The following is a 72,089-nucleotide window of genomic DNA, read 5'->3' as shown; positions in this document are numbered from 1 at the left end:
AGTGCTTCTTGACGCTTAATTTGGTCTACAAGTTGAGTTTGACCATCTTTACGCCTATATATATCAACAACAATTTGATCCAAAGTAGACTCAAAGTCGACAGCGAAGTCGATGTAATTGTCCTCAATGAGAGAATTGGCAAGTCTAAGAAGAAGATCCTTGACCTTCGAAGTTCAGAAAGCAAATTAGCTTTGGAACTCTCTAGATGCTCACTTACATTACCATCTGAGGATTCTATATTAGTCTTGGAAGGAAAATGTCATATTTCACGAAAAAGTTTAGGGCTCCAATTGGATCTCACTCGCTTAGTGCGAAAAATTCTTCTTTGCTCATCGTTGCACTGATAGATTTTGTTCGTAGGGCAAGAGTGTTAGTTCCAGGGGAATCATGTAGAGACTCATTTTCAGACTCATCAACGATCTACTTGCAAACATTCCCATCAATTTCAGTATGTTCTGAATTATTTTCCCCATCATCTTCTTGAGGATTGACATTATATTTTTGAAGACGAGGGTCGACTGCTATTTGATCCTCATAGATAGTTGTCACTGATGGTTTGAAAGTGGATGAAGGCGTCGGTTGTTTCCCAAAGTTAGCATTACTGTCTTCAGTACCCTGAAAATTAGGACAGAAGATGATAAAAGGACTGGTGAGATGACTCAAGAAAAGGCATAGTCGGACGGGATTTACCTTTGACACATCATCCCCTATATGGGAATGTGCGCTTAAAGACTTGATCTTTCTGCGCTCTCGATGTTTTCTACTACTCTTCACAATTGTTTCTTCATCGATTGCAGTTTTGTTGACACTTGAGTTTCTCTGAGAATGATCACAAGAGTCTTGTTTGCTGGGAACTTTGCGTTTTTCATAACCATGTTTCATCTTCCTTTCGACTCTCATTTTGGATGCTAGATGATAGACTTTTTAGCAAGTGCACTAAAAATGTATCGAAGTAATAAAATAAGTTCGTATCCACGAGGACTGTGTTAATCTCAAGTAAATATTTAGGATGTATAAATTATTTTGTTTAGATTTGATTTCATTGCATAAAATTAAATAACATAAAATAAAGATTGGGTTTGAAAATATAGATTTGGTTAGAAAATATGAAGAGAGATAAGATCAGGTTTTTCGAATCATCTATGTTCCCCTAATTGGTATACTGCACCTATTCTTATGAATGATTTTCTAGTTTCACGATAGTTAACAAAATAGTCATAATCAATCCCTTGACTTAGGACCCTCTTCTCAAACTACAGCCCCTAATTCCTTAGGTGGTCTAATAATCTTTGAAGGTTTAAGAATGTTAACCTAATATCACTAATAAACGATTATCCATTCCTAGACTAACCCTGTTTATTAGAACAATTCAATTCTGTCTAAGTAGAAAGCTATGGTCAGTAGTCATTCATTCTCACTAAATCATGTTTATATTTGATCAGGATATAAAAATCATTAAGAACAATTGAATTGAATAAAAACTAGATTGTCATTCACAATAAATAGAGTTTCACTGCAGCATGGTTCAATTAGGGTTACAAAGAATAATCTCAGACCTAATCTCTAAGGGATTTAGCTACCCATAATTGAGTTTACAAATAGCATAATCAATAGTGGAATCAAAACATACATGAACTGATGGAAGGTTGAAGTAATCTCCCTCCTAGCCATCTTTAGGTCTCAAAATCTCACTTTGCTCTCTCCAATTCTTAACCTTTGTTTTTAGAATAGTCTTCAACTTAAATAGGCAACAACTTCTCCTAAAATCGTAGCACGATTTAAGTAAATCGTGACACGTTTTTGCTTATGTAACAAACCACCTAAATTAGGGTTTCTCTAACCGTGTCACGTTTTTGCCATCGTGACACGTTTTCACCAATGTCGAATGCAAGTTTCTTGAAAGCTCCAAATCGTGACACGTTTTTCAGTAATTGTGACACGTTTTTCAGTTATCATGACATGATTCCCTTTCTTCAATTTTTTGGTTTTTCTTGCTTTTCTTGCTGCTTAATTTAACGCCCTCTTTGAATTATTTGAGTAGTTGATGAAGAATTATTAATATTAAATGATGATGTTTACGTTGTTGATAAGTGGTTATCCATGAGTTGTTAATGAAATGTTTTATGAAGTCAAAATTAATGTGATGAATTGAAGATGTTTATGTTGTTAAATGTAATTGACGAATTATATGCTTAATATTATTTTTTGTGAAATCTCACCCCTTCTGCTTGGAAATGTTGCCCTTCGTATGGGTAACTTGCAGGTAACCAAGATTAGTAGCGGTCGTGAGTGGACTCTCTCACAAGTGTGTCTTTAGGTGCTCTGATACGTAACGAGATGAGAACTTGTTATTGCTTTCTATTCCTTACGTATTGTTTTATGAGATTTTATGACTATGTTGTTGGATTGATTTATGATTACTTATGAGATATTCATGATGAGGCCTTCATGCCAAAGACAGTTTTTAGTAAGTTGAAATAATTCCGCTGCGAAGGTTGAAAAGATTATGTTATTGAATTTTTGAAGAATAAATAGTTATATATTCAGTTTATGATTTTAGGAAAAAGAATGTGACATTCCGTTTATGTGAATACTCTGATTTATTGATGAAATTTTTATGTTGGGAAAACGGGGTGTTACAATTGGTATCAAAGCAGGTCGGTCTGTCCGGCCAAGTAGTTGAGTCGCATATCGTTGTGTTTTTCTAATTAATAGTTATGTTTTATTATGTGATCATGTTTGACTGACTAAGCTTAATGTGATTTTTGTGTATTGTTGAAGTTCTATTTTGTTATACATAGTTTAAGATGTTTGAGCAATGATCGAATTCATTTTTCTTGTGCTTTGAATTTCGAGGACGAAATTCTTTTAATAGGGGTAGAGTTGTAACGCCCTCTTTGAATCATTTGATTTATTTGAGTATTTTATTGAGTTTAGAGTATATTATTATGATTTATGTGATTTAATGATTATGTGGTGTGTTATTGTTTTATTAAGTGGCCTTATTTTATTATTTAATAGAATAAGATTTGAAAATAAAATAAGATTAAGTTGTGGGGGTTGTTTTGAGAATTTAGAGAGTTTAGTGGAATAAGTGGAAATAAGATAAAGAGGGTTGAGGAAATAAATAGGAGAAAATATGTCAGAATAGTTTTTACGTGAAACAAGTTGCTTTGGAGAAAAAGGGAGAAAACCAAGAGAGAAGGAGAACCAAGAAGAGAATAGGCTGCCGATCGATTAACCTAAGGTAAGGGTGGGACTATCATTCAGTACTCTTAAGTCTATGATTTCTGAAATTGGATTTAACATGTTAGGTTTTAGTTTTTCGAGGATTTGAGGATTAGGGTTAAAAGTGATGAATTGAGGATTAGATGATGGAAAACTGTTAGATTGATGTAGAAACTGTGTACAGACCTTAGATAATCCACAAGATGATAATTGAAACCTTAGGTAATCTTAACCAGAGAGCTTGAAGTGAACTTTTGTTGTTCTTGAGAACTTTTATGAAAAATGTGATTTTTGTAAAATAATGTTTTGGGTCATAATTTATATGGTTTTGAGTGCCTTAACATGTATAGGAATGGTAAGACAAGTTTTGGGATCAAATTTGAGCATAGGGAAGTTAAAATTGGGATTTCGGGGTGAAAAATGGAGTTTTCCTGAGAGCTATCTGGCATAACTCGCCATGGCGAGTGGATTTACTCGCCGGGGCGAGTAGATCTCTGAAAGCATGTCCGGTTCCATGTTTTTGCGTCTTTTTCACACGTTTCCGTTTTGAATTCGCCTTTGGTGTAAACATGAAAGTTGTAGATAATTGTGTTAGCTTTCCAGTGGCGTCGGTTTGACTTAAAAATGATTTTTCGTTTTTGAGTTATGATGAAAATACTCCAAGTAGGTCTTAGTGAAATCTTATGAAAATTTAGCATAACCATTTCTAAGTTAATCCAAAACTTATGGGATGATTCCAAACCTCAAGCTAGAAGTACTATGAGTTTAATTAAGGTGTTTAAGAGTATTTAACCTTTGTTATGATGTTGTTCATGATTGTTGTTGTAGTAATGTGATATAGTTGTATATGCATTGTGAATTATGTATGATGTTTAAGTTGTTGTTAATTATCATTTGATATTGTTATATCTTGAGATGTTTATGTGCTGCCTATATTGCTATTGAATATTAATTAAGTTGTATGTGTTCGTTATAAGATGTAAGATGTTGTTTCAAAATATTGGAGTCGTATAAGATGTCGATGGTCTAAGTTGTAAAGTTGTTAGTTGTCGTTCCAAAGTATTGGAGTCTTATAAGTTGTTGATGTTGTCGTGTCGCTGCTGACCAAGTTGTGGAGTAAGTCATAATTAATTATGCACAATTGTCGTTGTCGTTGTTTATAAGAGGTGGTGTACTCTTACGTTGTCGTTGTTTATTAGAGGTGGTGTACTCTTACGTTGTTGTTGTTGTTTATAAGAGGTGGTGTACTCTTACGTTGTCGTTGTTTATAAGAGGTGGTGTACTCTTACATTGTCGTGCTATAAGAGGTGGTGTACTCTTACGTTGTTGTATTACATGAGTTGTTAAGTTGTTGATGAATTGTCATCCACGAGTTGTTGAGTTGTCGATGAATTGTCATACATGAGTTGTTAAAGTTGTTGAGTTGTCTTCTACCCATGTGTTGTAAATGAAGTGCTTATGAAGAGTATACACTGTTTATGATGTTGATTACGATGTTGTTATCACTACTAGAAAAAGTAAAATTAGCGAGGGAAATTAGTGACGGAAAAAATGAAATTCCTCACAAATTTCATGATCGCAAAATTTAGTGACGGAATTAGAGAGGGATTTCACGTTTTCCCTCACAAAATTTGCCTCACTAATTTTTGATTTTTTAGTAGTGTATGTTGTTCATGATGTTGATTATCATGTTGCGATGATGATTATATGATGTTGTTTATGATGTTGCTTATGAGGTTGTTTAAGATGTTGTTTATGATGTTGCCTATGATGATGTTTATGATGATTATCTGACGTTGTTTATGATGTTGTTATGATGATTTCATGCTGTTGTTTATGAGTAGTTGATGAAGAATTATTAATATTAAATGATGATGTTTACGTTGTTGATAAGTGGTTATCCATGAGTTGTTAATGAAATGTTTTATGAAGTCAAAATTAATGTGATGAATTGAAGATGTTTATGTTGTTAAATGTAATTGACGAATTATATGCTTAATATTATTGTTTGTGAAATCTCACCCCTTCTGCTTGGAAATGTTGCCCTTCGTATGGGTAACTTGCAGGTAACCAAGATTAGTCGCGGTCGTGAGTGGACTCTCTCACAAGTGTGTCTTTAGGTGCTCTGATATGTAACGAGATGAGAACTTGTTATTGCTTTCTATTCCTTACGTATTGTTTTATGAGATTTAATGACTATGTTGTTGGATTGAATTATGATTACTTATGAGATATTCATGATGAGGCCTTCATGCCAAAGACTGTTTTTAGTATGTTGAAATAATTCTGCTGCAAAGTTTGAAAAGATTATGTTATTGAATTTTTGAAGAATAAATAGTTATTTATTCAGTTTATGATTTTAGGAAAAAGAATGTCACATTCCGTTTATGTGAATACTCTGATTTATTAATGAAATTTTTATGTTGGGAAAATCGGGTGTTACACTTAAGCTTGCTTGTGAACTCAAAAATATCACAAAAGGACTCTAAAAATAGCGAATATCACTAGAATCAATCTTTTTCTCAGCAACTTTGATAACTCAAAAGAGGGAAAAAGAATAAATCAATTTTGACTTGGAAAGGGATATATCAACACATAGGGATATGTGAATAAAGGACTTACTTCATCTCCACTTTGTCTCATATTCTTTGAAGAGTGTTCTGGAGTATCAGACCCTCTCTTTTTTCGATCCTGTCAAAAATTTCATGGTCAGTGAATGATAATTCAAAAAGAAAAGTGGGGTAAATGACAATTCTCCTTCTTCGTTCTTGAGATTCTCCTTTTTTCGAAGAGGCATTAGTTTTCGACGTGTCTTTTTGCCCAGATACAGTCAGTTTCCCTGACGACAAAGGGGCGGCTAAAATGATCAAGAATAACAAGTAAGCTTTGCAATAAAATACCTTTGTAGATATGCGTACCTTTCTCTGTCTTGGTTGTTTTCTTTTGAATAGATTCAAAAGCCGAAATTAGCTCCAGAAGCAAAGTATCTTGGTCTATTTCTTTTCTTCTGTTATTGAAATACTCTCACCACTAGTTAAAGAATGATCTAGTGCATTTATAAGAGAGGTCAAAATGGAGAGGTTTGAAATTATGTACTATTCTTTCGAACTCATCAAGATAAGTTCGCCATTGCTGCTCATTTTTTGGCCTCCTAAGGTCCTATTTAGTTTTGAAAAATGAACTAGGACGAGTTTGGATCAAATAAAATTGCCTCGCCACTAAATTTGGCAGATAGCCAAATACACCATAAGAATCTAAAGTGGTATTTGTTCTTGACCTACTAGAAATGAGGATGGGAGTTAAATACGCTTTCCAAATGGCATTGATCTCTTCTTGGTGTTCAATATTTTATGTAGGAAAATCCCTAACAAACCATTCTGGGCCACACGTCCTTTTTGAAAAAGGATCTAAAGAAGGTGTGAAAACATCGCAACCTATGAAAACTTTGAAAGCTTCTGAAAAAAGAACTTAGCTTGTTTCATTTTCTTTATATCGGAAGAAGGCAAGAACAACCCCTTCAGTGGGTCTTTTGTTATATGCTTCCTCGAAGTCCTCAGGAAGAGAGGCGTTTAGTTTGGATGGAAAAGTGGCTCGAAGCCATAGTTGGAATAACCAAATTGGGCTTGGGAAAATTAGGCCTTCAACTTGGTCTCTCTTATCTGCCACCCCATCATTAAGGCATTCATACAAACTGCCCAAAATGAGTTTGCTAAGACAGATTGGCCATCCCTCATGTGGTTGATAGGATAAAGTCCTATAATGTTTTTCTACTTGAGTGGATCTCGTACAAAATATGTACATGGATATCCAATGGGTCAAGAAAGCTATGTGTTCATCATCCGAAACTTCTTTGTCGTGAAGTTAGTGTTGCTGTTTAATATAGGTACCATAAGTGGCTCAGGTAAAATCAAAGGTAATGACCGATTTACATTTGCTGGGATCAAATGTTTCACCAATAGGCTTTAAGCCTGTAATGGCTGCAACATCTAACAGTGTAGGCGTAATTGTTATCTTGATTTTGGGGTGTCAAGTCATTAATTAGGCTTGAACCTTTCAATCTTTGATATTCTCTATTTTTTTGGGGAGGGTAAATCGAGAGAAACCCTTTTTAGAAATTCTAAGTTCGGGGGTCGTTTTCATTACGGGAAGGTGTTAAGCACCCGGAACGACTATAGTACTCTATAGGAACCATTTTCCTAGTTCTATGTCTACGCTTTACTTTTATACTTATTTCTTACAAAAGGAGGTTTGTTTAGGTTAAGAATGGGGGAAGAAGATGTGTAAGATTTTTGATTTTTATGGATTTGGAGAAGTTTTGACTTCTTGCCTACATACCCTTTTAAGGGATCAAAATTCCATGTAGTTCATCTTCAAAAAATGTTTTTTTTAGTGTGTTTCAATTGATCTTAACTTTTTGGAAATGGTTTTGAAGCAAGGAAGGAGGCCTTAAAGGCATAAGAGAAAAAAAAAAGGTGAATTGTTGGTTCAATTTGATCTTGGACCTTTTCTGCAAAATGGAAAAATTAAAGGACTAATCTGCAAATAAGAAAAAGGACTAAAAAATGCAAATTTGAAAAGATTGGGACAGAAATGTAATATTTGGAAATGTTTGGACAAAAATGCAATTTAGAAAAAATTCTGGACTGAAATGCAAATTTGGACCTCTTTAAGGACCAAAATGCAAAATAAAAAATAAAATTGAAATAAAATTGGTAACCTGACAAATCATAAAGTGAAACCCAGAATAAAATCAACAAAAGGACTAAAACGAACCAATGTCTGACATGAGGTATTTCAAAATACCTCCCTGCCAAAATTTTAACAGGAAAAGACCAAATGCCCCTAGGGACTAAAATGACCTAAACTGACTCAGATGCAATTTGAAATGATACTTTTAAAAACAGAGATTTTAACAATGATTTTATAAAACAATTTGAAAAGACTCAGAGATAATCACAAGGACCAAAATGGGTTCCACTACAGGAAATGACCAAAATATCCTTTTGTATGATTCTCTCTGAGACAGAGACAGTAAAACGTGCAGATGAAACAGAATGAACGTTCTGAGTAAAACAGCAGTAATTTGACATTTATCCGTAGTAAAAAGTTTGAACGAGTATTTTTAGGTCCAAAATCGGGGTATAACAGCTGCCCCTATTTAAGTTTCTTTGTCCGAGGGGTCAAGAGACGGAGTCTTTGACTTGACGGGATGGAGATACTTAAATATCAGTATTTGCACTGTTTTTTGGACGTAAAAATACACTTGCACAATTTTCAGATATCATGAATGCCATGCAACATTTGGATTATGAATGCAAGACGAACGATAGTTTGGAACTTAACAAAAGATGTTGTATCTGTAACGCCCACTTTCGTTTAATTGTTTATTTAATCGAGTTTAGGCAATTATATTATAATTATATGATATATGCATGATTTTGGTATGTTTTGTATGATTTGGATGATTTGATTGATGACGTGATAAGTGATGAGTTTTGAATGCTTTGATAATGATATGAGGTTTATTTTATTGTTAAATAAAATAAGATTTGAAAATAATATAAAATATTTAGTTAAGGGTTGTTTGAAGATTTTAGAGAGTTTTAGGGGAGAAAGTGAAATAAGATAAGATATTAGGAAGAGATATAAATAGGGGAAGACCTAATTGTTAAAAAATCTATTGTACGTGAAAACTTTTGGAAAAGGGAGAAGAACAAAGAGAGAGCTGCGATTTCTTCATAACCAGGTAAGGGTGAGACTAATGATTCAATAATGTTAATCTATGTAATTCTGATGGTCCAATTAACAAGTTAGGATTGAATTAGAGAAGTTGGAAAACTAGGGTTAATGAGAGAGATTGAGAATTAGTTGACGTAGAATGATTAGATTGATGTAGAAACAGTGTTCAGACCTTAGATTATTCATAGTACAATGATTAGAACCAGTTTTGTGGTTGAATTGATGGAAATTGGGATTTTCGCTTGAAAAGTCAGAGTTTGAACGTTTTTGCAAATAAGGGATTATGTGAGGTTTGGGAAATCGATTTTTGGGGTGGTTGAGACTTGAGATTGCTGTAGATTAAGATAGAGCCAAGTGTCCGGAGCGCGTAGGCAAAAACGGCACCAAAATCCGATTAACGGTTGGAATTTTATGCGCGAAATAGTGAAAATCGCACTTTTTGAGAAGCAGATTTCTAGACCTGATGCTATTAAAACGTGTCACGATTTGGCAGGCGTGGCACGATTTTGTTGGCCGAAAATTCAATGGTTATGGACGCAAAAATGTGGCACGATTTTCTAAAATCGTGACACGATTTCTGCGAATCAGATCCTTCATATTTCACTATTTTTCACCCCTTTCCGCTTTGAACTGGGTCTTGCTGTAAGCATGAAAGTTTTAGACAATTTTGTTAGCTTTCCAATGGCTTTAGTTTCACTTGAAAATGATTTTTGGTTTTTGAGTTATGATGAAAATACTCCAAGGAGGTCTTAGTGAAATATTATGAAAATTCAGCATAACCGTTTCTAAGCAATCCAAAACATAGGGAATAATTCTAAACCTCAAAACTATAAGTACTAGGAGTTCAATTAAGGTGTCTAAGAGTATTTAACCTATGTTATGATGAACCTTGGGGTAGTATTGGGACTTAATGGTGATGCTAATTATAATATGTAAAGCTGTTTAAGATGTGTCAATGTTAATTGAACATGAATTAATATATTATACATTATGAAAGACATGAATGAATGTTTATGATGCTATTGATTTGTAATTGATATAATGATATCATTTTGTATTGTGAATTGACTATGTTGCTGTTGTTATTTAACTGATGCATAATGTCTATATATGATGACGGTTATCTCCAAATTATTGGATGCACGTTGATGTGTTGATTACGGTGTTTTTGTTGTTAAGAGTCCATGCATAGCATCTCATTGAGCTTAGTCCTCACCAAGATTTTTAGGAGCTTTGTCCTCCGCACGAATTATAGGAGCTTTGTCCTCCGCACGTTTTAAAGTATATTAATACTTAATGATGACGATTGGTACCACATGCATATAAGGAGTCTAAGAGCATTGTCACATTGTTATGTCCATGATGCTATGTTGTTGATGACGATTGAATATGTGAATACGTGATACTTGTTTATTGATTATGCAAACTTGTCTATGAAAGAATAAGTGATAATTGTTTATCAAACATGTAAAGTTGATTATGATGTTGATGTTGATTATGATTCAAATTACTTTGGATTAACATTATTTTGTTATGAAATCTCACCCCTTCTGCTTGGAAACTGTTGCCTTCTTATGGTAACTTGCAGGTGATCGTGCTTAGTGTGCAGTTGCCGTCGTGGGTGGCCTTGCCTCACTGTGTCGTCTAAGTCGCTCTGATACGTAACGGGATGGGGTTTTGTTATGCATGCTTCATTCTCTTACGTGACTATCATGTTATTGCTTTATGTTATTGAACTAACTCTTTCGAGATATTTGATGAGGCCTGCGTGCCAAACGTTATGATTATGATATAATTTCTGCTGCAATGTTTAAGATATTTGGTTAAATTATTATTTAACTGTTTGGATTATGTTATATGTGATATCCCGTTGTTTTATGATGCTTACTCTGATAAATGATTTAAGAAATTTTCTTATTGGGGAAAACGGGGTGTTACAGTATCCATTGCGGGACTGGTAGACATTGACAAGATAGCAGATAACAGGGTAGACAAGAGGCTTAGAAACAAATTGACGGGTACAAGCTGTTCTTGGACTTGAACTGGGCACTTGACCGGGGATAAAGGTAAATGGACAGGCACGAGCTATTCTTGGATTTGAACTGGTTACTCGACAAAAAAATACTGGGCAATGAATGAGTACGAGCTGTTCTTGGACTTGAATTGGTAACTCGACAGACAACATTGGGGAAAACAGGTACGAGCTGTTCTAGGATTTGAACTGGTTACTCGACCGAAAACAGAAATAAATTGACAAGCACAAGCTGTTCTTGGATTTGAACTGGCCACTTGACTCAATTAGAGACGTATTGACAGGTACAAGCTGTTCTTGGATTGAACTAGCCACTTGACCAAACAGAAACAAAGTTCATTGGGATTTTAACAAAATACAGATTGAAATTGACTTGACATTGATCTGATTTGGAAGGTAGAAATTTTGACCAATAACATTGGCTCACAAGGCTTTGACAGAGAAATTGTCATAGACATTGAATTGAGATAGATATTGACATTGGGAATGCAAAATGCATGGATGATATAATAGTTTTATTAAATGCATGGGCACATAGTATGCATGATTATGCATGTACGAATGCTTGAAATGCACGATGGTTGGTAATTTGTAAGACAGTTTTTCAGACGAGACATCGGAGTATTGAGCACGTAGTGGCTCGTGCTACGTCACACATTCCTGGGAATCCTCTTTGGAGATATCGACGTATCGGAACCATGGTTGAGGGCAGGTGGTTACACAACTTACCGGGGAACCGAGGTTTGGAGAATGCCTTGATGAAACGTCGTCACTGCTGGACGCCTCAGTGCCAGGTATACATTGGATACTGCATCTGTGGTCAATGCTTTTTGCATGATTTCTTTCAATTTTGTTTTGCATCCCATTTTTGCCTGGATCGCCCGTTGGGGTTTTCGATCCACCGGGGAAATAAATTCTTTTCATTATCCCATTCTTGCCTGGATTCCCCCTTAGGGTTGTCAATCCCGCGGGTCGCTCATTTTTGCCTAAGCCGCCCTTTCGGGTTTTCAACTTAGCGAGCTTATTCATTTTTCATGCATTTTCATTCTGTTTTTTTTCATTCTTGCCATTGACCACATACCGTCTTGGGGAAAAGCTTGCTTGTAACACATATTGAGATATACATTGATGCGCACTCGCTCATGCATGTTTCACTTGAAAGTACCTTGTTGCTAAGGTTTGCTTTTCAAAATAGACAGAAAACTTCTTGATATTTTTTTTTAGAATGTTTGTTTTCAAGCATTGTCATCATCAAAATAGAAAGAAAATGTTTTTGTACATAACTTTGGAAGTAAAGAGAAAAAATAGAGTTTCAAACAAAAGCACAGACTCAAATTGATGTATAAGAGTGGTGGTCAGCCAAAGGCGGGACTCCATGGATTTACAAAGCTTGGAAAATGGTAATTTTATTGGTTGGTGGTACATTGAGCATGGTAAACACTATATTTCCTTTAGCATTTTGAATTCACAAGTGTAGTAGCTTCTGACAAGAACAACTATTGACAGTTACAGATGCCTAAAGGGGATGGTGACTTGCTAGAAATAGTTACTTGCCTTTTGTTTCAATCTCATTTTTTCATGAACCGCCCTTTCGGGTTTTCGGTTCATTGAGACGCTCATTTTTGCCTGAGTTGCGTACAATCTCAGCGAGCTTTTCATATTCATTCTGTTTTAGTCCCTTATTTTTGCCTGGACCGCCCTTTCGGGTTTTCGATCCATCGGGAAGCGCATTTTTGCCTAGGCCGCCCTTTCGGATTTTCGACCTGCCACGCTGTTCTTTTCATATTTTTAGGCAAAGTATTTCTTGAATATATCAGCATTCACATGATTTGGAAGTTCTACACCATCCATGTGTGTAAGAATCAAAGCACCACCGGAGAAGGCCTTCTTGACAACATAAGGACCCTCATAGGTAGGTGTCCACTTGCCCCTTCGGTCGGGTTGCTGGCTTATCCTCCTTTTCAATACAAGTTCACCTTCCTTGAATTCTCGAGGACGGACTTTCTTGTCAAAAGCAGTCTTCATTCTTGCTTGATATGACTGTCCACGAGCCACGGAATCCATGCGTTTTTCCTCAATCAAATTTAACTGATCGCACCGGCTTTGGCACCATTCAGCCTCAGATAACTTTGCTTCCATGATCACACGGAGAGATGGAATCTCCAGTTCCAAAGGAAGAACTACTTCCATACCATATACAAGAGAGAAAGGGGTTGCCCCTGTTGAACTGCGCACTGTGGTGCGATAGCCATGCAAAGCATTGGGCAGCATCTCGTGCCAGTCCTTGTAGGTAACTACCATCTTTTGGACGATCTTCTTGATGTTCTTATTGGCTGCCTCAACTGCACCGTTCATCTGAGGCCTATAAGGAGAAGAGTTATGATGTTCGATCTTGAATTCTTCACAAAGAGCTTGCACTACATTGTTGTTCAAGTTGGTACCATTGTTAGTGATAATCTTGTTGGGAACACCATATCGACAGATGATGTTGTTCTTGATAAACTTGGCTACCACTTGCTTGGTTACATTGGCATAAGATGCAGCTTCAACCCATTTGGTGAAATAGTTAATTGCCACTAAAATGAAACGATGACCATTTGAGGCTTGCGGTTCAATTCTTCCAATCATATCGATGCCCCACATAGAGAACGGCCATGGGGAAGAGATAACATTGAGGGCGTGCGGAGGCACATGAATCTTATCAGCATAGATTTGACATTTATGGCACTTTCTGGGGTGTTGGTAGCAATCATGCTCCATGGTCATCCAATAGTAACCTGCTCGTAACAACTTTCGTGACATAGTGTGCCCCGTAGCGTGGGTCCCGAAGGTACCGTCGTGTACATCATGCATTAACTGCTCTGCTTCGCGTTCATCAACACATCTTAACAATACCATGTCGTAGTTCCTCTTGTATAGAATATCTCCATCTAACAGGAATCTACCGGCTAATCTTCTCAAGGTCTTCTTGTCTCTGTTGGAAGCACCCCGTGGATACTCATGATTCTGCAAGAACTGCTTGATGTCATAATACCATGGCCTACTGTCAACCACGTTTTCATCAGCCCGACTAATCACATCTTCAATAGCAAACACATGAGAAGGTCTTTCAAGACGTTGGACTTGGATTATTGGCACATCATTCCAATGGTTCACTTGAAACATGGAGGATAGAGTAGCGAGAGCATCGGCCATTTGGTTCTCATCCCGAGGGATATGGTGCAACTCGACCTTCGTAAAGTAAGTCAACAATCGTCTTGCATAATCACGGTATGGGATCAACTTGGCATGATGAGTCTCCCATTCACCCTTTATCTGGTTGATGACAAGTGCTGAATCTCCATAGATGTCGAGGTGTTTGATTCTCAAGTTAATTGCTTCCTCAATTCCAAAGATACATGCTTCGTATTCGGCCATATTGTTTGTACATTCGAACATAATCCGAGCGGTAAAAGGCATATGGTGCCCTTGCGAGGATACAATGACTGCCCCAATTCCTTTACCGTAAGCATTAACAGATTCGTCAAAGACTAGTCCCCACTTGCTATTGGGATCCGGACCTTCACCAATCAATGGTTCTTCACAATCTTTTGATTTCAAAAACATGATCTCTTCATCGGGGAAATCGAACTTAATTGGTTGATAATCATCCAGGGGTTGGTAGGCAAGATGATCGGCAAGAATGCTACCTTTGATTGCCTTTTGAACCTTGAACACAATGTCATATTCAGATAAAAGCATCTGCCAACGTGCAATCTTCCCGGTAACAGCAGGTTTCTCGAAGATGTACTTTATCGGATCCATTTTGGATATCAACCAAGTTGTATGATTCACCAAGTAATGACGCAGGCGTTTAGCAACCCAGGCCAGAGCACAACAAGTCTTCTCAAGCATAGTATACCGAGTCTCACAGTCGGTGAACTTCTTGCTCAGATAGTAGATAGCATGTTCTTTCTTTCCAGTTTCATCTTGTTGACCAATTACACATCCTACGAATTCGTCAAACACTGCCAAATACATAATCAAAGGCCTTCCTTCCATGGGTGGGACAAGGATAGGTGGTTCCTGCAGATAACTCTTGATACTATCAAAAGCTTCTTGGCATTCATCGTTCCACACAATGGGTTGATTCTTCCTGAGTAGCTTGAAAATTGGCCCGCAGGTCGCGGTCATATGAGATATGAATCGAGAGATGTAATTCAAACGTCCGAGGAAACCTCTAACTTGTTTCTCAGTCTGCGGAACCGGCATTTCTCGGATGGCGCGGACTTTATCAGGATCGACTTCAATGCCTTTTTGGCTGACAATGAAGCCTAGCAGCTTTCCAGATCTGACACCTGATGAGATAAAACCGCAAGTGCACGGTCTTACCGAAGTAGTAATAAAGAGTATCGTTCCGACAGGGAGTAGTTTAATTTAGTTAACCTTTAGAGATGATTAGAAGAGAGAAGAGGTTGTAAGTTGGGGGTTTTTAAACGGTTAAAAACAATATAATAAAAGAGCCTTGGGATCGTTGGTCTCATCTAAATAACAAGTCCTTCTCAAACCGAAACCATAAGCTTATAATGTTATGTTAGACCTAATTTCTCAAGACAGTTTCTCTTATGTTCCTCTAGCAACCAAGCCTATTTCGCTGACTTGATTACTATTGGATTTTGGTTCCTCTAACAACCAAGCCTATTTCGCTGACTTGATTGTTATTAGTTCCCTTGAAGATCGAAACTATATGTCTCAAAGATTGCAAAGCCTATTTCGCTGACTTTGCAATCCTTGTCTGAATTCACTTGTTCGAATATCAAAGCTCCACTTTCGTTTTATGAATTGATATTTGGAATAATGGACGAACAATTATCAAACCCTCCACTTTCGTTTCCATAGTTTGATAATGGTTAATCCATGTTAAGACGGTGAATTCAGATAAGAAATTAGGGTTACATAAGATTAAGGCTTAGGGCTTGGTTTGATTAGGATTATGTCATTTAGACTTATCCAACAATCCCAAGACAAGAAGAAGTCTACTCACTCATGTTCATCGTAGACATGGGGGAGAAGAGAGAAAGCATGAAAGTAAAAGACAAAGAAATAAAGGAAAAGAACTTTATTTAGAAAAGCAAATGTCACTTATTGTATTCCATTTAAAGATGAATATTAGTGATGGCTAGCTACTCTATTTATAGTACACAATTGACTTAGAATCTAAGCAAGTATATTCCTAGAATATTCCTCGGTAGATTATGCGCCAAAATAGAATAGCTTGGAGTCAAAGAAAAAGCAGCAAAAGACATCTGGAGGGTGGCACGGCCGTGCCAAGGCTAGCACGGGCCGTGCCAAGCTTCTGACTTGTGGGAGATATATTTTGTTTCCCAATCTTCATGTTTTTGTGTCCAATCTGCTCCAAATCCCTTTCTTTTGCTCCAAGACTCTCTCCATCAAATATTCTTTCCTGAAATATAATAAATTGCATTTTAAAGTAAACTATCCTAAAAAGGAAATAATACTAATATAAAATTATATAAAATCTAAACTAAAAAGCATATTAAAATAACATATAAATGACTCATCAAACTCCCCCATACTTGAATCTTTGCTTGTCCTCAAGCAAAAGGCATAAACATAGTAGCATCAATAGTTTAAATCAAATGACAATTAATTAAAGCACATGTCTCCTCAAGGGCTTAAATCCCAAAATGTACACTAATCACAAACTCAAGTATTTCTTGAAATCTTTATTCTACCCAACAATCAAGTTTCAAGTGAGTGTGTGTGTGAAGTCCAACCCTTTTCTTGCTCCTGTATAAGATAGGTATAATGAGGAAACATGGTCTAATCCTAGCACTAAACTAACCAAGAAAAATTCCTTCTACAATTCATGTAAGAGAGATGGGAGTTTTTGAGAATCTTTGTTCTTTTGCCATATGCACATTTTAAGTTCTTTATTTAAGGAACAACATTTTCACGTAGGAGGTCGGAGGGCCTACCCCCTTCCCCAATCTAGATTCAATGATATTCCTTAAGACATTGTCTTCACGTAGGAAGTCGGAGGGCCTACCTCCTTCCCCAATCTAGTTTCAACAATGCTTTTTAAAGTTTTTCTCAAGATAACAATCACCTTCACGTAGGAAGTCGGAGGGCCTACCTCCTTCCCCAATCTAGATTCAGTGATGAGACCTTGGAATTATTTGGCTTTTTGGCTTTTTATGATCTCCCTTATACTCACTTATACTACTGGCGCTTTGAGAATTTTTAAAGGTTAATGCACCACTAAGATTAGAATGTGTTTCCTTAAAATACCTATTCATACATTTACTCAAGGGAAGCAACTTTGTGTTTTTCTCATTGGAGAATTTTATTCACTTTAAAACAAGATGTGGTTATATCAAGAAGACTTAAAACACAAGAGTTTGCTTTCATGTACAAGAATCAATCAAAATAAGAGGAGACAATGAAAATTTTTGTCTTGATTTTTTCAATAAAAATTAGCTACTTAACTATGCCTTTTACAATAAAACAGAACAAAAGAATAAAGTTCAAGGGAGTTTGGAAACACTACGACTAAAGACACTTTATTAGGCTCCCCCCACACTTAGGAGAAGCATTGTCCTCAATGATTCAAGATAAAAGAAAAATAACAGAGAAGTAGAGGTAGAAGAAGAAGAAGTAGAAGAAGAGGGAGAAAGATAAGAAGGGAAGAGTGGAAGAGGAAAGCTCACATTGTTTATCATTGGGGTCCATATGGAGGACCTTGGAGGTGAAAGTGGTGCATCATGTTCCGAAGCATTTGGTTATTTTCTTCGGATATGCGGTTGCCCCTTTGGACGTCATGCCTTATGCTCATGAGTTCAACACCTTGCCTTTGTTGCTTGGTGTTTATTCTTTCAACCTCGGTAGTCATCCATGCCCATCTCGCATCTTCATTTGTTTCATTTTCATTAGGGTCATGGTATTCCTCATCATGGTGCATTTGTGCACCTTCCTCTTCTTGATGCAAGTGTGCATCCTCTGTTTCTTCATTAGGCTGTTCTATGTGCACCTGTGGGTCATCAGCAACGTACAACAAATTTGCTTCCACCTCGGTGTTAGTTCGAGGTGGGTTAGGCAATAAAATCAAGATGGGCACATTTAGTTGGAGTGCATAGACATAGGGGACTCGAGTTTTTATGAAATTCATAGAGATGAGAGTTTCTATGTTTAGTCTATTGTTACCCTCGATTTTGTTTATCCCTAGGTCTTCACTCACACCGAATCGCCCAGCTATGTATGTGATGATACCACCAACTACTATTTCTCCCCTACTATCGGACCTATTTCCTATAAGGGAAAGGTAGTCAAGCAAGTAAAAACAAGTGTTAATGGGTTGGTTGCACAACATAGCCCAAATCATGAAGAGTTCATCATTCCTAGTGTTCCCTAATTCTTTCCGTCCCCTAATGGTACAAGCTATAACCCTCTGAAGGTACCTAAGTACGGGGTTGTGAATGTTGCTAGCTTTGTTGGCACGTGTGTTAAATTGGTCAAGACCGGTGATTTGCTCCCAAAAGGCGGCGGGTTGATAGTTAACCGGTTTTAAATTTTGATCCCAAGAGTCGTGGATGAACCCCGCATTTGCGAAGCCCATCTCATCACAGAAGTGCTGAAGAGACATCTCATAATCAATATTCAAAAGCCGGAAAGAAACTCTATGGTTGGGGTTATCAAAGTTCAACCTATCTTTTGTAAAAACAATAGAGCTTAAAAATTCATAGGTGAAGTTTTCATACCCTCGCATAGGTTTCAACATATCAACCCATCCTAGCCTTTCTAGCAATTTTAACACATTATCTTTAATACCTAGCTTATTCATATCATGGTTATCAGGGTACCTGCAAGGTTGTAGAGGTTTAGAGATTAGAAGTTTGTACCTATCCCTTTGCTTGTTATCCCGGAAGATGATGCCATGATTTTTTGCTTGTGCTTTCTTCTTCGGGGGAGGTCCTCCGGATGAGCTTGCAACTTCCTTTCCACTTCTCTTTGAAGTCATTGCCTGAACCTTGCCTTTGGTGTGGTGGTTGGGTTAAGTGTTGTTTTGGTGGAAAGAGGTTGGATTAGTGTTGTGGTGAAGGTTTAGGTGAGTTTTTGGGGTTGGGTTATTGAGGTTGGTGAAAAATTTATGGTTTTTGGGTTAGGGTATGGAGGGTTACGAATTTGGGTTGATGGTGGTTTTGGTGGATGAAAGTTGTTTTGGAATGGTGGGTTATGATTGGAATGGTGTTAGGGGTTGATTGGGTGGAGAAATTTTGTGAATGGGTGTGATTTGAGGGTAGTTGTGAAGGTTTGTAGATGTATGGTTATGGAGGTTTTGAGAGAGAAGGTGGGAAGTAGAGAGAAGTTTGTGTTGGAGAGTGAGGGAAGAAGAATTTCAAAAGGTAGGGTTATAGTCACCTGGTGTCGGGCACGGCCGTGCCAAGCTTGGCACGGGCCGTGCCAACATTCTGGTTTTGGCCACTTGTTTGGTTGAGGAAGGTCTGGCACGGCCGTGCCAGTGTGAGCACGGGCCGTGCCAAGGTTCTGGATGGCGAGGCTTCAAAATTTTCTATTTTCTTGAATTTTTCTTGGACAATAACCTACAAAATAATTAAAAGAAACAAAAACAAACACAAAAGCAGTTAAATGCGTGGGTTGCCTCCCACGAAGCGCTCGTTTATTGTCATTAGCTTGACGTCAGGAAAGTGTCCTTAGAAAGGATCAAAGAGGTCATATTGTGTAGTTGACGCTAGAAAGCGTTCTTTCACATTATGTACTTCAATCATGTTACAAGAATAAAGAGCGGGACCTTTCATAACATTCTCCAGCTTGAACCCAATCATTGCATCACTTGCTTGAAAAACTATCCTTCCACTCTGAACATCTATTATAGCACCTGCAGTAGCTAAGAAGGGTCGTCCTAAGATTATTGGGACATCAAGGTCCTCTTCTATGTCGACCACTACAAAATCAGTCGGGATATATATCCCTTCTATTTTAACGGGTATGTCCTCTATGTAGCCAGCTAGGGGGATAGTAGAACGGTCTGCTAGTTTTAAGATCATCTCGGTCGGTTTAAGCTCTCCTATTCCCATCCTTTTGAAGAGGGATAAAGGCAACAAACTTACACTAGCTCCTAAGTCACACAAGGCTTTGTCAACGGTTTCTTTTCCTATCACACAAGGGATGGCAAAACTACCTGGATCTCTAAGCTTTTGGGGTTGCTTCTCGATGATTTCACTACTTTCCCTAGTTAAAGCTATTGTCTCCTTGTGATCTATAGCCTTTTTCTTTGAAAAAATTTCTTTTAAAAATTTGGCGTATAGAGGCATACGAGATAGAGCTTCAACAAAGGGGATCTTAATGCAAATCTTTTTAAGTATGTTTAAGAATTTAGCAAACTGGGCCTCCAAGTTGAGCTTAGTGAGCCTTAATGGATTAAGAGTCTTGTTCTTATCAAGAGGTGTTTTTATCGCATCCTTCTCACCTAGAAGCTTAATACTCTCTCCCTTGACACTTTTGGCTTTTGTAATGGTCTCTTCTAACTTATTGCCCCCAAGAGAAATGGCATTGACATGGGCTTTGGGGTTTGTTTCAGTTTGTCCAGGAAAGACTCCTGGTGTTTGAGAAGAGGTGGCCACTTGTTGGGCTACTTGGGAGATTTGTGTTTCAAGCATTTTGGTGTGTGTGGCGATGGAATCAACCTTGGTATTGACCTTGGAGAGAGAGTCGTTCAGAGATCCTGTTTGGTTTTTTAACTCTTGAAGCTGTTTATTTTGATTCATCATGCAATTTTCTAACATGATTTCCAAACTAGATTTCTGAGCTACTCTCTGGTTGTTTGTATAGCCAGGTGGTGCTGTTTGCCCATAGGAACCTTGAGGATTTTTGTAAAAATTTTGATTTGGCCTCATTCCTTGGTTGTATTGAGCGTAATTTAGTTGCTCAATATTGGCAGCACTACCTAACTGACAATCAACACCTGTATGACCAGTTATACCACAGACTTCACAAGTAGGGGATGCAGGAGAAGGTGGGGCAGCATTAACATTAAGTTTTTCAATTTTTTGTGTTAATGCCTCAACCTTAGCAGCAAGGTGGTTATATTCAGAGACTTCGTATATACCTGCCTCTTTCTTAGAGGGAGTAGGAGTTGTGACGGCTCTTTCGTTCGTCCATTGATAGTGATTTTGAGCCATGTCCTCAATCAAAGCGTAAGCCTCCGTGTAGTTTTTGTTCATTAGAGCTCCACCTGCAGCTGCATCAACAGACATTTTAGTGGTATAAGTCAAGCCATTATAAAACGTGTGGACTATAAGCCACTTCTCTAGGCCATGGTGGGGACAAAGTCTAAGCATTTCCTTGAAACGCTCCCACGCCTCATAGAGAGATTCCCCATCTTTTTGATTGAAACGCGTAATTTGGTCTCTAAGCTTAGCTGTTTTGGATGGGGGAAAGAATCGGGCGAGGAATGCTCGCCTCATATCGTCCCATGAAGTAATGGAACCGACTTCTAGGGAATGGAACCAAGCGCTAGCTCTATCCCTTAAGGAAAAGGGAAAGAGATGAAGTCTTACGGCTTCTTGGTTCTCTTTTATGGTGCCACTGAGTCTGAGGAAGGAAGAAATATGGAGATTTGGATCCTCAGTGGGTGATCCAGAAAACTGGTTTTGCTGCACTAAATTGAGTAGTGCAGGCTTGATTTCGAAGTTATTACCCGCAACCGTTGGGTACACGATAATAGCTTGTGGCTCTTCCGTTGAAGGAGTAGCATACTCTTTGAGAGTACGTTCAGCCATAGCGGTATTATTTTGTGCCTTTCTCTTTTTCTTATGCAAAAACCTTTCGATCTCAGGAATAAATTCTCCGAGACTTTTACTTCTTCGCATAAGAAACCGAGAACCCAAGAAGTTAGTGGTAAAAACAAAAAGAAAGAAAAATAGAAGAGAAGAGGAAGAGAAAAGGGAAGAGAGTTCTAATCACTAAGAAAGAGTTAATTAAATTAGTTTACTCCCCGGCAGCGGCGCCAAAAACTTGATGAGATAAAACCGCAAGTGCACGGTCTTACCGAAGTAGTAATAAAGAGTATCGTTCCGACAGGGAGTAGTTTAATTTAGTTAACCTTTAGAGATGATTAGAAGAGAGAAGAGGTTGTAAGTTGGGGGTTTTTAAACGGTTAAAAACAATATAATAAAAGAGTCTTGGGATCGTTGGTCTCATCTAAATAACAAGTCCTTCTCAAACCGAAACCATAAGCTTATAATGTTATGTTAGACCTAATTTCTCAAGACAGTTTCTCTTATGTTCCTCTAGCAACCAAGCCTATTTCGCTGACTTGATTACTATTGGATTTTGGTTCCTCTAACAACCAAGCCTATTTCGCTGACTTGATTGTTATTAGTTCCCTTGAAGATCGAAACTATATGTCTCAAAGATTGCAAAGCCTATTTCGCTGACTTTGCAACCCTTGTCTGAATTCACTTGTTCGAATATCAAAGCTCCACTTTCGTTTTATGAATTGATATTTGGAATAATGGACGAACAATTATCAAACCCTCCACTTTCGTTTCCACAGTTTGATAATGGTTAATCCATGTTAAGACGGTGAATTCAGATAAGAAATTAGGGTTACATAAGATTAAGGCTTAGGGCTTGGTTTGATTAGGATTATGTCATTTAGACTTATCCAACAATCCCAAGACAAGAAGAAGTCTACTCACTCATGTTCATCGTAGACATGGGGGAGAAGAGAGAAAGCATGAAAGTAAAAGACAAAGAAATAAAGGAAAATAACTTTATTTAGAAAAGCAAATGTCACTTATTGTATTCCAAGTAAAGATGAATATTAGTGATGGCTAGCTACTCTATTTATAGTACACAATTGACTTAGAATCTAAGCAAGTATATTCCTAGAATATTCCTCGGTAGATTATGCGCCAAAATAGAATAGCTTGGAGTCAAAGCAAAAGCAGCAAAAGACATCTGGAGGGTGGCACGGCCGTGCCAAGGCTAGCACGGGCCGTGCCAAGCTTCTGACTTGTGGGAGATATATTTTGTTTCCCAATCTTCATGTTTTTGTGTCCAATCTGCTCCAAATCCCTTTCTTTTGCTCCAAGACTCTCTCCATCAAATATTCTTTCCTGAAATATAATAAATTTCATTTTAAAGTAAACTATCCTAAAAAGGAAATAATACTAATATAAAATTATATAAAATCTAAACTAAAAAGCATATTAAAATAACATATAAATGACTCATCAACACCGAACGTACATTTGTTAGGATTCAAGCGAAGCTTGTACTTTCTACACCTTTCGAACATCTTCGTCAGGTATTCGACATGTTGCTCCTCATCCCTCGACTTCACAATCATATCATCCACATACACTTCGACTTCCTTGTGAATCATATCATGAAACAGAGTAGTCATCCCCCTTTGGTAGGTAGCACTAGCATTTATCAGGCCGAACGACATCACTTTGTAACAGAGAGTACCCCATGGGGTGATGAAAGACGTCTTTTCTCTATCTTCAGGGGACATCTTGATCTGATTGTAACCAGAGAAGCCATCCATGAAAGAGAACACTTTGGATTGAGCAGTATTGTCAACAAGCACATCAATATGAGGTAATGGGAAGTTGTCTTTTGGACTGGCTCTGTTCAGGTCTCTGAAGTCAACACACATCCGAACTTTCCCATCCTTCTTTGGCACAGGTACAATATTGGCAACCCACTTAGGATACTCGACTGTCATGAGAAAACCTGCATCAATCTGCTTCTGAACCTCACTCTTGATCTTGAGAGCCATATCTGGACGAGTTCTTCTCAATTTCTGCCTGACGGGAGGACATTCGGGCTTGGTTGGGATTCGATGTTCCACGATCTTAGGATCTAGACCTGGCATATCTTCATACGACCATGCAAAAATGTCTGGATACTCTCGGAGAAGTTGAAAGATCTTCTTCTTAACCCCTTCCTCTAGAGTGGCACCAACCTTGATTTCTCGCTTGTTCTCTTCAGTACCTATGTTGATAAGTTCAATCTCTTCCTGGTGAGGCTGAATGACTTTCTTCTCTCGCTCAAGCAATCGAGTGATCTCATATGGTATATCATCATCCTCATCATCCTCGGCTTCACACACCGGGAACTCAAAATTCGGAGGAAACGTAGAGTTACTGTGCTCAACGGGTTTATAATGGTTCAATCTGCGTAAAATGGTTTGATGATTTTAGAAAGAGGTTTTTTTTTTATGCAGATTTTTGAAATTAATAAGAAAATACAGATGTATTGGTTTTTTTTCTGGCATTACCATTATTTCCAGGGAAAAAAGCACTAAAAATAAAAACAAAAAGTCGTGAAAGAAACGACAATTTTTATTGATAACGGGAATGCCGAAACAAACATGTCCTTACAGAAAATATCACTTTCACTTTGGATAGAGTGAAAGGATTGTCATTTTGAAAAAACAAACTTAAGCAACAAGACACATTACTCGGACACATGCATGATTGAGGGAACATCAACGGCATCCCAATCTTTCGCAATGCCTCCTGGTATCACAAACAAGGGCCTAGGAACAAATCGAGCCACCTCTTCAGCAAGTGTATTGACAAACCCGGCACTATGAAAAGTTCCCGTGGAGACACCCGATGTTGGGGAGAATCTGAGACCTTCCTTTCGCTTATTCTCACAGAGTTGGATTAACTTGCCCCAGTCGGCAGCCTGTCCCTCCTGAACAGCCTTCTGGGCGTCCTTCAAAGAAGCCATTGCAGCTCCAACCTTCTTGGGCTCTGCACCTTCCATAGACAACCCTTGAAAAGCAGTTCCCTCAGCAGATCCATTCTTCACAAATTTCAACTTCTGGTGTAGGGTAGAGGTTACCGCGCCAGCGTCATGTATCCAAGGTCTTCCCAGGAGACAGCTATACGAAGCATTGATATCCATGACCTGAAACGTGATTAGAAAATTTTTAGGGCCAATAGTCATTGGTAGATCTACCTCGCCAAGCACATTCTTTCGGGATCCGTCAAAAGCCTTTACCAGCACATTCAGGGAGTTTCCCAATAGCTCAGCTGATTCAGAGTTGACTTGGGCATCACGTTCAGGGACGAACCCGTGTCCACCAGCACATTCGATAGCATGTCAGACTTGCAATTCACGGAGATATGTAAGGCCAAATTGTGATACTTCCCTGCTTCGGGTAACTCGTCCTCACTGAACCACAGGTTATTGCAAGTAATAATGTTCCCCACTATATCACCGAACCGATCCACTGTGACCTCATGATCCACATAAGCTTGCTCTAATACCTTCAACAAAGTATTCTTATGGGCTTTGGAGCTCAGGAGTAGTGACAAAACAGATATCTTTGACGGAGTCTGCAGTAGTTGATCTACAATCTTGTAGTCACTTCTTCTGATTATCCTTAAGATTTCATTCAAATTGGAATCATCTATGGACTGGCCTGGTCGACTCACATCCCCGGTAACTAGAGAGACATCGGGTAGAATTGCTTTGTCAATGGGTGGGGTGGTAGGTGTAACTGCTTTCTTCTGAAATAGCGGTGGACGAACCGTTCCACTTCTCAGCGCTGCTGTAGTTCCTTCAGCAATGTTGCTCACTAAGGCCAAAGAGTCTAGAGGTACTTCCACTCCGTTTTCCATCATGGTAGCATTGTACTTGTAAGGGATAGCCTTCTCTGAAGTGCAAGGCACTGGTCCTGGTAGCCTTATTACCAAAGGCTCGACATTCCCTTTCGGAGGCATGCTTCTGACAGGCGGATCGTGAAAAACTGGCACAATCACGCAAACATCACTAACAATCAGATAACGGCTGTTCATCAGGCTCTGGATATCATTCTGCACAATGCAACAACCTAGAGGATTAAGGAGGCATTCCGGGCAACTGACATGGTCATGGCTAAACAACGAGGCTTGGTAGAGCTTGACATGTAGCGGTACCAAATGAGTCACGATGTTGCGAACGTCAAGTCTAGGAGCTTCCTCACACACTTCGATCATGTTCACAACAGCATGATTCAGAAGAGGATTGTCAAGAACATGAGGGACGTTATTCTCGAAAGTCAGCTTCCATTGGTCTATGAGCTTTTTCACAATATACTTCAAAGCATAGCACCCTTCCACATCATGACCTAAGGCACCTTGGTGGAAATCACACTTGAGATCGGAACAGAACCTGGGAGGTAACGGATCAGGTGGAGGCTTGCCTTGCCTGGTTGTGCAATGCCCTCTGTGAAGTAAAGTTGGGAGTAACTCAGCATATAACATCGGTATCGGAGGAAAGGTAGGTCTAGTTTGTTGCTGTTGTTGTTGTTGAGCTGGTGGCTGTTGCTGTTTTTGCTGAGCAATGGCATTAACGGGTACCTGAGGTTGACCCGGTGGTAGAGGATACTGATGGTAAAATGGTGGATAGAAAGGATGTTGAGAGTAATGTGCAAACAGGTATGGTGGAGGTAATTGAGTAGCATTAACAGGGGCAACAGTAGCCATGGATTGACCGGCAGCAAATTCCATCCCTACTTCTGTTTCCTTCTTCTTATGATGACCGTTACCGTACCTTTTTGGTGCGCTCACGGAGGATTCACCTTTATCAAACACAATGATTCCTTCCCTGACAGCTTCTTCTAGACGGGTTCCCATGGTGACCATCTCAGAGAAGTTACTCGGAGCAGCAATGATCATTCTCTCGACATAATCCTTTTTTAAAGTCTTTAGGAATGTCTGAGTCATCTCTTCTTCATCAAGAGCGGGAGTGATACGGGCAGCTGCCCCTCTCCATCTCTGGGCATATTCACGGAAGCTTTCATCTTTCTTTTGGGAAAGAGATCTGAGAAATTCCCTGTTTGGTTTCAGCCTAGTATTAAACCCATAGTGGTTTTTGAAAGCAGCAGCTAATTCATCAAAAGTATAGATGTCATCCTTGCTCAAGCTAGTGTACCATTCTGCAGCATCTTCCATTAAGCTATCTTGGAAGCAATGAATCATGAGTGAATCATTGTCCAAATAGTTACTCATCTTGCGGACGTACTTGATGATATGATTCTGAGGACAAGTCAGCCCATTGTATCGGTCGAACTCCGGGACCTTGAACTTCTTAGGGATGTCCACCCTTGGTACCAAGCATAGATCATGATTTTTAACATTAACAGGGTCACTGTTCCCTCGGTTAGCTTTGATTTCACGACGGAGTTCTTTAGCAAGTTCCTCCATCCTTTCTTCCATGGTTCCAGTTATGGGAGTACCGGCGTGGATACCCTGAGGTACAATATTCATGATGGGCTCAGTGACAGTGGTTGTTGCTTGAGTCAGAGCAGTATTGGTAGAAGCCAAATTTACCCAAGGAATCGGGCCACTGTTAGTAGTAGAAGTACTAGCTGCAGTATTAGGAGTGAAGAACGGTGGAAGCCCATAAGGAAACCCAGCTGGCATAATGAAGCGAGCATCAGCAGACGTAGACGGGATCACACTTGCAATCACAGGGATAGATGAGGTTGGTTGTTCTTGTGCAGCTAACAGAGCAGCCGTGGTATCATGGGCCTTAGCCAAGTCTTCTTTCAGAGAGGCCAATTCGGCGCGGAGCTGAGCATTCTCTTCTTCCATAGTCTTCTTTCTGTATGACCGAGTACGATGGATTCTGTCAGGTTCGTAGACCTTCCGAGCATGAGCCACCTTTCAAACTGTGGCAGAAGAACCAGGAGGCAATGAGCACTTGGAAACCTTTTGGTGACCGATGAATGATGCATATGATGCATGATATGTACAAATGCAGATGCAAAAAAATTTCTTTTTGTCATCGAAGGGTTTTTTTTAGACAGATTAGAAACATCATAAACATTTAAACAATCAAAACAAAGTGAATCCTTTTGAAGTACTAACAAAACAAACAAACAAATAACATCCTCAAGCATAGGAAGAGGTGGGATAGTCCTCGGACTCGGATTTTGAATCTGAACCACCATATCTATCATGTCGTCCTCTAGCTCTCTTGGAGTCCCGCATAAGCAGCTCATCCTTGTCTTCAAGCTCTCTTCGGACCTTAGCTAACTCTTTCTTCAACATCAGGTTCTCATGAGTCTTTTGCTTATCCTTACCATCCAAAGTCATGATTAGATTCTCAGCTTCACTATATCGAGCTTTCCACATCTGTTTCTCACGACTCTTTATGGCTAAATGCTCCTGATACATCTCTTGAGTCGCGGGAGGTAGAGGTAAAGGCATAGATGGCACAGAAGTAGACACATATCTCATAGCGGGGTAAGGCATACCAATCTCTTCGGCTCGATCTATCACCCACTGAGTATAGGCCTCATAATCAATACCGGATCTCACACCGAAATGCTTCACACTCTTCCTACGCATCTTGGACCAAGCATCTATGAAGGCCTCCCTTTGTCCGGTGGGGGCATTAGAATAGTAGAAGAATTCTGGAGATGTAGCAAGATTAATAGGCTTTGCCTTCATCGGGAACCCAAACTGTCTCATAGCAAGCTCAGGATTGTAGTTGATTCCTCCACGGGTACCAAGAAGAGGTACATTGAGAAATTCTCCACAACCGGTAATGATTTCCTTAACATGAGCAGAGGGAGTGAGCCAAACCACCTCATTAGGAGTGAGGGCCATCATCCGCTGTGAGTAAGACCAATTCTCCGAGTTGTCGTGGAAGGAACTCGGAAGGTGAGAAATAAACCACCTATAAAGGAGAGGCAAGCAGCAAAGGATATACCCACGACCCTTGAGAGTCCGATCATGGATAGCATGGTAAGTGTCAGCTAGCAAGGTGGGAACCGGATTCTTGGAATGGAAGATCTCAATAGCGTTCATATCCACGAAGTTGTCAAGATTTGGAAAGAGGATGAGCCCATAGATAAGAAATGCAAGAATAGCCTCGAGCGTGTCCTGACAAGTGGTCTTGAGATTAGCCTTCTCAAGTAGATACTTCGAGGTGAACCCTCGGATGTGAGACTTGGTAATAAGATGGTCGGAGACATCGGAAGTCTTGAGATAGAGGTCCTTAGCAATAACCAAAGGAGTAAGGGAAGGACCGGGACCGGTGAAAGGTGTCCCCTCAGCTATAGGTAAACCCATCAAGCAAGAATAAGCCTCAAGAGTAGGAATTACTGAAAATCCGGGAATGTGAAGCAACGGAAGCTCGGATCATAGAATTGCACTAGAGTGTGCACCAGCTTCTCTTCCACATTGGTACGGAGAATAGTAAGTAAACCACCATATCGGAGTCGAAAACCGGTTTGATTCTTAACCTTGAGTGCTAATTCCCTCAAACTAACCAAATCAACCTCTTTGAACTTGTAGGACTTAGTCTTCTTCATACCTGTAATGTTTACAAAGTTTTTAATTTGTCTAACCCTTCGATGAATGCATGGAAAAAGTTTATGCATGAATGCATGTATGCATGTTGTTTTTTCATTGGTGGAGAAAAAATGAAGTGGGTTGAGATTTCAAAGTCACGGGGCCACGGATGGACACGGTGTCCGGTAAAACTAGGGCTTTGGAGAATAGTAACCAAGGTTCTAATAAAGGTTCCCAAACTGCAACCTCTCTTGCGTATATCATGGTAGCACAAGACGACGTCCGTTCCACGATTATACACAAGAAGGTCTAGTTTGGGTGTAGTATTGCGTGACGACTAAAACTTGAGACAACACTCAATTTAGCCACCGCACTACGTCTTAGAAAAAGCCAAGGATGGGTTTGGTAACTTCGGTTCATAGCATCGTCGGTCAATTGAAAATGAAGTGCCTAAGCATGACAACACACGCCGACAATATCACTTTCAAAATGCCTCAGCTATGTGAGATTGATCGCATAATCCAATACACGAGGCAACCCTCGGATTGAATTGTCGATTATATCTCTACCTATTCATAAGTTTACTCAGCCCGGGTATAGGACTTTTGATATTCTCACCCCACACGTTAGATGAAAATAAACAAGTATTCACAATTATAAATAAAAAAGTAAAGCGTAAACATAAGAACGGAAAACTAGGCGTGACCCGCTAAAAAAAGCCCCCAGTGAAGTCGCCATTTCTGTTATCTTGATTTTGGGGTGTCAAGTCATTAATTAGGCTTGAACCTTTCAATCTTTGATATTCTCTATTTTTGTGGGGATGGTAAATCGAGAGAAACCCTTTTTAGAAATTCTAAGTTCGGGGGTCGTTTTCATTACGGGAAGGTGTTAAACACCCGGAACGACTATAGTACTCTATAGGAACCATTTTCCTAGTTCTATGTCTACGCTTTACTTTTATACTTATTTCTTACAAAAGGAGGTTTGTTTAGGTTAAGAATGGGGGAAGAAGATGTGTAAGATTTTTTATTTTTATGGATTTGGAGAAGTTTTGACTTCTTGCCTACATACCCTTTTAAGGGATCAAAATTCCATGTAGTTCATCTTCAAAAAATGTTTTTTTAGTGTGTTTCAATTGATCTTAACTTTTTGGAAATGGTTTTGAAGCAAGGAAGGAGGCCTTAAAGGCATAAGAGAAAAAAAAGAAGGTGAATTGTTGATTCAATTTTAAAGGAAAATGTCTAAGTAAGCATTAGGATTCATTGAAATTTTATTTAAGAAAATAAAAGAATACAATGGAGTTTTGACTCCAAGGTTTATTGAGAAAAAATTTCAAGTGATGGAATTTGCTATTTTTTTGAGAAAATGGATATTTTTCTAAGTAGCGCGTTTCCTAAACATACATCTAAGCGGTAAACATACAACGTGTGTGCGTGTCGGTGCTTGTGTCGGTGTACATCATTAGAGAGTCCATTGTCCGTTACATAGGCCCTAGTTTACATTCTATGGTCTTGCAAGAATTTAAAAGAAATTAAAACTACCTAAAATATTACATGCCAAAGTAACATTGAAATAAAAGAGATAAACCCTAAACTATGAGAAATGGGAATGGAATGGTGAAATGCTTATGAAATGTATGGCACATGAAATGAAATGGTTAGTAACATAAAGCACAAAATAGTAGGAAATAAACAAAAAGAAATTGCATAAAAATGGCAAAAAGAAAGTGATAAAGGGGTAAAAAAAACCTAAAAAATTTGATATGATACCTAAATGTACTTGTGACCTATAATTCTCACATCATGGCAATTTTGAAAGAGATTTTATTTCAAGCCATGACATGAAATTAATAGAGACACATGCAAGCAAAGTATCACACCAAATTCATAGAGAGATTTGACACTTTATTTCTTAAGACAAACACATATTGCTTGCAAAACAAGAAATTTACAAATCACATCCAAAACAGTAAAAAAAACACATGATCAGATGCATATTCATCATAATATTGCATATCAATCATCCATGTCACATATGAAAGTGTCAAGAACAAAAACATAACCAAAAATCTCAAGAATCAACCTAAAAAGAAAAGGAACATCATGAATTAATTCATGCTATTTTTATCATTTTTTTAACATGTAAAAACACCACAAGAATACCAAAAATGCATCAAGAAACACATAGGAATTTTTAGGAATTTTTGTAAAAATATGTGAGCAAGAAACAGGTTCAGATAGCAAAAAGTAGGGGTGTGTACAACGTAAAAATAGCAAAAATGCAGAAAACCAAAAGAAATAAGCCCAAGCCCAAACCTAAAAGATCCGGATGCACAGGAACCACAGGATTGATCCAGGGAAGTCAACCCTAGATCAAACGGCCAGGATTGAAGGGGATTGGACCGGTTTTGAACCGGTCCGGTTCACTGGCCTATAAATACATGGAGGCACCGGTTTTTTCATTTGGTCATCTTTCTTTCTCTCTCTAAACCAGAGCTTCTCTCTCTTCTCTCCCTCTCTTCGCCGGTTTCTGGCTTTTCCGCCGGAGAAGATGAAGGTGACCGGAAACTTCATCTTCTCCGATGAACCTTTTAGGGTTCCGGCGAGAAATTTCCAGAATTTCAAAATTCTTTCATCTTTTTGTTCGTCTTCTTCTCCTGATTATATTTCTGGTACTTGTTTTTACATGCAAGGTCTAGACTCGATATTTTACGGTTTGAAATGTTTTAGGGTTGGAAATTCTGGATCTGTTTGTTTTGATTTTATGCAGGTCTAAACTATGATAACGTTTTCTAAAAGAACTTGAGTTTTACCTGAGATTTAATCGGAGATTTTTGATGGAAATTCTTCGGAAAACTTCGATTTGTTCTTGATGATTTCTGGTTGCTTTTTGAACCGAAAATAAATCGGTGTTTTCACCGGTTTGATTTCTTCATCTTCTCTGATTCTTTCCGTGATCAGTGTTTGAATTTTCTTTCCATCTTTCTCTGATTCTCTCCGTGATCAGTGCTTGAATTTGCTTTTAGCGAGTTCGCACTTTGAATTGCGGGGAAAACGTCGATTCATTGATGAAGATTCAGATGAATCTCTGAGAATTGACGGAAAAACTAGATGAACTTGTTGCGATTTCTGTTTTTGATCTAACTGATTGGAGAGAGCATCTGAAAATGTGTTTGTTGAGTTGGCGTGTAAGGATTGATCTGAATCTGACTCATATATTTATAGCCTGGCAAGTGTACACTTGAGCCAATCAGAACATGACACCTGTAATATGACTTTAAATTGCGCAAATTTGATTTTGGACCTTTTCTGCAAAATGGAAAAATTAAAGGACTAATCTGCAAATAAGAAAAAGGACTAAAAAATGCAAATTTGAAAAGATTGGGACAAAAATGTAATATTTGGAAATGTTTGGACAAAAATGCAATTTAGAAAAAATTCTGGACTGAAATGCAAATTCCATCTTTGAGGACCAAAATGCAAAATAAAAAATAAAATTGAAATAAAATTGGTAACCTGACAAAACGTAAAGTGAAACCCAGAATAAAATCAACAAAAGGACTAAACGAACCAATGGCTGACATGAGGTATTTCAAAATACCTCCTTGCCAAAATTTTAACTGGAAAAGACCAAAATGCCCCTAGGGACTAAAATGACCTAAACTGAATCAGATGCAATTTGAAATGATACTTTTAAAAACAGAGATTTTAACAATGATTTTATAAAACAATTTGAAAAGACTCAGAGATAATCACAAGGACCAAAATGGGTTCCACTGCAGGAAATGACCAAAATATCCTTTTGTATGATTCTCTCTGAGACAGAGACAGTAAAACGTGCAGATGAAACAGAATGAACGTTCAGAGTAAAACAGCAGTAATTTGACATTTATCAGTAGTAAAAAGTTTGAACGAGTATTTTTAGGTCCAAAATCGGGATATAACAACAATCATGCCACATTTCATATGAAAGTTGTTGGTCGAACTATTCCAAAAATGGAGTGCAGCTAAGAGCATGTGTTACTGATACCTAGGGCCTTGCCTCAACAACTGAATAAGATAAAACTACCTAGATCTTTCCAGAAACAACCTTTATGGATTTCGATCCTATCAAGCCACGCGATGTAGTCTTCAACTTTATCGATTCTTTGAGCTGCCCTAAAAACCCTAGTTTCTAAATAATGAAGGTTATAAGGTTTGTCAAGGTACCTAGCAAAGATAAGAGGTAAATCCGTTTTATCATAAGGAAAAAAGGCTTTAGTGTCCTCACTTTCATCTTTCTCAAGAAGTCCAAAGTATGCACATAATGAGGTGAAAGAAGGAACTAATACCTGGGATTTCCAAACTTGAGTATTCTCCTCTCTCAAATCAGATTCATTAGCAGACCAACCATTTCCAGGTTGATATGGAAATGAAAATTTTTGCAGTCTTCGTTCGGTGGAGATTGCGAAGGACTATCAAAATCACTCGCCATAGCGGTAAAAAGTTAATGGTTGATAATTTAAGGTTTTTCGGAGAAAAGGGTTTTATTGGCTGAGGTTTTGGAAAAATTTCCAGATGGAAACACAATGAAACTTTGCGATGGAGGAGAATAAAAGAATGGAAAGTATAAACTAAACTAAAAAGGTGAAGAGGAAAAGGTTTCCCCCTTTTTGTAGTCTTAGATGGCCAACAAGTCTCAATGTTTAAATTGACAGTTATTAAAAAATGAATAGAGTGGTGGTTCCCAAGAATTGGAACGTGGCCCACTAAGTGGGATTGGATGACATCATAAAGAGGTTTTTTCAACTGCCTTTAGATGCTGACGACGATGATGTTATCCATTTCGACGAGAAGCCATGTTGGACGAAGTTCAAAAACGTCTTTTTCTATTTCTATCTGAAGATACAAATGAAAAAGATATTTTTGGGGGGCAATTTGTTAGCCTGTATTTTCGACAGGCTACATTAAATGTAGTCAACTAAGTATGACTTAAGTTTTGAAGACCACCAGACATTTTTGAAAAAGACATTTTTAGGGGGCAATTATGTGAACTGTTTCTACCCCCAGTAATCGTTTGGTGACCACCGTGTCATTTATTTGAATGGCGTAGGTAGAGTTGTCAATAGAGCCCCAAATATCAAAGCCCCTTTAAAAAAGCCCCCTCCAAGCCCACTAAATTAAAGCCCCTTAATTGAAAAAATTTATTTGGGCCAAGCCCACTATAAAATCTACTTATTTGTGGGCCTAATATCAAAGGCCTTAAAAGCCCCATTTTATAATTATTTTAACGGAAAAAAAAGTACAACAACCACCACCAACGGAGCTCCGGCTGCCACCTCACCAACCACCGTCGAAGCTCCGGTCGCCGCCGCTCCACCACCACTGGTTTGAAAATTTTAAATTTTTTTTTCAAATAAATCATAAAAAAAATGTTTATGGAAATTTTGGGGTTGGGGGCTTTTGTTTGTTTTTATTTGTGGACTTTTATGAATGTGGGCGTTTTAATTTTGTGGATTTTTAAGCCCCCTTATCATGTGGGATGGGGCCAAAACTTCAATGCCTCGTGATATGGACACCTCTAGGTGTAGGTGATTTGCAAGCTTCGGTAGTTTTGTTTACTTGTGAGTGCTTGAAGACTAGCAAGGATGCTACCTCGTTTATGTTTTCTCTTGGAGTCTAGATAGGCTATGATTTAGGAGTGTCAGTCTTGAGTCTTTATTTTGATACCTTTTAGACTTATTGTTATTTATGATGAGATTTGATTGTATTATGGATTTGCATTTATGACACGTGATACATGACTGTTGAGATTTATGTATGTTGTTGACTTTCCGCTGTGAGTTTATGAAAAAACAAAATTATGCTTTTTTTTTAGAAACACGGAGAAATGATACCTAAACTCTTTTGATTATATGATATTATTCGCATGTTTATTGCATTCGGAGTTTAGAGTGTTACATGGCACTTCCTCGTTTTTCTTTTGCATGCAGTGTAGTATAAGCTTTGATTAGGACTGTCGGGATTTTATGTTCATTTATTTCTGAATTATGTCGACACCATGTTTATTATGTATTATGAGACCTAACTTATGTTCTGGAGATTTTGATATTCATGTATTATGAGATTGGTTACATGTTGCTGAGTTAATTTTGATGTTGTTGTTATTCCGCTGCATAGCATCTTCAACTCTTTTGATTAAATGATTTACTTGCATTAAATATTGCTTGTGGGATTCAAGGGTGTTACAATATCAATCATCAATTCAATAATTATTCATCGTATTAGAATGTACACATAATCAGTTGTAAGTTATGATGCTTTAATTCATCGTTTCATCAAATTTCGTCTATTTTCTCAATGTTCGTCTATTTTCACCATTTCACAACATTCAATCAAATTCAATTCAAAAACAAGTTTAATCCATCATTAATTCTCAACTATACATCAGGTAACTAAGTTTAGGTGTTTGAGATCCATTGGTATGTTTGAAAACTCTTTAAAAGACGAAAAATCGAATTTCCCTTGCACGGAGGGGTTGGCACGGTCGTACCACAAGGGCGCACGGTCGTGCCACCCATTACAACAATTCTGATTTTCAAACCGTTTTCGTTCCAGTTTTCACTAATTCGTCCCAATCACTTAAACCACTCAAGTTCTACTTTTAAACATCATTTTCAACTTAAAACATCTTAAGTTCAATCCTCAAAACATAACTTATATCACAAAATCACTTAATACGACTTTTAGCTTAAAATCTCGTTTTTCTCTAATTCAATCCCACCAAAAACCATTTCTCAACCATCAACATACTCATATTCATAACAACAACTTCATCAATCAAAACATATATTCCAAATCATCAATTTCATGATCATACCCATTTTTCACATAAACCACAAAATCTAACAATTCAAGCCAAACATCACTACCAACATCAACATATCATAATTCATCAACATTCAAACATACCCAATCATTCAGCAACTGATTTAAAACATGCTTGAGCAATAATCATCAACAACTTCGTAGTTTTCACATAAATAAGCTAAATTCTCAAAACAACTTATTCCAAATTATCAAACATGAGTTTAAGCATATAAATAACTTAATTTCACAACTTTCACTATACCCACAAGTATCACTTAATTTTGAGCACAAAAATCAACTAAAATAAAAATGTATAAAAATGATTTTAACTTATTATGAGAATCCAATCCATATCCCCCTTAACTCAATCTCCCAAAATCCTAAGCTAGAACTCCAATTCAACACACTTAAATTCCCACAAATCCTTTTGACAAAGAAATACGTAGCTTTGAGTTTCCCATTGCACATGGGAATACGTAGGAGCTGGATCACAACATCTCGTCAAGCACCCCAAATAAAAAATCTTAGCGAAAATACCCTAAAATACCCTTCTCACCTATAAATCTACTAATCCCTAAATCAAACACACAAACAAGCGATTTAACACATAATAAATAAATAAACAAATAAATATCCTAGCGAAAATCGGTGTGTTAGGCATGACAAAAACGTGAACGGTGAGGGGCAAGGATTTGGTGCGCAATAATATGTAACACACCCACTCACGTAGTAATAGAAAATGCTTTGTTCACTTTTTTTTAGTCGAAACGAGCATAGCTCAGTTGGGAGGGACTTGCGTTGTTATATGTAGGGATTGGGGTTCGAACCCCTGGACACCCCACTTATTCACCTTGAAAAAGGTGAATTCTATCTACTAGCCTACTTGACAAAAAAAAAGTACCTTTTGTCACCAAAACCAAGAAGAAGATTGCAACACCTTAATAGCTTAATTAGGGAGATGAATGATGAATCAATGAATCAAGAATCAATGATTCATGTTGTTTCTTTTACAGCTTGGTGAAACGGCGCTTCGGCTAAACCCTAACAGAAACTATTAGATAAAAGTTTGGTGAATAATAGATAAAAATACAGAAATTATTATGATAAAATGCATTTAATTTTTTTTTTAGATATCATGAACGTACATATGAGGAAATCCTACCTAGGTAGGGATCTTAACTCTTTACAATTATCTGTAAGACATAAAAGAAACATTTTATTTAAAAAATAAATAAATTGGGGGACTACACCAAAATCAAAGGAAACAAACACTATAGAAAACTGTTTCGTTGAAAACCTTAACAAGAAAATCCAATGCGATAAAATTTGGTGAAGTAAAAAAGAGTGCAGCGTATACACATAAAATTAAATTTAACAGCTAGATAAACATAATTTATATTTTTAAATAAAAATTAAAAGTTGAAATATTGTGATGTCCCCTAGTTTCAATCGTGCAATTATGGAAGTTCACGAATATGTTCCAAACAAACACCATTAAGACACTTAAAATATTGAGGTTCACCCATCTTTGGACAATCAGTGTCAGTAACGCAACGAACAACCCAGATTATTTCTACATTGTCAGATAAAGAAAAAAAAATGTTACTAAAATATGATAAAATAGGATGTACAAAAAAATTAGAAAAATTAAAAAACGGAGTAAAAAAATGCATACCCCCGGTTTCAGTCCTCTTGAACCACGCTTCTCCAAGAAATAGAGAAAGAAAGATAATCAAAGAATAAATAAACAGAAGAAACTGAGCCATATTTTTCATCCTTTGAATGTAGTAAAGAGATTTATTTTGATCCTTTTATAGTTAAAACTTGAATGCTTTTTTAATTTCAGTTCAATAGTTATTGGCAGTTAGAAATAGCAAAAAGCAATTTAAAAAAGAGTAATTAATTCAAAATGTGTCCGATCAAATATGTTGCGTGTGACCCTTCAACTCACTCAATATATTATATTTCATGCATTTATGATTAAACTTTCAAATTTATAAATTTATGAAGATGACTATCTGCAATTAGAAAAGGTATAACTATCCACATTAATTTGAAATAATGTTGTTACCAAAAACTAATTCGACTTATGTATAAATAATAAAAAAACATGATAAATGAAATGTATATAAATTACATATCTTTAAAAAAAATATGAATATAAACTCATATTAAACATCTACTATAATTAAATGTTTTATGTTCTAGAGCGGTTAGAAGACCAAACACACATTGACACGTGGCCTAACTTACACCGTCATAAGATTTCGCGCCTGAAGAAACACCCCAGCTTTAAGTGCACCACACCACCCACGAGTGCGCCCCCGCGTGAGGATCACTATACAAGTATCCTATAACCAACCCTAATGACATGCCGCGAAACCCGGAGGCAGTTATTCTCAACGCGTGCCTATATAAGGGTGACCTTGCTTCACCATCAAGGTATGATTCACTTTTCACAACACTTTCTACACTCTTTCTCAATTCCATTACTAACTTGAGCGATGGAGTGCTAACGTGTCTGCATGCACTTTTCGTTCCACCGCAAAGACTCGTCAGCCCCATACCAGAAACTGTCATCGTCACACCGGAGCACTTTCCGCCATCATTGCCACTCATCCATCCTCACTGGACATATCATTTGGCACAAGAAGGAGGTAATCTTTTGCTAACCTCCACGGTCTTACAATCCTCCACCGTAATTGTTTCCGCCATAACCATTATCCGTTACACGTTCCTCTACTACAACGGTTGACAATTATTGCACCATTATCTGAAGTAGTGGATGGAACTCGTAGGACAGCCACCATTATTAGCTCCTTCACCGAGCAAGAATCACGTCCTGAAGGGTTCCAATTCTCGAACCGGTGAATCCTAAAGGAAGTTGTAACACCCTATTTCCCGTCGATAATTTTAAATAAAAATAATATATAAAATAGCAAGGATGTTACACATCTCAACTTTATTCATTATAGATCTTAAACAATGTCATTAAGTAATGTAACGTAGAGAAATAAAATATTCAAAGGTCACAATAATTAAACCCATGTTGGTTTTTCAATGTTTCAAAAATAAGTAAATAACAATATTCCCATAATAAAACTCAGAATGAAATATAGGTTCAATCATCGTCCCCAACCCTAGTGTTACCAGAGTAATTAAATAAGGATTACAAATTTATTAATACAATATTCTCGTAGAGACTACGTTTTATTCTCAGCTAATAAATAAAGGACTAATGGGACACATCTTTCTTGTCCACCTTCTAAACGTCCCACGGCTACTCCTCCTTAACTTGAGTGTATGTACTCAAAGTACAACCACCATACATTAAACAATAAAATAAGGGGTGATAAATACTGCTATAACATAATAATAGGGAAAAACAGACACATTAAATAATATCGAAGGAATAAAATCACCATCATCACTTCACTCTCAACAATAACTATATATATTCTCTTCAATTCACATATTGCACCATCTCATCATTTTCACACTTAGAACCTCAAGTATAAACATCAGACTCTCCTAAGGACCTACATGATCATGGTACCACTCCTACTGACCATTTTGCCAGAGTTATGTTACTGGACTTTCTTCATCACAGTTTTGCCAGAGGTATGTTACTGGACTTATCCATCAATCTTAGACTCTAAATGAATGCATAGAAATAAATTTGAAAGGTGACACACTTATACACATATTCAGATAATTCACAAATTAATACAAATCTCGTCCTAATATGCAGGACTCTAATGCAAGCACACAAATCATCTTCACTCACATCATCATTATATTTTATATGTTATCGACTCTCTTTCACATAAAAACATCTAGCATCATTACACTCCTCATCATCATATTCCGCATCTATACATCTTCGTTATTAACATCTTAGGAGTGTGTCTATATATATATATATATATATATATATCCCATCTTCATCCTCAACATTATTAATCACCATGATTTACACATCTATATCTCCCTAGATTTCTCATCCTACTGTTTAACTACTTCACCTTTTAGGCTCACTATTATTTTTGGGAGGATTACTTCTAATCAAGTTTAAGCCCATACTCTCATTTAGTTTTATAGTTTAGGAACCTTACCCTTCACGTTAACAATGTTCTATAAACTCACTATTATTGTCTAGGATTATTTTAAGGCTCATTGAAAAGATTATGTTGAAGTTCCATGAAAAAGGCAGCATGACTCAGGTACAATAATTTGATCATAAATCAGGTGTAGAAGTCTAAAATGAGCCAAACTAAAACAAAAATAAAGCAAACATGCATAACTACATTTTTCATGAAGATACATAAATCCAATTCGCTACAGATAAGGGTGGAAAGAATGGTTTTCCTGAACCTAGGCAGATTGCATGACGGTGCTGACCCCTGTGTAGTATTTTGATCATAGCGTACGTTGTGGATGTATGAAGGAGGTGCGACCAAAGCCAATGGAAAACTAACACGCATACCTACAACTTTCATGTTTACACTGAAACCCAGTTCAAAACGGAAAATGGTTAAAAAAAACAGTTTTTATTTGTTAAGTTGGGCTGACAAAATGGGGGGCCGAATTTCCAAAATGCATTTTCTTCCAATTAATAATTTTTAACACACTTATCTCAATCCAATTACACTCCAACTGTCCCTAATTTTCACTATAGATTTGCCCTACGGTTTGGGCATTAATTTCCTCTTAACCTATCCTATTTTACACTCGTTCAGGTTCATGTTCTTAACCCTAACATCTAAACTAGGTACCCTTGATATTACTCTTTCAACAACAATTTTACACTCATTTATCATAATTTTTAGTGGAACTCTTCCTCATAACAATAATCATAACTTAATAATTAATAAACCCAACAACGTCCTCATCACCATCATAACCACACTCATACATTAACCCCCTTTAAAGCCCCACAACAGAATAGTAAACCCAAGAGATGAAGAGATTCTTCCCCTTACCTAAAATTCGTTGGTTGAAACCTTCAGTTTGGGTTGCTTGCAACTAGGGTTCCGTTTTCTTCTCTGCTTCTCTCTTTTCTCCTTTCACGTTCAGCCAAAAAGAAAACTGACCAATCTATTTCCTAATGTTCTATATATATTCGGGACAACACTCGTCATAAACTCTTCTAGTGTTGATTACTATTCTTCTACTCTTTCCCTCCCCCACTTATTTCAATATTAATTTTTGCACACGTGTCAAACTCTCTTTTTTTGTTTGTTTTTAATTTCTCATCACGACTCACAACATAAATTACACGACAACAACAATAATATCAATCCATTCACTTACTCACTACACTTAACATAATAATATTAAACATAAATTAAAGTGGGGTGTTACATAAGCGACAACAACACAATCCTCGACACTTCTCCCTCCACATCCTCTGTGCAGGATGGTGTTCCTCTACCTCCATCGCTTCTTCCAGTTTATCCTCCGCTGGAGACGAACAAAATCTTGACGAATCTGGTGAACTTCCCCAACAACAAAATAATAGACTCAAAGACATAGAAAAGAAATAGGAGAAGATTCCAATGAAATTTGATACGAAGAGCGAGATCGCTTCCTCCGTTCCAAAGATTCCCCAAAAACTTGAATCGAGAAGGCTGCAGATGCTCCCGCAGCTATACTCATCGTGGTGAATTGCTGTGAGGATTAGGCAAGTGTACCAAATTGTTCACCAAGTAATAAAGTGATAAGTAGAGTATGGTATAAAAATTAAGGGTTTAGAAAGCTTGCAATTTTTATATGTTTGCAACAGAGAAAGTTTACGTATTTTTAGTTGCAGAAAAGCAAGCAGCGGTAAGGATTCTTCGAATCCCCTCTGGTTATATTGTTGGATATTAAGTTGGGGAAAAGTAAACTTAAAAGTAATGTCGCATTTATTTATATTTGGTAGACTGTACAAGTGATGAGGTCGTTGGGACGTTTCTAACCTAGTCGGTCGTCAAGTTGAACCTTCTGATCGCTTGGTGATCCTTACGTGCGGGGTCTTATTATCCCAGTTGATTATAGGTCTATCGCTCCGATGGCTAATTGGACCGGCTGATGGCACGGTGATCCTTACGTGCGGGGTCTTGTTATTTCAAAGGTAATTGAAACATAAAATTAAATTGGCATTCTTGTTTTTCCGAAGGCAATGAAGGACAAGGTTCCATTATTTCAGCCCATCTATAAATCTTAGGTAACTCATAGCACACCCTCTCTCCCTCTTAGTAGTTCTAAAAACGGGAAGCCCTATCTCGTCTACCTTACCAAGGGTTTTAAGAGAATGGTTCTATATGACTTATTTCCTTCAAGCAAGTACTTGTTTCCTTAATTATTAACCGGTTACATCCTAGGTTCAGCAGAATTACTACTTAGTCTTAGTAATGTCACCTCCTAAGTACTTACCACTAGGGTCAACTCTCTTTCAGTATCTTTCGCTAATTACAAATTAATGACTTCCTAAACAGATAGTAGTTAGTATAAGGATATAAATATCAAGATATCAACATCCAGATAGTAATAACAATATTAGGCTCTGTCACAACCTAAGTATCTAATCTAGGGTTGCACCGATTACAGAAATGAACTAAGGAATTTCGTAATAAAACATAATAGCAAACAAAAGATAAATAAAATAAAACGATATTATAATAAATAAATATCCAACAAAAATAAATAGAGGTTCATCTTAGAACTCTCAGCTAAAAAGAATTAGTTACACATGGTAACTAAACGACATTAAAAACATACCCTAGAAAATCAAGGAGAAGATAAAACTCTCCTGAAGCTCCAAAGTTTTCTTCCTTTTGAACTGCCATAGTTCTGAATGACGTATTTAGAGTGGAGATTTCTATCTGGTTTGAGCTTAAAACGCGGGCTAAACACACAAAAATGCATAAAATTACGTCTGTTCCCCTTGCATTTTCAAATGCTCGGGGCGCATACCCTATGACCAATTGGGGGCACGAGACACAACATTCAAAGCATTTTCATCATTGCCCAGCATCTAATATCCCGCGTCAGAAAAACCATCAGAGTAACTGTTACATTAGTGGGCTAGGTGTATAAAAAGTAACTTCCACATTTTCCACTAACAGAGCTATCAAAGGTAGAACTGTCAAAACGGGCGGGCCGACCCGAATGGGCCACGGGCTTTTGAGGGCCGGGCTAAAAAGCCCAGTTTAAATATGGGCCTGAAAAAGAGAGCCCGAGCCCGGCCCTATACGGGCTTCCGGGCTAACGGGCCAGCCCTGGGCTGTATTTTTTTCTTCCCTTTTCCATTCTTTTAAGTACTGCACATGTAGAATAACATAAATATATCGGGCTAACGGGCCAGCCCGGGCCCGTATATGTTTTTTTTCCTTCCTATTTTTTAAGGATTGAACAAAATAATTTAAATATACACAAACAGTGAACAAAAGATAAATTAAGATTGATCCAAGAGAATAACAATTATCCATAATAACATTAACACAATCACCAATTATCCAGAATGAAGATTCTAGATTCAAAATAACATAACAAAAGTTTTAATCCAAAAAGTCACTCCCAACAACGTCACTTAATCTTCTTCAAGGTTCACAACATCCATAGTATTGTTTGATGCTTGTCCGCTTCCATGAGTTTCATCTTCTTGAACATCATTGTTGTCATCATATAATTCTACAAATTACAAAATTTGATTGTTAAATATAGAGATTAAAAAACCACTTCAGTATTGATAACTAAAAATAAATCAATTACTGTGAGAATGACCATTGAACAAAATTCAATCATGAAAGTCCAATAATATTGCGTACCGACTATCTAATCTAGCATTCAAGATTTATAGCAACAACAAAATGAGCAGATGCTTCCTTTCATCTAGGCTCAAATGGCTCATTCTAGCACTATGCATGTGGATCAAATGAATTCTCGGTCCTTGTGTATGACTATATGAATTCAAACATTCCTTGTTCTTTGAAATGTTTTGATTCATAAACTAAATTGTCATATAAGTTTTGATTCACAAATATCAGTTTCTGCAATAGGTTCAGTTACTTTTCATTCATGAGTTTCACATCAAACTCATTTCAGTCAGTTCTCTTGACAATAATATAAACTATAAAACAATTGTAAAAATGATAGAACTATAAAAACCATACCTTCAAAACCATGTAACCAGCTATGTGCGCACAAGAGAGCCTGAACAGAATCATCTTTCATTGAACTTCTATACCTATTCACAACTTGGGCGCCAATACTAAACGTAGATTCTAATGCCACTGTTGTTATTGGAATACTCAATATATCGCAAGCCATCCTTGCAAGATTTGGACTTCTGCGACTTCTTTCCTTCCAAAAAGCTAAGACATCAAATTCCGGAGATAGAGGCATCCGCAACTCATCTAAATAAGTATCAAGTTCTGATTTTCCGGTGTTGTTACTTGATTGGCTTTCATATTCTTCAAATTCCTACAAATCATCCAACCTAACCAAGTTACAAAATATTCATACAAACAAAAACAAAAGAATTAATAAAAGAATAAAATAAAGAAAGAATGTATGAACTTACATCATATGAAGATGACGTAATTCGAGTTCCTCCACCATAGCTAGGCTGGACTTGTGAAGAGCTTAGATCAAAAGGAATTCCATTCTTGATGTACTTGGAAAAAAGCTTCCCCAAAGTCATCTTAACTTTTTTCAACTTCTCCTCACTAGTGAGTGGGTCAAGTTTTTCATAAGCAAATTTCAAAAAGTTAAACTTTTTGGTTGGATCAAGAACAGCCGCAACTGCCAAAACAACATTATAGTCACTACAATACTTATCAAATTTCACCTTCATACTTTCAGCCATTTTTTGAATTAAAAGATCTTCACTTGTCAAATAAGATCTTATGAGGCACTCAATCTTCCATATTTCACCAAAATACAGATTTGATGTAGGATATGAAGAGCCGGATATCAAGTTTGTAATGGTGAAAAATGGCTTCAAAATCTCACACATTGTTTCAGCCCTTCTCCACTCCTCACTTGTAGGACAACACTTAAAATTTGAATCCCGTAAACTTAAGCTATAAAAGGCAATAAAAGTTGAATTCCATCGAGTATCACAATCTAATCTCAATCCAATGGTTGTATCAATATCACCAACAGTTCTAACACATTCGGAAAAAAGTAGTGTTCTACTTTCAGTTACCCTCACATAAGCCACACTTTGTCTAATCTTATGCAATGCATCACTAACCACCTTGAGTCCATCTTGAACAATGAGGTTCAAGATGTGAGCTGAGCATCTTATATGGAAAAATTCTCCATCAAGCAACAAACTATTTGATAACCCTAGGTGTTCTTTCAAAAAGTTAGCCATACTGTTGTTTGCAGAAGCATTATCTAAAGTGATGGAAAAAAATTTCTTTTCAATGCCCCAATCATCTAACATTTCCAAAACCTTCAAAGCTAAATCTCGCCCACTATGTGGGGGTTCCATGTGAGCAAATGCCAAAATCTTATTTTGCAACTTCCAATTCACATCAACATAATGAGCAGTTAAAGAAATATAACCTTCATTGCTGCATGCAGTCCAACAATCAGAAGTCAAGCAAACTCTCCCACGAATTTGAGCTAACTGTGATTTCAGCTTTTGTTTCTCATCACGATAAACATTCAAAATCTCTTTGGCTATAGTATTTCTACTAACAAAAACACAATCATCATTCAAAAACTTCTGGTATTATCTAAACACCCTCCACTCAACCATATTAAATGGTGCACCATGTGTAATCATGATTCTAGCTAAAATTTCTCGATTAGCCATCGGGTCAAACTTTTTCTTTCTCAATTTTCCTTCAGCATCAATCATCATTTCACCCACATCATGATTCTTGATAGTCTTGCTACAACTAAGTACATGACGCTTTAAATGACTAGTTCCGCTTCCTGATTCACAAGTCAATAATTTTTGAGACGCCTTGCATCTACATTTCTCTACTCCATCTACAATACCAACTTTCACAAGATATTGCCACACGTCATATGTTAGGGCTTTACCCTTGCTCTTGACCTTGCCCGTAGCCTTGTCCTTAGCCTTAGCCTTAGCCTTGCCCTTACGCTTCTTATCCTTTGGATCAGAAGACACTTCTTGTGCATTTTGATCAATTGGTGGTACTGGTGGAATTTCCCTAGCTTGGCTCTCAATTTCCCCATCAACACACATATTTTGATGACTTCCACTACCATCAGTATCACTATCCCTCATATTTGAAGCACAAACAGATTGTAATTCCTACAAAATTATATGCCAAATTATAAGTCAATTCATTTAGAAGTTCTAGCAGTACGGTACCAATACGACAACACAAATAGTCATGATGTCAAATTAAATTTTACTAACCAAACATGTCAAATTAAATTTTACACTTTTAAAATCAACTTTTTCTCATTCAAAGCAAACATACATCACATAAAAGTAACATCTCTGATCCAAAAAAAACCCACCACCCTGTAATTACAGTCAAAGTAAGTATTTGCAAATGGCTAGTTAACAATGGTTAAAATAAAGCTATATCCCTTGATTAAAAAAAAAACAACAAGCAAAAGTTTTGATGCTTATTTTGTCTGCAAAACAAAACTGTGTGTAAGTAACTGTCTCTTTTGTTCCTTCTTCCTATTTTATTCAATTTTATCACCCAAAGTACCACCATATCATCATTGATCCTACCGTACATCAACAACATACACTAAAATATTTGTTCGTTACTACATTGAAATTTTAAACACATATTCATAAAACCAAGAAGAAGAAGAAAAAGAAAGATGCTTCCTCCTTTAAGAAGATTCTACGGGTTTGAGAGTTGGATGGATAATAAATAGTTAGAGGAAATCAACTGTGACAAATCAAAATCAGAGAGAAAGGAGACTATTCAAAGAATAAACACTATTCAAATTAAATTTTACACTTTTAAAATCAACTTTTTCTTATTCAGACCAAGCATACATCACATAAAAGTAAAGTGAAACAAACTTCAAATTTCACCTATTCAAACCCTAATTTCAACAGATAAACGAAGAAGAAGAAGAAACGAACCTGGAAAACGATGAAGAAGAAGAAGAAGAAGAAACATAGTTGTTGAGCCTGAATTAGAAACAGAGCTGCTGAGCCTGAATTAGAAACCAAGAAAACTGAGGAATAAAGAAAGGAGGAAACAAAGAAGACGAAGAAAGGAAGAAGACGAACAAGTGTCTGTGTGGGTGACTGTGTGATCGAAGAAATCGAAGAAGATGATGCTTGGGTTGGGAAGGGCTTCGCGTGCATGAGTGAGCTTGTGAACTGAAGAAGATGATACGACGATAGAGATTAGAGAGAAAATAGTGGAGTGTGAGTCTGTGACGTGAGTGTATTAGGGTTTTTTAGGATTAAAAATAAATTTGGGCCGGATCCTGATATTGGGTTGTCCAGTCCAGGTCCAGCAAACACCACACAAAAAATGACCCACTCTTAATTTTTTGCGGGCTGCCCGTGGCCCGAACGGGCTCCGGGCTTTTTCGGGCCGGGCTAAAAAGCCCTGGAAAAATTCGGGCTGCAATTATTAGGCCCAAGCCCTACGTTTTATTCGGGCTTTCGGGCCGGCCCATACGGGCGGGCCCGTTTTGACAGCTCTAATCAAAGGCAAAGTGTCCAGAATCTGGAGTTCAAACTCTGATGACCTTCAAAGGCTGGATTTCTTCAGAGTCTGAATGAAGAGAATCTGATAGACCTTTGCTTCTGAACTTCTTTAGATTCTAAATTCCTATTAAGAATCAAGCACTAATCAGAGACATGATGCATGTTCAAATTTTTCCTAATAAAATCAAATCTTTTAATAGTTAAAGGTTTTGTGAATATATCAGCCCATTGATGTTCAATATCAATGAATTGTATATCCAAAGCATCTTTTTCAACATAATCTCTTAAAAAATGGAGTTTAATCTCAATATGCTATGCTATAAAATGTAGAATTAGATTCTTTGACAAACAAATAGCAACAATACGATCATAATAAATGGGAATATTGTTTTGATTAATATGATAATCTTCTAAGTGATGTTTCATCCAGAGTAGTTGTGTGCAACAACTTGCAGCTGAGATGTATTATGCTTCTGCTATTGACAATGCAATAGTTGATTGTCTTTTGCTAGCCCAGGATATCAGATTTTCACCAAGAAACTGACAGTTTCCACTAGTTGATTTTCTTTTAATGCTATCACCAGTATAATCATCATCATAGAATCCAACCAACTTATAATCTAAGGATTTGTTATAAAGAAGTACAAGATTAGTTGTTCCTTTCAAATATCTAAAGATTCTCTTAACAACTGTTACATTAGATTCTCTAGAATATGATTGAAACGTTGAACACAAGCATACAATAAATAAAATATTAGGTGTAGATGTAGTTAGGAATAACAGTGAACCTATTATACCTCTAAACAACTTCTGATCTACCTTAGCTCATGTATCTTATTTGCTTAAGGTGCAGGTTGGATGTATTGAAGTGTTCATCTCTTTACAATCATCAAGCTTGAACTTCTTCAGAAGCTCCTTTCTGTATTTAGATTGATGAACATACACTCCATATTTCGATTAGTTGATTGTATACCAAGAAAGAACTTCAATTCACCAATCATACGCATTTGCAAAGAGATTCATTAGTAGAACCAAATATTATATCATCAACATAAATATGCAAGATAAAGATATCTTAAAATTCCGGCACGTTACCTTACAGATGTTCTTAAGATGTTCCAACACCATACACAAATTACGAATGTTGAATGTAATGTTTAGAACATCAAGCTAACAAATATAAATAAAATGATGCAAGCATAAAAGATGTAACACCCTCTTTAATTATTTGAGTATTTTATTGAGTTTAGAGTATATTTATGCGATTTACATGATTTATGTGATTTATATGATTTATGTGATGTGTGTTATTTTATTAAGTGGTCTTATTTTATTATTTAATAGAATAACATTTGAAAATAAAATAAATATTGAGATGATGGGTTGTTTTGAGAATTTAGAGAGTTTTGTGGAAAAAGAGGAAATAAGATAAAATAGATGGGAAGAGATAAATAGGAGAAAACTAGGTTTAGAATTGTTTTCACGAACAATCAATTTTTGGAGAAAAGGGAGAACAAGAGAAGAGAAGAACCAAGAGAGGCTGCCCGATCGATTTACTAAGGAAAGGGTGGGACTAACATTCAATCTTCTTAAGCCTATGATTCTGATAATTAGATTTAACATGTTGTAGGTTTAGTTTTGAGAATTTGGAATTAGGGTTAAAAGTGATGAATTGATGATTAGATGATGAAAAACTGCTGAATTGATGTAGAAAGTGTGTACAGACCTTGGATAATCCATAAGGTGATGTTTATAATCAGTTTTAAGGTTAGAACCATATGATTAGGTGCATTTTCGTGAAAATTTGCATTCTGCCCGAGCTAACATTCATCGCTCGCCTCGCCTCGCGAGGGATGAAGTTCATCGCTCGCCTAGCGAGCAATTCCGCCTCGCCTCGCGAGTTAAACTTTGTAGCTCGCCATAGCGAGCAAATCACTCGCCATAGCGAGTTGACCAGTGAGGAAAACCTAATTTTGAGAAATAACTCCTTTAGTCGAGTTTTAGATGGTTTTGGATGTCCTAACATGTATAAGAATGATTAGGCAAGTTTTTAGATTGAAATTGAACAGAGATAAGTTAAAAATGGGATTTTTGGGTGAAAAATGTCAAGTTCCAGAGAGCACACAGTTCCTAGCTCGCTAATGCTAGCAGCTTTTTTCTGAACTCGCCGTAGCGAGTAGAGTGGCTCGCCTCGCGAGCTGCACAGGGGCAGACTACCTTGTTTAGGGTTCTTGCGATTCTTGTCGCACGAGATGTTATGAGTTGATCCTTAGGGTAGGAATGAAGGTTGGTTATAATACTGCTATTGTTCAGAGAGTCTGATACAAGATGATTTGATGTTGTTAGTTATGTGATATAATTGTATATCATTATGTGGATTATATATGATGTTTAAGTTGTTGTTGATTATCATTTGATATTGTTATATCTTGAGATGTTTACGTGCTGCCTATGTTGCTGTTAAAATATTAATCAAGTTGCATGTGTTGGTCTAAGATGTAAGATGTTGTTCCAAAATGTTGGAGTCATATAAGATGTCGATGTTGTCTAAGTTGTAAGATGTTGAGTCCATGCATACTCATTTAAGTTGAGGGCTTGATGCCCTGTTAGCTTTTGATCTATACGTTGAGGGCTTGATGCCCTGTGAGATTTTGCTCTTTATGTTGAGGGCTTGATGCCCTGTGAGGGTATTTATGCTCTTATGTTGAGGGCTTGATGCCCTGGTTGGTACCACATGCATGATTAAGAAGATGAAGTTGCATAGTCAAGTCGAAGTTGCATTGTCGAGTCAAGTTGTTAAGTTGATAAGTTGTTATCCATGAGTTGTTAAGTTGATATGCTTTTAATGAAGTGCTTAATGAAGAATTATTATTATGATGCATTGATGATGTTTATGTTGTTAAATATAATTGATGAATTATATGCTTAATATTATTGTTTGTGAAATCTCACCCCTTCTGCTTGGAAATGTTGCCTCTATACGTGGGTAACTTGCAAGTAACTAAGATTAGTCGCGGTCGTGAGTGGATTCTGCTTGGAAGTGTGAGTGGATGCTCTGATACGTAACGAGATGAGATTATGTTATTGTTTTCTGTTCCTTACGTATTACTTTATGAAGTTTCATGACTATGTTGTCGGATTTAATTTTATGAGAATTTTATGATGAGGCCTTCGTGCCAAAGATTGTTTAAAGTTGAATAAATTCCGCTGCGAAGTATTAGATATTATATTGTTGGATTTTGAAGGATAAATAGTTATTTATCTCCGTTTATGATTTTGTGAAAAGAAGTGTGACATTCCGTTTATGTTGAAATACTCTGATTATTTATGTGAAATTTTTATGTTGGGAAAACAGGGTGTTACAATTGGTATTAGAGCAGGTCGGTCCGTCCGGCCAAGTAGTTGAGTCAAGTCGTGTCGAGTAACAGTTGTAATATTGTCTATGTTTGGCCGAGATTTTGAAATTGATTTGGTTTGTTTACCTTTGAGTGGAATGGATGTAATCCTTGGTATGGACTAGTTAGAGTACAACCATGTTCATATTAATTGTTTTAGTAAGTCAGTGTACTTTTCTTTTGCTGAAGAAGAAAGTGGAGCAGAGTTCTTGTCTACTAAGCAGCTGAAGCAATTAGAACATGATGGAATTTTGATGTTTTCCTTGATGGCGTCTTTGTCTATTGAGAATCAAGCAGTGATTGATAAGTTACAGGTTGTATGTGATTTTCCAGCAGTTTTTCCTGATGAAATTCCTGATGTGCCTCCAGAAAGTGAGGTTGAATTTTTTATTGATCTTGTTCCGGGTACGAAGCCTGTGTCTATGACACCTTACCGTATGTCGGCTCATGAGTTGGCTGAGTTGAAGAAACAGTTAGAAGATTTACTAGATAAGAAGTTTGTAAGACCAAGTGTTTCACCGTGGGGAGCGCCGGTATTGCTAGTTGTTATCTTGATTTTGGGGTGTCAAGTCATTAATTAGGCTTGAACCTTTTAATCTTTGATATTCTCTATTTTTCTTTGGGGAAGGGTAAAATTGAGAGAAACCCTTAGAAATTCTAAGTTCGGGGGTCGTTTTCATTACGGGAAGGTATTAAGCACCCGAAACGACTATAATATTCTATAGGAACCGCTTTCCTAGCTTTATGTCTACGCTTTTACTTTTATGCTTATTTATGGAAAATGAGAGTTTATTTAGCTTAAGAATGGGGGGAAGAAGGTGTATGAGATTTTATTTTTATTGGACTTGGAGAGGTTTTGACCTCTTGCCTACATACCCTCTTAAGGGATCAAAATTCCATGTAGTTCTCTTCCAAAAAATAATTAGTGTGTTTCAATTGATTTTAAGTTTTTGAAAATGGTTTTGAAGAAAATAAAGAGGCCGTAAAGGCATAAGAGAAGAAATAGTGAATTGTTGGTTCAATTATTAAAGGAAAAATGTCTAAGTAGGAATTAAAATTCATTGAAGTTTTGGTTAAGAAAATAAAGGAGAATACAATGGAGTTTTGACTCCAAGGTTTATTAGGGAAAAAATTTCAAGTGATGGAATTTGCTATCTTTTTTAAAAAAATGAATATTTTCTAAGTAACGCGCTTCCTAAACATACATCTAAACGGTAAACATACAACGTGTGTGCATGTCGGTGCTTTTGTCGGTGCTTGTGTCGGTGTACATCATTAGAGAATCCATTGTCCGTTACATAGGCCCTAGTTTACATTCTATGGTCTTGCAAGGATTTAAAAGGCAAAATTAAACTACCTAGAATATTACTTGCCAATTTAACATAGAAATAAAAGAATAAAAGCCTAAACTATAAGAAATGGAGATGAAAGGGTGAAATGCTCATGGAATGGATGAAACGTGAAATGAAGTGGTTAGTAATATAAGGCATAAAATGGTAAGAAACAAGTAAGGAAATATTTGAATAGAATGGCAAAAAGGAGAGTAACAAAGTGGTAAAATATATCCAAAACTTGCCATAACACCTAAACATGCATATGACCTATAATTTCCTCATTATAGCAACTTTGGAAGGGGTTTTATTTTAAGCCATAATGTGAGAATAACAAGGACACATTCAAGTCAAGAATTATACCATGTTTATAGAGATATTTTGCACTTTATTTCTTGAGAAAAACACACATTACTTGCAAAACAAGAAATTGAAAATTTACATCACATGAACAGTAAAACACACATATGATCAGAGGCATATTCATCACAAAATTGCATACCAATCACTCATATCATATATCAAAAGATTATGGACAAAAAACATAGCAAAAATTCTCAAGAATTAATTAAAAAGGAAAAGAAACATCAAGAACTAGCACACCTATCTTTTCAACTTTTTTTACATGTAAAAATACCACAAAAATATCAAAAATGTATCAAGAAACACATAGGAATTTTTAGGAATTTTTATAAAAATAATTGAGCAACCAGGAGGTCCAAATAGCAAGAAACAGGGGTGTGCATAGCAAGAAAATATCAAAAACGCAGAAAAAACCAAAAGAATTACGCCCAAGCCCAAAACCACAGAATCCGGATCACAAGGAGCGTTGGATTGATCCAAGATCAAAAACCCTAGATCTAAAGGCTCACATTCAAAGGAACTGAACCGAAATTGAACCAGTCCGGTTCAGTTGCCTATAAATATAAGTTCACACCGGTTTATTCATTTGCACTCATCTCTCTCTCTCTTCACTCATCTCTCTCTCTTCTCTCCTCGCCGGTTTCTAGTTTTGCATGCCGGAGAAGATGAAGGTTGGCCGGCATAAATTTTTTCAGAAATTCAAAATTCTTACATCAATCTTCTCGTTTCTTAATTCTAAACATGATTCTGGCACTGGTTTTTACAGGCAAGGCTTAGATCTTTGTAGATCTAAAGTTTTTTATTACGGTTTTGAAATTTTTTAGGGTTTCAAACTTTGAATCAAACTTTTATTTCTTCTGGATCTACATTGATTTATCCTTGTTGATACTATTCTTCGGAAAAACTTGGTACGATTCTGTTGTTGATTTTGCTGCTTTGAAACCGAAAATAAATCGGTGTTTCTTCACTGTTTCTTCGTGATCCTCGCCGGAAACTTCATCTTCTTTATCTTTATATCTTCACTGATTTTTCTTCGTGATCGGTGCCTGAATTCGCTGCTTCCGGCGGTGGATTCGCACCTTGTATTGCGAAGCAAAAGATTCGATGATGATGATTCTCTATGAATATCTTGAGTTTTTTGCATGGTGAATTCTGTTTTTGATCCTAACTGAAAAGGTGAATTCTGTTTTTGATCCTAACTGAAAAGAAAGAGAAAGAAATTTCTGTTTTGTTGAGGTGGCGAAAATTCTATGGCTTTGATCTGACACAGTGGCTATCTATAGCCTGCCATGTGTGCATTTGAACCAATAAAAAAAGGACACTTGGATTTGAAAAGAAAAAACTCGGCCTTGCACAATTTTGTGCTTTGGGGACCTTTCTGCAAAATAACAAACTTGAAGGACTAAAATGCAATTAAAGAAAAAGGACTAAAAAGCAAAATAAAAGAAAATGGGACTAAAATGCAATTTTGGAAACTGTTTGGACTAAAAATGCAAAAATAAAAATAAAATTGGATTAAAATTGGAAATTGGACAAAACGTAAAGTGAAACCCAAAAATAAAATCAACAAAAGGACTAAAATGAACCAACTACTGACATAATGATTTATAAAACAAGTTGAAAAGACTCAAATCACAAGGGCTAAAATGGGTTCCACTGCAGGAAATGATCAAGACACCCTTTTGTATGATTTTTGAAACAGAGACGGTAAAAAGTACATGAAACAGAGTTGAAGGTTCAGAGTAAAACAACAGTAAATTGACAATTATCAGTAGTAGAAAAAAAAATTAAATGAGTATTTTTAGGTCCAAAATCAGGGTATAACAGCTGCCCCTATTTAAGTTTCTTTGTCCGAAGGGTCAAGAGACGGAGTCTTTGGCTTGACGGGACAAAGATACTTAAATATCAACATTTGCACTGTTTTTGGACGTAAAAATACGCTTGCACATTTTCAAATATCATGAATGCCATGCAACATTTGGATTATGAATGCAAGACGAACGAAAGTTGGAATTAACAAAAGATGCCGTATCTATTGCGGGATTGGTAGACATTGACAAGATAGCAGATAACAGGGTAAACAGGGAACTAGAAGCAAATTGACGCGTACAAGCTGTTCTTGGATTGAACTGGGCACTTGACCGGGGATGAAGGCAAATAGACAGGTACGAGTTGTTCTTGGATTCGAACTGGTCACTCGACCAAAATCATAGACACATAGACAGGTACGAGCTGTTCTTGGATTCGAACTAGTAACTCGATCGATAACATTGGAAAGTAAACGGGTACGAGTTGTTCTTGAATTTGAACTGGTTACTCGACCGATAACAGAAATAAATTGACAGGTACAAGCTGTTCTTGGACTTGAACTAGCCACTTGACCAAACAGAGACATATTGACAGGTACAAGCTGTTCTTGGACTTGAACTAGCCACTTGACTAAACAGAAACATAGTTCACTGGGGATTTTAACAAAATACAGATTGATATTGACTTGACATTGATTTGATTTGAAAGGTAGAAATTTGACCAATAACATTGGCTCACAAGATTTTGACAGAGAACTTGACATAAGCATTGAATTGAGACAGATGTTGACATTGGAAATGCAACATGCATGGATGATATAACAGTTTCATTAAATGCATGGGCACGTAGTATGCATGATTATGCATGTATGGATGCTTGAAATGCATGATGGTTGGCAATTTGTAAGACAGTTTCTCAGACAAGACATCGGAGTGTTGGGCACGTAGTGGCTCGTGCTATATCACACATTCCTGGAAATCCTCTTTGGAGATATCGTCGTTGGGAGACGTATCGAAACCATGGCTGAGGGCAGGGTAGTTATGCAACTTACTGGGGACCAAGGTTCGGAAGACCTTGTTTATCTTCTTTTTGGTGAAAACTAGAGTACTACATATAGATAATCTAAGATATTTTGTTTGATTTTGAAGGAACTCATTATTGAAATTGTAGGCCCTATGTTTGAATTAGTTTCTTAACCAAATTCTGCACTTGAAATAACTTTTTCAATTGAATTTTATTCCTTTTTTCTTAGCAGATGAGAAATGGTAGTGGAGATATTAATGGTTGAGATGATATTGTCCGATGTTGCTGTGGCTTGGGGTATATATATAGTTTGATGAATATTATGTCCAAAGATGTTTTTATTTTTTAAAAAAAGATTATGCCCAAAGATGTTATAGCTTTACGTTGATATTACTATAATATAACTTCTTTGATTGTATATATGCATGTACTCTTTTATATATAAAATATTGATGTAGCATTAAAATATCAATAAATTTTTTCTTATTTTTAGTATAAAAGGAAAGAGGTCTCAAGCAAGCTGATATGTAAGCAGGTTTAAGAAAAAAAAAACATTTTTTTTTAAAAAAGATTATGGATTTCACATCAGTGGGTAAAAACGGACTGATGTGAAGTGTACATGTTTAACCTCAGTGTCTATCATAAGACTGATGTGAAAACCTTGCTGTTAAATTTTAAAGAGGGCGTACCACGTCAGTAGAATAAAGGCGAGATGTGGAAAAAAAAGATTTCACATCAGTTCAAACCTGATGTGAAAAGATGTGAACATACTACATCATATCACTTTACATCAGTTGCCACCTGATGCAAAAAGTGTTTTTCAACTGATGTGAAAAATCCTTTCTGTAGTAGCTTAGCCCAGCTTGATCGTTCGGGTCACGTGAGCTCCACTTTCAACATCACTCTCTCTCTCTCTCTCTCTCTCTCTCTCTCTCTCTCCCTCTCTCTCTCTCTCTCAAGTTGTTGTCCAAGCAACATTGTGGTTCTCCTCTTGAAGATATCTAGTAACGCGCCACACGTCTTGGACGAATAAGTGATGTGAGATGTGTACCCTTGACTCCAAGCGCTTTGTACGGACGAGTAGTGCAAAGAGTACACATGATGAACTCCACGCGTATGGTACATATGAGCCCTATGGACCTCAAAGGATTGATGGGCATGAACATCCAAAGAGATGCCCATTAGGTTAAGAAAGTAAGGCTTATAAAAAGGAGACACCTAGAGAGCAGTAAGCAAATCAAATTCATTATCTTGAACAGTGTATTCTTATCTAAGTCTTTTTCAGTACTCTTGAAATTTCACCTAAGACCACTAAGTAGCTCACCCGTTGTAATTAACTTGTGTTTACATTCGTAAACATATACATATCTCTATGTTATTCTCAAAGGGCTTTAGTCGACTTAGGATTTTGGTTTCATAGTTTTAAGAAGGTTTGATACCTCAACTGATTTGAGTTAAGACATTAAAGGAGTTGTGAAGGAAAATGTCCATAATTCAAGTCCTGGAAAAGAGAATAAAACATTAACCAAATAATTAACATACTAATATTTATCATTCAAAACGGAAAAAAAGGTTTCATAATTTTTTATTCAAAGACTTAATGATTGTTTCAAATAACATTCAAACACAACAAAATACATTTGACTGATACGTATTTGACACAAAGAAATCTTCCATCTTAGAGGTATACAAGGATGTAATAGTACACAATAAATTCAAAAGATAAAATATAAACTAATGAACAACAAAGTCAAACAACAAGCTAAATATTATTGAGCAATGACTCTTACAAGGCAATTTCCTATAAATAAATACTAACGATCAAGATACGTGTAACAATCGAGATGCACGCTAAATAGACAAAATATGAAGGTTGAATTCTGCAGAAAATTAATCAGAAAAATCCACAAGTTTGAATATATAGGAAGTGATTCCATTGAATATATGTATTAAATCAATATGAAACCTTTTCAACAATTCCATAGAATTATAATATGATATATGAATTCTAATTTTAAAACCACAAGTTTAGCTCGTGAACTATGTCGATTATGACTTAACTAGAATTAAATTATTAATTAATCCATCTAATGAAATATTTTTGGAAAACTTGTGGTCCCAAAATGTATGATCGTTAAGTTGAATTTATTTAAATTACTGTAAGTGGGGCTAAGGGAGTATAATTTAATGTAGGATCATACTAACCTGTGCTCTAAGTTGAACCCTGAAATTTGCATATATTATGCATTGTTTCTACCAATATTGAAAATTATAATATTTTAATTTTTAAGAAGTTGAATGCACTACTAAGGAATGCTAGCAACACTTACTTTTTTACATTTTCTCAAACAGTCACTCATTTATTTGGTGAAATCAATGTATGTCCCATCATTTTTGTAATGGTTTAATTTTCAAAATGCCCCCAATAATTTAAACCAATAAGGGAGTGAGTACTAAAGAGAGTGATGCTAGAATTACTCATGCACGACTTTTTATAATATGTTTCTATAATGAGTTCATTAACATGTACTGCTGGCGCTGAGGGTAGAAGTTAAGATTTGTCTCTATTGTATTTCCTTTGTGCCATAACATAAACACCATTCATCAAATCAAACAAACACATTCTCTCCTCTGTTTTTCAATTAGACTCGATAAACAAAATCCATGGCTTACTCTAAAATTCTCTTTTTCTTAATCCTTATTCGATTCCTTTGTTTTGCAACTATCAAGGCACAAGACTCTACTTTTCTGTATTCCATTTGTTCCTCCAATCGTACCACAACCAATAGCACCTACCAAATCAATACCAGGACACTCCTCTCTTCTTTATCATCAAAAGCCGTCGGCAACACCGAATTCTACAACACCACAGTCACTAGTATAAACCCCTCTGATTCTGTCTATGGATTGTTCATGTGCAGAGGTGATGTACTATCTCAGTTCTGTCAAAAATGCATAGTTAATGCAACAGAAAAACTGTCCTCAGACTCGGATTGCCATTTATCCAAACGAGCTGTCATTTGGTACGAGGAGTGCATGGTTCGATACTCCAACACCTCTTTCTTTTCCACTGTTTCTACACGTCCTGGTGTTTTTATAATGAACAGCAGTCTCAATGTCTCAAACACAGAAAGCTTCATGCCTTTATTGTTTTCGACGATGAATAAAACTGCAGAGGAAGCAGCAGGTCCACTTACTGCTGACAACAAGAAATTTGCCACAAAAGAAGCAAAGATTTCTGAATCTCAGACCCTTTACTGCCTAGCTCAGTGCACGCCGGACTTGTCACCCGGTGATTGCAGAACCTGTCTTAATAGTGCTATTGAGGAACTTCCTAGCTGTTGTGATGGAAAGGTGGGTGCGAGAGTTGTTTTTCCTAGCTGTAATATTAGGTATGAACTATATCCTTTTTATAGGTCTATTAATGCTCCTTCACCAAATGAGCTTGTTCCTCAAACAAATCATTCAACCCAAGATTCTAGATTTTCACAAGATCCATTTTATCTTTCCTATAATTGCTCAAGAAACCACAGTAAAATCACTAACAAAAACTTCAAATTACTTCTCTCTTATTTGTCCTCCAACGCCACAAATGGCGGAAATTTCCAAAAAGTAAAAGTGGAAGAAATGGTGTACGGCCTCTTCATGTGTCGAGGTGACCTTCCCGTTCACCTCTGCGGTCAATGTGTTAAAAATGCAACGGATCAAATATACTCAAAGTGTCTTTCATGTCCTAAGGGCATAATTTGGTACAGCCACTGCTTGGTTCGCTATTCAGATCAAAAAATCCTCTCTAACATTGAAACAAGTCCTATGTATAGAGATATAAATATCACTGATTACACCACAAACCAAAACTGGTTCACTAGTACCTTATCGAATCAGTTATCTCAACTTGCGAATGATACAGGGGACAGTGATGAAAGATATAAGACTAATTCATTAAAACTGAATGATGTACAAACCTTGTATAGTCTTGGACAATGTACGCGAGATTTGTCTAGTGAGGGTTGCGCTACTTGTCTAAATAATGTGATCACTACATCAATTCCATGGTCAAATTTCGGTAGTGTTGGGGGAAGAATTATCTATCCTAGCTGCAATCTGAGGTTTGAATTGTTCCCTTTTTACATGGAGGGTGACGAAGCTCAGCCACCTGGGAGTCCACCTTTACCACGAAATGCAGGTGAAGTCTTTGCTCCAATTTTACATGTAGGATTCGATTCAATACATTGAAATTATGAGATTTATAAATGTAATTATTTTGTGCAGACAAACGGAAAATTGTGTTCATTGTTGTCCCTACAATTATTTCGGTGATGTTATTTTCTATTAGCTACTATTGGCTTAAGAAAAGGGGAAGAAAGAGTCGTAGGACTATTCTTCGAGAAAATTGTAAGTACTGTTTTATTTATGTATGAAGAAAGGTTCTTCTGATCTTGCAATTTCTTTTAAGATTTAAGATGTTTAATAACTTTTAAAAACTAAATCAAATGAATTTTATCTAGTTGGTGAAGAAAGTGCGACTTTAGAACCACTGCAATTCGATTGGGTGGTAATTGAAGCAGCAACCAACAACTTTTCTAAGGACAATTACATTGGCAAAGGCGGGTTTGGAGAGGTTTACAAGGTGAGAAAATGCTTAGACATTATGGATGATTGAAAAGGAAACATTATTGTAAACTTTCAAGCCATTGTTTTTGTATTTTCTATAGTTACTTATCCTTTTCACTCTATCTCAATTGAAGAAGAAAATTCATAATCAAATATCATTGTCTGACAGAAAACGTTTTAGTATGTTTTTAGGGTATCCTTCTTGATGGACGAGAAGTGGCTATAAAAAGGCTTTCAAAAAGTTCAAATCAAGGTGTAGAAGAGTTCAAGAATGAAGTTTTATTGATAGCCAAGCTTCAACATAGAAATCTAGTGGCTTTTGTTGGTTTTTGCCTTGAAGAACAAGAGAAAATACTTATTTATGAATTTGTGCCCAACAAGAGTCTTGATTACTTTCTATTTGGTTAGACACTTTTCACTTTAACCTCTTTCATTTGTCAATATTTAGATTGATGAATTACATATCTAACTTTTTTCTATATATGGACTTAATTTTATTTCGTGAACTATTTTGTAGATTCTCAACGGCAAAAGTTGTTAACTTGGGTTGAACGCTTCAACATCATAGGAGGTATTGTTTGAGGGATTCTTTATTTGCATGAAAATTCTCGACTCAAAGTTATACATCGGGATCTCAAACCTAGCAATATTCTATTAGATGAAAATATGATTCCTAAAATTTCTGATTTTGGTTTGGCTCGAATTGTTGAAATAAGTCAAGACGAGGGAAGTACAAATAGAATAGTTGGAACATTGTAAGTTTTGAATGTTGACCCCTTTATCTTCTTTTTTTTTTTGTACAAATCGTTTCCCACTTCTTCTTAATTATAATACATTTAATTTATTTTGCAGTGGTTATATGTCTCCAGAATATGCAATGCTTGGACAATTTTCTGAAAAATCCGACATTTATAGTTTTGGAGTTATGCTTTTAGAGATTATTGTTGGAAAGAAGAACAAAAGTTCATTTACTCCACACCATGTTGCTTATGACCTCTTGAATCATGTGAGTGTTATGATCTAACTATAGGACCCTTTCATTTTTCCTATTATGATAAATATATACGCTCTTTAGTCAGATTTTATATATTTTTGGATAGAATTTTAAATTACTATAGTTTTTTTCCCCTCCTAGTAATCGAAGAGTTAAGAACAAAAACTAATTCTTTGCACTTAAATATATCACATACAACCAGGATGAAAGAAGATGAACAGTAACATCATATTATAAATATGCTTTCTTGTCTTATTCATGTCATTAGGGTACATATATACACAATAATAATAGGTTTAGTCAAACCTACGAGTAATGATAAACATAAATAAAATAAATTATAAATAATTACAAATATACTATTGATTAATGACAGGAATATATTATTCTATCACACCCTCGTAGTCGAAGCGGGAGGTTCACAAACGTTTAGACTGGTCTGGAAATCATCGAAAAAAACACGAGGTAGGTTTTTGGTGAAGACGTCAGCATTCTAGTGACGAGAGAAGGAACATGAAGGATGTGTGCCTGGCCACGAGCGACCTTTTCTCGAACAAAGTGAATGTCCATCTCAACATGTTTAGTGCGTTGATGATGTACTGAATTACCAAAAAGATAGATGTCACTAATATTATCACAATATACCAAAGTAGTCTGAGAGATACCACATTAGCAACACCCTTGTACAGGTATAACGACGTGTGTCAGTCCATCCACCCTAATCAGATGCAAACCATAGTACAGGGTTCCCTTAACATAATGCAAGATGTGTTTGAGAGTAAGCACGTGGTCGGTGCAAGGGGTATGCATGTGAAGATACACCTGTTGAACAACATAAGAGATGTCAGGATGGGTGAAAGTAAGATACTGCAAGGCTCCTGCAAGACTCCGATACAAGGTGTGATCTACCGACAGAGGTACTGAGCTTTTGTTTGGTGTCAATTGGAGTAGTAGAAGGTTTGCACGAGGCGATGCCTGTGCGGGCAATAATTTCACCAGCATAGGGATTGTGTCTCATTAAATATGACATGTTGGGAAACGATGATCTTTCTGTGCAACAAATCAAAACATTTTTAGACTTTGTGATTAGTGGGATACCCTAAGAAGACATAGAGGGTCGAGCGTGGTTGCAGTTTGTTAATGATAGTGGATGGAAGCGGGGGATATCAAAGACAACCAAAGACACGAAGATGAATGTAGGAGGGATCACGATGATATAAAAGTTGAGTAGGAGAATGATTTGAAAAATTCTTTCGGGGAAGGATATTAAGAAGATAAGTAGCCATTTGAAGAGCATGATGCCAAAATGAGGGAGGAACGGATGAATGAGCGAGAAGAGTGTGAATCATGTTGTTAATGGTGCGTATTTTACATTCCGCTTTGCCATGTTGAGATGAAGTGTGAGGACAAGAGAAACAGAAAATAAGACCATTATCAGTACAATATTTATGAAACAATGTATTGTTGTATTCACACCCATTATCACATTGAAAACATTTGACAGTTTGGGAAAATTGTGTGCGAATTTGATTAGAAAGTGTAGTGAACATTTCAAAAACTTGAGATTTGTAACTTATAGGGAACATCCACAAAATATCAGAATAATCATCCAAAAATAAAATATAATACTGATGACCAGAGGTACTTAAAATCGGTGATGTCCAAAAATCACTGTGTAAAATATCGAAGGGCAATAAAGTAACATTTTTGGAAAAATCAAAGTGCAACTTAATCTGTTTGCCAAACACACATGAATTACAAATAGTCTTAGAATTCAAATGTTCACTACTAATGAACTCATTGCTATGAAGAGACTGCAAAGTGGAAGAACTAGGATGGCCAAGACGGCTGTGCAAGAGACTTGAAGCAAGACCAGCAAAATGAGAGCGAGAGGTGACTATGTATAGGTCACCAAGGCTATTACATCTCATGAGAGGAATCCCCGCCTGAAAATCAAATACGGAGAAACCAAATGGATCAAAAGAAGCAGAAACATTATTGTCAGTAGTGAGTTGTTGCACATAAATCAAACTTTAATAATTTGTGTTCTGTTTAAGACATGGTTAAGGTCTAATTAAGGTTTTGTATTTGTGAGATGTAGGTATGGTTGTGTGATCAGACCCTTGAATTGTAATACCTTATCCACTGCCAAAAATCAGTTTCTGATTTAAATGACTCAAATTAGAATAAGACGAGATTACCTTGGGATGCCGCTGTTTGGGACGAAGCTCCAGTGTCCATGTACCATATATACACAATAATAATAGGTTTAGTCAAACCAATGAATAATGATAAACATAAATAAAATTAATTATAAATAATTACAAATATACTATTGATTAATGACGGGAATATTTTATTCTACCACAGGATAGTAATTGAGAAATTTAATTTCACACAATATTTCAGGTATGGAGACAATGGATGGATCAAACACCTTTAAGTATTTTGGACCCAAATATTCAAGAAGATTATTCTACAAATGAAGTAATTAAGTACATTCAGATTGGTCTATTATGTGTTCAAAATGACCCGGATGCTAGACCTTCAATTGCGACAGTTGCTTCTTATCTTAGCAGTTATGCAATTGAATTACCAACTCCAAAAGAACCTGCGTTTTTCTTGCATGGTAGAACTTATTCGGACGTTCTTGCACTAGAATCAAGTTCTACTCAATCTGCCAATAGTTCTGCACAATTTTCAAACAATCAAATGTCGGCAAGTACTTTTATTCCTCGATAGTTTATTAAATTTTATTTTAGTTGTAAAATTGTTGTCAACAAACTATGTTTTCTAGTATCAATTAGTATAACTTTGAAAAGGATTTAGGAAATGAATATTTGTAATATGTATCATGCACGGGCTTTATTGGATTTTTTTTGTTGATGAATGGTGTAATTTGTGTCAAAGTTGATGTAATTTACCTTTGATGATGTATAAGTAAATGCTTTACAAGGGATGATGCGTTAAGAATTCAAAGTAGTCATCTAAAATTAACTGTCAAGAGATATGAAATATTCTAATCTTTATTATTGATGTAAGTATAATAAAGAGAAAGAAAAATAAAGCGATACTTAATTCAAGAGAAAGAAAAATTCAAGATAAGAGAATGTAACTGAAGTCAATGTAACTCGTTTATTACAAAGCGACTACAAAAAGAGTCATCTCCTTTGTGTGTTTGCTCTCTGTTCTTTCCCCACAGCATACTGAGATAGAAGCAAGAAGGAGAGAAGCTGAGCTAATCATTGATGCTTCCCTGTAGAAGGAGGGCAGCCGGCTTTCAATTGGTGACTAACAGGAAAAAAAAAAATCTGAAAGTTGGTTCCTCAACTCCAAAAAGTACCTACACAACCAGGTCCAAGACTGGTCATACTAAACCCTTCAGGATGAAGGGTCTATATTGGAATGTAAGGGGCATTGCTAACTCCCCAACAAGGTTAGCATGGATGGACTTCAATCATTTTCCTCAAAATTGGCTGCATCGACTTGGTTTGAAAATTTTTGCTATGAATAATAGGCAACACTTAAATCCAAATATATGGTGCATCTGCTCATCCTCTTTAACTCCTAATATTATCTCTACCACTGATCAACATGTCAGTTTTACGTTAACTGAAAACAACAAAGCAGTTCGTGTTTCAACAGTTTACGCTTCTACTTCACATATCAAAAGAAGGGAATTATGGCATGACCTTCAGGCACTCTATGCTCAACATTCTTTACCATGGTGCTGTTTTGTTGACTTCAACTCCATCATAGGTGCTCATGAGCACAGAGGTTCCTTCTCTCCTGCTAAAGTCCCTATGGAAGAATTTTTGTTTTGGTCAGACACAAATAATCTCATTCACCTTCCCACTAGAGGTGTTAAATTCACCTGGTCCAATGGGAGGAGGGGAAGATGGCACACTGAAAGAAGGTTGGATAGAGCCATATGCAAATCATATGTGGCTGGATTTATTCTCTTCCATCAATGTTTGCACTCTTCTCAGGCATAAGTCAGATCACAACCCTCTTCTTTTAGAATTTCAAATCAGTCCAATCTCTTTTGTTTCTCAATTTAAATTTATGAAGATGTGCACTACTCATGAAGATTGCATCAAGATATTTGGAGTAGTCAATTATATGGTAGCCCTATGTTTGTTTTGTCTCCGAAACTCAAACTGTTAAAATCCAAGCTCAAAACATGGAATAAACAAACATTTGGTAATGTTCATATCATGGTGAAAGAGGCAGAAGAGAAACTCCAGATCATTCAAGATGACATTGATCTAAATGGTCATTCAGATATCCTTCTTGATCAACAAAACCACGCAGAGACTAATCTTCAAAGAGCTTTGATATTGAAGAAATTTTTTGGCAAGAAAAATCAAAAGTTAGATGGCATTTAGAAGGAGATAGGAACACCAACTTTTTCCGTAGAATCACCAAAATCAAAAATAAAACCAAACTCATTACATCCCTCAGAGATGGTGACAGTATTATTACTAATCAAGAGCAAATTTCTTCTATTTTTACTAACCATTTTCAAAATCTTTGTAGTATTTCTTCTGTTTTGCAGGATAGCACAATGGTGGAGGATTGCATACCAAATTTGATCAATGACCAAACAAACAACTTGCTTATTTTGATGCTGTAACGCCCTATTTAATTATTTGATTATTTTGTTGAGTTTAGAGTCTATTTATGTGACTTATGTGATTTTATATGATTATGTGATGTGTTGATTTATTAAGTGGCTTATTTTATTATTTAATAGAATAAGATTTGAAAATAAAATAAATATTGAGATGAGGGGCTGTTCTTAGAATTTAGAGAGTTTAAGGGAATAAGTGGAAATAAGATAAAGAGGGTTGAAGAATTAAATAGGAGAAATATTTTTAGGAAAGAAATAACCTTGTATAAGGGGTCTAATGAGTACTTGAATTGGTCTTTGGGGTAGGAATGAAAGTCGTTTATAATTGCATTGTCTTACAGTGAGTCTGAAAGTAATATGAATAATGTTGTTGGTTAATTTGAGATACATATATTATGTGAAAATTGTATGATATAGAAAATAATTTTGTTTATATCATTCAAGTTGTTATTATTGATGTTGTTGTGTTGCAAGTTGTTTTATGTTGCTGCCTCTGCTTTTGTTGATTATTTATATCATAAAGTTGCAAGTGTTGGTCTAAGTTGTCTAAGTTGTAAGTCGTTGTTCCAAAGTTTTGGAGTTATATAAGATGTTGATGTTGTGCATGTTGTAAGTTGTTGAGTCCACGCATACTCATTTAAGTTGAGGGCTTGATGCCATGTGAGCCTTTACTCAAATACGTTGAGGGCTTGATGCCCCGTGAGCCTTTGCTCTTTGAGTTGAGGGCTTGATGCCCTATGAGTGTATTTATGCTCTTAAGTTGAGGGCTTGATGTTCTGGTTGGTACCACATGCATGACTAAGAAGTTGAAGTTGCATAGTCAAGTCGAAGTTGTTAGTGTCGCATCGTCGTTGTCATTAAATTGTCTTATTGAAGAACTATGTGGAGTAATAGTATTACTATTTGTGGATTGTCATGATGATTACTTGATATTGTTATGAGTTGTTGATGAAGTACTATATGAGAATTATTATTATTAATTGATGATATTTAAGTTGTTAAATGCTCTTGATGAATTGAATGCTTATTATTATTGTTTGTGAATCTCACCCCTTCTGCTTGGAAATGTTGCCTCTACCGTGGGTAACTTGCAGGTAACCAAGAATAGTTGCGATCGTGTGAGGATTCTCTCACGTGTGTCTTAGGTGCTCTGATACGTAACGGGATGGGGATTTTGTTGTTGCTTCTATTCCTGACGTATTAAACTATGAATTTTCATGAACATGTTGTTGGATTAAACTTATGAGATTTCATGTTGAGGCCCTTGTGCCAAAGTTGTTTAAACGTTGGTTAATTTTCTGCTACATTGAGATTTAAATTAATGTCATGAGATGATTGAAACAAATAGTAATTTTACTATATTTGTTTCTAGTTGTTTACTCTGATTTATATGTGAAATTTTCATGTTGGGAAACCTGGGTGTTACAGATGCTATCAGACACTGAGATTCATGATGCAGTATATGCTCTCAACAAAGATGGAGCACGTGGTCCATATGATTTTGGAGCCATTTTTTACCATACATCCCGGAGAATTGTTAAAAATGATGTAATCAAGGCTGTTCAAGAATTTTTCACTCATGGGAAGCTTCTGAACAATTTCAACTCAAATACAATTATCCTAATTCCCAAAGACAACATGCAGATTCAGTCAATCAATTCAGACCCATTACTTTGGCCAACTTCAAGTTCAAGATAATATCAAAGGTTCTTGCAGATAGGCTTGCTACTATCATGCCATATATCACTTCAAAAGAGCAGAGGGCCTTATCAAGGGCAGGAACATCAAAGATTGCATTTATCTAACCTCAGAAGCAGTTAACTTGTTACAGAAGAAATCTTATGGAGGTAATATTGCTTTCAAGATAGATATCTCTAAAGCCTATGATACTCTTGAGTGGCCATTTTTACTTAAAGTTTTACATACTTTTGGGTTCAATTCAACTTTTTGTGGATGTATAAAAGAAATATTAGAGTCAGCTATGTTATCTATTTCAGTCAATGGCAAGCAAAATGGTTTCTTTAAATGTAAGAGAGGTGTCAGACAAGGGGACCCCTTGTCTCCTCTTCTTTTTTTGTCTTGCAGAAGATGTGCTTAGTAGAAGTATTTCTAAGTTGGTCTCTGATGGGAAGCTTGATTTGATCACTGGTGCCAGAAACCATAAAATTCCCTCACATACTCTTTATGCAGATGATGTAATGATTTTCTTTAGTGCTAAAATGTCTGGTATTCTTAACTTGAAGAATCTCTTTTTAGAGTATGCCAACTGCTCAGGTCAATGTGTTAACCCTATCAAATCTTTTCTTTACACCAGTTCCTTATATCCAGCCAGATTAGAAGCTATTGTCAGACAATTAGGGTTCTCTATGGGGTCTTTTCCCTTCAATTATTTTGGTGTTCCAATCTTCAGAGGCAAACCTAAAACATCATATCTACAACCTATTGCTGATAAGATTAAACTCAAACTTTCATCATGGAAAGCCTCCCTTCTTTCTATTGCTGGTAGGGTGCAACTAGTGAAGTTAGTCATACAAGGCATGTTGATTCACAACATCTCAGTGTACTCCTGGCCTGTTTCTTTAATAAAGGATGTAGAAAAATGTATTAGAAACTTTATTTAGTCTGGTGATATTGAAAAGAGAAAAATGGTTATTGTTGCTTGGCACAAAGTTTGTAAACCTTATGATGAGGGTGGCCTGGGGATTAGATCACTCACTACTTTAAATTGTGCCTCTAATCTTAAGCTTGGCTGGGAGCTTAACAATTCTGATGAGCCTTGGGCTCGTATTCTAAGGGGTAGAGTTATTAGAGGACATAAAATAATAAGGTACCACATTTATTCCTCAATTTGGAGCAGTATAAAAGCAGAACATGAAGAAGTTTTACTCAACTCTTGCTGGAACATTGGTAATGGTCAAAAAATTGATTTTTGGAGGGACAATTGGAGTGGTAATGTTCTCTCAGATTTATTTAATATACCTGACTCCATTTCATCTAATCTTCAAGCCAAAGTGTGTGATTTCATTGCTGACAATCAATGGAAAATTCCTGAGGTAGTCAGTCATTTATTTCCAAACATCAATCAACTTGTCTTGCGAATAACTATTCCAAAGGTTGATGCTAAAGACAAAAGAATCTAGAAAGTTAGTATATCTGGAGACCTCTCTTTTAAAGAAGCCTATATTCATAAATCTCCTATTTCACAACATTTTCAATGGGCAAAGAAGGTCTGGTCAGCTGACATTCCACCTTCCAAATCTCTTCTTGCTTGGAGGCTTATGCACAACAAATTACCCACAGATGAGAATATGATGGGAAGAGGGTGAAACATTGCTTCAATGTGCAGCTCTTGTAACACTGCTCTTGAATCCACTTGTCATCTTTTCTTCCAATGCTCCCTAGCTATGAAGATATGTACTTGGCTTGCTTCTTTGCTTAACAGCAATCTGCAACTTACTACAGCTGATAATATATGGAAATTGTGTGATAAGCGATGGACACCTCAATGCAAAGTGGTGGTCAAGGCTGTCATCATTAACATTCTCTCCACAATTTGGTTCATTAGAAATCAAGCAAGATTCAATGACAAAATAATTCATTGGAAATCGGCAATCAACAACATCATTGCTGCGGTCTCTCTCACAGGAAATAGAACAAAATTCACCTCATTTGTCAACATAGATGAATTTGTTTTTTTGATAGTTTTCAAAATCAATATCCACCCCCCTAGAGCCCCATTGATCAAGGAAGTCATGTGGATCCCTCCTATTCCTCCTTGGATTAAGGTTAATACAGATGGTGCCTTGACGAAGAACCCTACCAAAGCTTCATGTGGAGGGGTTTTTAGAGATCACAGTATTTTTCTTGGTGCTTTTGTGCAAAACTTGAACACCAACTTAGCCTTCAACGCTAAACTCTTCGAAGTTATCATAGCCATTAATATTGCTGTTGAAAATAATTGGAGAAATATCTAGCTTGAAACTGACTCGCAGCTGGCTGTTTTAGCTTTTAAAAATATGAATATGGTGCCTTGGAGCTTAAGAAACAAATGGTTGATTTGTTTGGAACATGTTAGAAGTATGAATTCACTACAAGAAAAACTGCATTTTTCGACTTTTAAAAACGCTGATTGCGACTGTTAGAAGGGTCGCAAATGTACATTTGCGACTGTTCACCAACAGTCGCGGATGTTGGGGTCGCAACTGTCTTTTGCGACCCTTGGTAGAACAGACGCACCAACTGTAGCAAAAGGTGCTGCGATAGTTGCCAACAGTCGCAATACTATATCTGCGACCCTTCAGAACTGTCGCAAAGTATGTGGTTTAATTTAAATTAAATGAACTTGCGACCCTTCATAATAGTCGCAAATGTTTAGTTTTTTTTTAAAAAAAAAATACTTGAATAGGGCAATTTTTGTTGACAATTTAAATAAATTAATTAATAAATACTTAAAATACATAAATAAATAACTAAAAATATCCAAATCTCATTCATATAATTCATTCAAGAGTAACAATCAAAACAATAGATAAATTACATAGTTTAAACTACAAAATCAAATCCAACATATATAATTCAAATCCAAATAGAAAAACATGCTAACATCTAAAAACAAAAAGATGTTGTCAGCTAAAAATCCAATGCCAAACGAAACTGCAGCGGGACCACAAAATGCATAAAACAGCCGCAACAATGATTGGAGAAGCTAACATGAACTGATGACCCTGCAAAACAAAATTGTAACTGCAAAGACAGCCAGAAGACTAACTCAAGTAGAAAATATTCACAACGAACCTGCAGAAAACAACATGAAAAACAACCAACATCCAAAAAACTCAAAGAGACCTACAACTGAAACAGAACAGTGTGGAATTCATCAACAAGGTTTCTTCTTCTAAACCATTAAGTCACACCATAACAAGGTTTCTTCTTCTGAACCATTAAGTCACACCATAACAATTGATCAAATTAATGAGCAGCTAAGGTTAAAGTTGACCTAAAACAAAACAGTTTTAACTTGCTTACCTCATCAGTCATATACTTGATCTTCTCAATTGTATTATTACTCCAAACTACATGGAATCAAATTTCCCCCTGTAACAAATTAGCCGCAATGAATAACGTTCTATACGTCAACACCAACCACTAAAATGTTATCATATCAACCACTAAACATATTTGTAGGTTGTTCGTGGCCTGAACTAGAAAAATAGACAGTTGGGTTCTGTAAGTTGTTCGTGGCCTGAACTATCTAACTGGTTTATTAGTTTTTTTTTTTTTGTGCTTGTTATTCAGCATCATAATGAAATATTTAAACTAGTCTAATTTTACTCATATACATATACAAACCTTGGTATGTCTATGTAGAGGTTGCGTGGATCATCGGTTAGTGTAGCTATGTGATACTATGATTTGTTGGGCAGGTTTGTTAGTTACCTGGGTTAGATTGGCAAGTTATATATATATATATATATATATATATATAAGTCATAGCTTAGTGCTTAAAAAAGCATAATAGAAACTTAGTTAGTGTTTCATTGATCTAGCATTAGAGAACGAGTGAGTGAAGAGAATAGGCTCAAACACTAAGAGAAAGTCTTGTACCTCTGAAATTCTTTGATCAAAATTGTTCCTGCATAAGCAAAATACCAAATATAGAGAGAACAACATACGATAGTTATAATAAATCAAGGAAACAATAGGGAGAACATGTATAAAATTTTGTCCATGACTAGTGTATGCACATTAAAAAAAATGAATGCAATATACCTAAGTATTTGAACAGAGTTATGCATGTCCATATTCACTAAATTAGCATTATATTATGACATGTGTAGTGGTAGGAATTGTTCTAAAATAAAGGCCATTTCTAAAACAATCTAGGCATGATATACCTACAGGATTTGCCAAAGATTTCTCATACTCCTCGTATGTGTACCATGTTATGTCAATAGACTGCATCAAAGCATATAAACAAACATTAAATCATGTGAGTAGAAGATATATACAAGAGAATAGTCCCTTGTTGGTGGAACACCATTTACAACTTGAACCTGATACATTAAAAGTTGTCGTGATTATCAAATTGTGAATCA

General features: G+C 36.5%; 2 protein-coding genes, 2 long non-coding RNA genes and 1 other non-coding gene across 7 annotated transcripts; 2 read left to right on the top strand and 3 right to left on the bottom strand.

Moving 5' to 3' along the window:
- Window positions 1-21,328: 21,328 nt before the first annotated feature.
- LOC112416172 (small nucleolar RNA R71) lies at window positions 21,329-21,435 on the top strand. The gene has a single exon (XR_003006479.1). It is a non-coding gene; the product is annotated as a small nucleolar RNA R71 (small nucleolar RNA).
- Window positions 21,436-24,809: 3,374 nt separating this feature from the next.
- Window positions 24,810-27,765, bottom strand: LOC112422805 (uncharacterized). Its single transcript, XM_039826746.1, has 2 exons — window positions 25,040-27,765; window positions 24,810-24,946 (listed from the first exon to the last, which is right to left on the bottom strand). Exon 1 carries the CDS (start codon window positions 27,616-27,618, stop codon window positions 25,048-25,050), a length of 2,571 nt encoding a protein of 856 aa, XP_039682680.1. The 5' UTR covers window positions 27,619-27,765; the 3' UTR covers window positions 24,810-24,946; window positions 25,040-25,047.
- A 7,938-nt stretch (window positions 27,766-35,703) lies between these two features.
- On the bottom strand, window positions 35,704-38,012 carry LOC11443689 (uncharacterized). 3 transcript variants are annotated; one of them, XR_005642136.1, is made up of 3 exons: window positions 37,849-38,008; window positions 37,319-37,746; window positions 35,704-37,224 (listed from the first exon to the last, which is right to left on the bottom strand). It is a non-coding gene; the product is annotated as an uncharacterized lncRNA (long non-coding RNA). The 3 variants fall into 3 exon arrangements; XR_005642137.1 differs by having other exon boundaries at window positions 37,336-37,746; XR_003013049.1 differs by lacking the exon at window positions 35,704-37,224 and having other exon boundaries at window positions 37,272-37,746; window positions 37,849-38,012.
- Window positions 38,013-44,599: 6,587 nt separating this feature from the next.
- On the bottom strand, window positions 44,600-44,806 carry LOC112422567 (uncharacterized). The gene is made up of 2 exons (XR_003012991.2): window positions 44,740-44,806; window positions 44,600-44,639 (listed from the first exon to the last, which is right to left on the bottom strand). It is a non-coding gene; the product is annotated as an uncharacterized lncRNA (long non-coding RNA).
- Window positions 44,807-58,336: 13,530 nt separating this feature from the next.
- LOC25497177 (cysteine-rich receptor-like protein kinase 10) lies at window positions 58,337-64,348 on the top strand. The gene is given in 7 exon segments (XM_024785722.2): window positions 58,337-59,939; window positions 60,026-60,148; window positions 60,262-60,383; window positions 60,560-60,770; window positions 60,885-61,122; window positions 61,220-61,373; window positions 63,771-64,348. Coding segments are annotated over 7 exon segments (2,703 nt in total). The 5' UTR covers window positions 58,337-58,417; the 3' UTR covers window positions 64,104-64,348.
- The last annotated feature ends 7,741 nt before the right edge of the window (window positions 64,349-72,089 follow it).

The sequence above is a fragment of the Medicago truncatula genome, chromosome 6, assembly GCF_003473485.1.
Source record: "Medicago truncatula cultivar Jemalong A17 chromosome 6, MtrunA17r5.0-ANR, whole genome shotgun sequence".
Classification (NCBI taxonomy): Eukaryota; Viridiplantae; Streptophyta; class Magnoliopsida; order Fabales; family Fabaceae; genus Medicago; species Medicago truncatula.
The sequence above is the reverse complement of the archived record's forward strand: the minus strand, read 5'-3'. Positions and strand labels throughout refer to the sequence as shown.

Excerpts from the sequence above, each read along its gene's own strand:
- LOC112422805 (XM_039826746.1), bottom strand. The coding sequence starts at position 27,618 with ATGGAAGAAGAGAATGCTCAGCTCCGCGCCGAATTGGCCTCTCTGAAA.